The sequence below is a fragment of the Hippoglossus stenolepis genome, chromosome 10 (assembly GCF_022539355.2).
Source record: "Hippoglossus stenolepis isolate QCI-W04-F060 chromosome 10, HSTE1.2, whole genome shotgun sequence".
Classification (NCBI taxonomy): Eukaryota; Metazoa; Chordata; class Actinopteri; order Pleuronectiformes; family Pleuronectidae; genus Hippoglossus; species Hippoglossus stenolepis.
Window position 1 is genome coordinate 23,813,428 of NC_061492.1, and position 68,085 is coordinate 23,881,512.

Below are 68,085 nucleotides of genomic sequence, written 5' to 3' on the forward strand. Positions count from 1 at the left end.
GTGAATTCTTTGTTGCGGTGTGTCCCAGGTCGTCTCACTTGAACTATTCTGTTGGTACTGCTCCGTTTGATCGCTTTCATCCATAACTGTAAGATTTTAGACGATATTAACAAACATGGACAAAATGAATGCAGAGTACAGATTGAATGTCGTCCTTTTCCATATCATATAGCATAAACTTACATTTAGATTCCTCTGTCAAATCGATATCAGAATCAGGTGTCGAATATCACTGCATCACATGTATTCTTATAAACAGATGTGAAAGAATCTGGATCCGAATCAAGTTTTCTTCTTTTCTTCTTTCCACAGAGGCAGGTAGTAATGCATTACATTTACTCCGTTACATGTACTTGAGTAGTTTTTTCAATAAATTCTACTTAGAGAGTTGTTTTGCAGAATACTTTTTACTCCTACTCAGTTACATTGATGATGAAACAAAACTACTTCCACTCCGTTACATCGGGCCACCCACTTCTCGCTACTTTTCCTTGTCTGTGATTTATTAATTCTTACACTCAGCTGAGTGGACACAGTGATTTCCCAACAGTGACGCCCAGGCCACACTGAGAGTAACGGCTGCTCCGTGGATCTGCTGCATGTCACATGTGTGTGTTGTTCACACAGGCAGCGTGTCTGCAGCAGAGCTGCAATGTGAGGTTTCTGGTAGGATCACTGTATTTCCTTGAATAAAAGTACAACTCTATAAGCAACTATGCTATGAAACTGTGCATCTTCCTGCATTTCAATAACACTAAACATCTTGATCAAACAAAACCAATTTTTTTGAATGACTGCATCTAAGCCACTCCTGCAGGGATTGATAGTTTTATTTTATTTTATTGTCTTATCTTGTTCTGAATATAGCACTGAATCAACACCACGTCTCCATATTTGTGCTCTTCACCCCTTTTATCTTACAACCTAGTTTGGAAGATGTATATTATATGGCATAGATTTATTTTGCTTCATTTATTGGAATATTATTTTTATTTTTGAATGTCTGTATCTTCCTATCTATTATTTTAACATTTTTTATGTTTGTTTTGGAAACTGAATGCATGTGCACACACAATGCAGGCTGCATCAAAGCTTTTCCTATGAGGATTCAGTGAAGTTTTTTATCTTGATGTTTGAAAGCAAACACTGCTTAACAGGATGTATTTTGGCATTTGCCTAGTTCTGAACATGTCACTTTATTAATGAAAATCAATGCGCACTTAACATGTAACATATCCTGTTTGAACGCAATACATTCTAATGAAGTAACTCACTACTTTAGTAGTTTTTTTCTGAAATACTTTTTTTTACTTTTACTCTGGTACTTTTACTTCTACTTGAGTCATTATAATTATAAAGTAACAATACTTTAACTTGAGTACTGTTTCTGTTTACTCTACCCACCACTGTTCAGAATCAAGTGTCTGTTTTCCACTGTCCTGCCATGCTGTGTCTTTACCAGGCAGCTACACATGGCTGAACTCTCCGTCTGTGCCAAGCTGCTCTTCTCTCTCGACGAACACGGACCTGATTATGTGAAGAGACCTGGCGACTTGGCGTAATACAAAGACATGACCTCAACCATGGCACAATAACCCAGCACACTGTTATCCAACACTCATCTGAATCTGTGTCCTGAAAAGTGGCTAAATTGAAAAATAAAACGCTTTGTTTAAAACCAAACAGCTTTGTTCTAGCTCAAATCCGTCTCCTGTGCAGCCTTGTCGCTGCTGGGGAGTGGACATGACTACTAGAACCTACAACTTGCAGCCTATCTTTGCCATCGGCACTAGCACCCCGACGGCGCCTGCCCACAGGAAATGCAGACAATGACTAGCTCAGCTGGGATTCCGCCTCATTGTGTTCACCAAACTCCACATCCCAGAGATACAATCACATGCTCAGTCTGCTCCATTTAATCCAACTCTCTAATGCTAAAACTCTCCCTCCCACTGGTACCGTCACTTTCTTTTATCATTTCAGGTTCAATCAATTGGTCTTATCTCTTTTCATCCCTGCAGGGCACACACCATCACTCACCACAATAGACTGGATACAGCCTATAGTGTAACTGAGCTGTCAGCTGCTCTTAACAATGTTAAAGGGTTAAGGTTTACATTAACTCTTGACAGGGGTTCCTTAACAACTTGAAAATGAAAAAAAATGAATTGTTTTATGAATCCTCTTATGTGTCAGAAAAATGCTTGTTATATCCATTTTCTTCAAACTGAGCCCATTTCTTCATTTTCTAATTGTCACTTTTGAAGAGAATAACTAAAGAACAACTTCATGAACAATAGAAGCAAAGATGGACGTCCCTGCCAAGACTCTCTATTCTTTGTGATGGATTTAGCCTGTTACCAGAACCTGAATAAGAAACAGTTTAATTCAAGTAACACATTAGAGTCGCTGCCTGTTTGTGTCTGTGACCCTTGAATGTTTCAATACAGTTTGATTTGAATCAGGTTTATTCTGATAGCTGCCACCTTTAAGAAATGGCTCCCTGTGTGCACTCTGAGGTCAGACACTGACACAAGCTTCTGCCTCCTCCTCCCGACTCTGCTTTTATATGTTAACAAACTAACTCTCAGTAATTTCAAGAGGAGTGTTACAAACTCTTCTGTGTGATAAAGTTCAGATTTAAGCGCTGCATGTAATGTTGTTTCTATTATGCTACTGTCATAACACAACAGAGTTGAACAATTTGTAAAATAATACACATCTCGAAACAACACAATTATCGCAGTTTGTTAAAACATATTGATTATTTGTGGAACATATTGATACATATTTTCAGTTTACTTGTTGCCAGCATTTCATGTTATTACGTCCTGCACTCTTATGACCTGAAAGGGGGAAAGACAGCACATCCTCAATGATACACCAAGAGAAATTCAGCAGTTGTCAGACTGGACCTTACAGCACATCAACACCAGCGTCTGCCCTGACCAGAACCTCTCCTGACATCTTGGTGTCTTCTACCCACATGGCACTGCTTTTTCATCCAGAGAAGGTTTTTTGCATTTTGTCGCCTGTTTCAAACTTCATCAAAACCCCCCGGAGCGGAGGCTCTGAGTCAGACATTTGCGTTTGCACATACAGCCCCTCCAGAGAATGTCCGGAGGATCTCCGAATATTTGAATCATTTTGTTTGTTGCCAATAATCCTCCATTGCACAAGAAGAAAACTGTGCAGACAACTTCAAAAGGTACAGTAGGTGAAAGCTGAAGCAGATCGTGGCTCTATAAACTGTGGAGGGTGTTTACTGACGTCAGTTCAGGCACAAATGGTAATGCTGACCTTCAGAACTGAATTTCTGACAGATCTGGAGACATTCATGTGGAAAACACTGACTTTGTATTTCTAGTAATACGTTTCTTCACTCTGTCATTACAGCCAGTAGTTTTTACATGGGAGCGACGAGAGGAAGCTCATTATAACACACTGGGGCACAGCCTCCAGCACGGAGCCGCTTGAGCTCAGCTGAAGCTTAAAGTCACACATCTGAATGTTCTTGTTTTGATGCTGAGTGTTGATTCAACTGGAACCCTGGAGACTTTTTAGCCATGAATCAGTGACTCCACTGCGGTTCAGTCAGTTCACTACACAGCAGTGTGCTAATCAATGAGATGTGCCTGCAGTGGGTGATGTTTTTCATATTCTATAAGAAGGTATACACATTTTAACTTTTACCATTTTTACAACACAAGCGTGTGTGTATGTACCCTAAGCTGCGCATACAAGGTGATTTTTGACCCGATTTCTAAGACAGGTGACTCGTTTTAGAGTTGGATCAAATTTCTGCTTTGTTGTGCGTTGCTTGTTGTGCAGTGGACGGGGGGTGCAAGGAGCGATCTGAGGGTTGGACAGTAAGAATAATTTCTGTCGCAGTCTTCTCAGTCTCACACTGATAAATCATAGTCACAAGTCGATTCCCCAAATTTAGCACCTTTTCCCTCACTGTGTCAGCAGCAAGAAATTATTGCTGGAAGCAACTGCAAAGCAAGAAAGAACAAAAGGGAGAGAAAGGGGTTCTTACAGTACGTTAATCAGAGTTTAGCTAGTGATCAATTTACAGTGTAGTAGCTTTAAATGTATTAGCCTGACCAACATGCCCCTGTCTTCGAAGCCACAATGGGTCCATATGCTGACAGCTCTTTTTTTGGGACATTTCAGCACACGGAATGACACGATCCACTGTGTATGCCCGGTTTTAGTGGGGGGGTGGGTAAAGAAATAAGAGAAAACCGATGTTAACGGGACTCAGGTTGGTATTTTATACTCACAGGGCACTTTATTAGAACACCAATCACGTGGCAGCAGTGCAATGCATAAAACCATACAAATACAGGTAAGGAGCTTCAGTTAATGTTCACATCAAACATTAGAATGGTAAAAAAAAATGTGATCTCAGTGACGTATCATGATTGAGGTTTGTTTGACTTTTTCGGAAACTGCTGATCTCCTTGGATTTTCACCAGAGTTTTACTCAGAATGGACAGGAAAGACAGAAAAACCTCCAGCAAGTGGAATTGTTGATGAGAGACGTCTGAAGAAAATGGCCAGATTAGTTTCAGCTGTCAGAAAGGCGTCTGTAACTCAGACAACAGCTGTTTACACCTGTGGTGAGTAGAAAAGCCTGGAAATGCACGAGCAGATGCCATCATTTGTATGCTACAGGTAGTGTTGTTGCTGACCAAGTGCATCCCATAATGCAGAGATGGAGATGGACTTCCACATCTTCTCATGGCTGCTTTCACTTACTTTATTCATAGGACTGTTTCCATGGTGCTCTACTTCCTGCTGGAGTCTAAGCAGCAAAGTTGTTTACAATGAATTAAGTTTCATTCTCAGCGACTCAGTCTCAATATGTCTCTGAGTCTAAAACCAAGGCCGAGCAGTGCAAATAATGGGCGCTGTTTAGTAGTGAAATGGTTTACAGTAGAGATATGGCCATTAGGAATTAGAGAAGTTGCACATTGAGTGAGGTGTTTATTTGACTTTTGAGATTAATGTTAATACAAGCATGGAAGGGAATGGTTCCATTTTTGTATACTGGATAGTCCAATCAATTTTATTTGTATAGCGCCAAATTATATGTATATTTATTATAGATTATCTCAAGGCACTTTCCATAGTTAGGTTGTAAAATTATAGAGACACCCAATAGTTCCCACAATGAGCACACTTTGGTGACTGTGGAGAGAAAAAACTCCCTTATTAGGTGGAAGAAACCTCTGGCAGACCCAGACCCAGACTGTGGGCGGCCATCTGCCTCTGCCGGATATCATTTTAGAGAACAAGGGGACACATAAGGGGTCAAACCTGCAAGTAGAACCATGCTGGATTTTCAACGATTCCATCTTGTTTGGCATCAGATGAAAACCTTTAGTTAGTTTTGGAAGGGAAAGAGGTTTTTGATTGTGAGCGTTTGTAGGAAGATATTTAGGAGAAATGCTTCCACTGGTCTCATTTCAGATCAATCCTCTGGAAGTTTGATTAGAAGAGATCATGAGTTTCTCACCCTAACAATGCAGCTGCAGCTCAAGTAAAACTTGTATTAATACATGATTTTGCTGCCCTCCAGACATGGTAACATGTTAGACAAAAAGCTCTGTTTCTATCTCTGGTTCCACTGTGTGCAATGATTTTGAACAACATCAGTGCTACATCTGTTTTGCAGCCAAATCCAATACAATTAAAGTGAACAGTGACCTTGTCTTCAAACGTAAAAAAAAAAACAGAAACAAACATAAAATGCCTCCATACTGCTCGTGTGGTGTCATCCAAGTGTCCGTAGGCCCTGACACACAGGTCATTCACACCGTGTTTTAACACCTAAATGTCCTCTGTGGTCCTCCTCTGGAAAACTTTGCACATACACTGACCTGCACAGTGAAGCGGGACAGTGAACCAACAGTAAGCAGAGCATGTTTGATCGGAGGGGGGATCAGTTTTTTGTAAATTAGACTACATCTGCATCTGCATACTAAAGAGAAGATATTAACATGCATCAAAATTATATATATTAGGAATGCATTATTGGAAGACCACAAGGGGTTTAACGTCAGGACCACAGGCATGGTGGGGGTGTGGCCATGCTGTGCGCACTCTGGCTCTGGCAGCTGACCCTGGGTCCCTGGGACCGTGGGTCCCTGGGTCCCTGGGTCCCTGGGTCCCTGGTCCCTGGGTCCGTGGGTCCGTGGGTCCGTGGGTCCCTGGGTCCCTGGGTCCCTGGGTCCCTGGGTCCCTGGGTCCCTGGGTCCCTGGGTCCATCCGACGGCTCAGTACCACCCCTGCCCAGTTTTCGGCCGGGAAAAACCTTGGATACTCGCAGAGTCAGACTTTATTTGAAGAACGTAACGCGATCGCCCACGTTATATTTATTGTTTCATACCTGATTGCGTCGGCCCATTTTACTGGCCGTACTGACACACATACCAGTCCGGCCCAAGGGGAATCGTCCCTGTCTTCCCAATTAGCCACTCCCGGCCTGTCCAAATCCGCATCTGTCTTTGCTTCGCTTGGACATTCTATCCTTACGACTATTATTTTCTTAAATACTTTCCCCCCACATTTCAGCTTCGCTTCCGGTCTAGGCATAACTGTACTGTTTGTCCTAAATGAGAAATGAAAAAAGGAATTTATAGAAAAAAATTGGGACCTGTTTTTCGTTTTGAAACAAAAATGTTTTGCTTTGGTTTTTGGTTCTGAGACCAAAAGCCTTTTTTTTCGTTTTATAGTTACACATAAATGAGTGATTATCAGATGATACCCAGACCCAGTTGTCACATGCAGGGCAGTGGGCCTGTCCTTCCAGGACACACTTCACACCTGTGTGACCAAGTGACAAGGTTCCCTCAGGGCTCTGGTTCAGAACAGCAGAAACATCCATCATCACCCACTTGACACTAGAACAGAAACGTGCTCAGAGGCTGTGGAAACACAAAGGGGCGATGCAGGTGTAACACCAACACACACTCAATAGACCAACGGGCTATCACACAAATTAGAAAGACATGTTGATCCAGGACGGTTCATTTGAATGATCATTTCTCCGTGAAGCACAGGAACCTCAGAGGTTTTCCCTCTAAGGCCCCCCCAGCTCACACAGGGACCCTCAGAGCTGTGATCACAGGTACAACACAAGATGTTGGAACAACGACACAACAGCACCGCATGAAAGTCTGCAGCCATTCACCCTGACAAACCTCCCTAATGCTGGAGACATGCATCACCCCCGATCACACCCACCGATCACACCCACCGATCACACCCACTCACCAAAGTCCGAGCAGGGCGAAGAGCAGCCAGGGGTTCATGGCTTTGTCCTCCACGGTCCTGACAAAGAGCCGCTTCATCCTCCTCCTCCTCCTCCTCCTCCTCCTCCTCCACGGCGGGGGAACGAGCCTGTCGGTGTCCGCGGGAGCTGCGAGGGAAGCGGGTGTTCGTGTCGTCGGGTCGCGTCTGGATGCAGCCGATGCGGGTTAAATGAAGGGACGAGGGGATGTGAGAGATGCGTCCATGGTGTGTGTGTGTGTGTGTGTGTGTAGGAGGGGGGGGGACGTGGCAGAGTGCGCGAGGATGGAGAGCTGACTCGCCTTCAGTCCATCTGCAGTGCCGCTAACTGGCTGCGCTCACACTGCCGCCGCTGGAAGAAACTCCAATCGGTCTTTTCCTCTTCAATGAAGACTGATGTGATCGCTGTACGTGTTTATTATTGATCACTACCATTCACCCTGACGCTTCTGTGTCCAGCGACAACAGACACCAGCTGCTGTGTGATCCATCGTTGGTGCAGGACGCACTTCACCGTGTCCACTTTGGACAACCACAGGCTGGAGAGGCTGCGAGCAGCTGGAGCAGCTGGACACTGGGTTCAGCGTGTTGCTCAAGGGCACCTTGACAGAGTAGTGAGAGGTCATATTCATGCCACACTGTGCTTTAGGGTTTCTCAGTATATAGACAACGTTTTGGTACTACAGAGATCATATGGCCCAACACTTAAAAAACAAAATCTTTAAATTATGAAGTAATTTTGATTTTCTATATAGGCTATTGATAACATTTTGGTGAATAAATAATGAAACTGAGTTTGTTTTATTTATTTGTGGCCTTAACAGTATATCATGTCTACCTACGAATTCCACAGACGTCTGTATGTGGAACACATATCTCGCAAACCGTTAATCTTACGGCTTCACACTTAAAATAAATGTAAATGTATCCTTAATGGCCCAATGAAGTGCAGTGTCGAATATGGTGTGATTCGGACACACAATATGTTCAATCATCATCAAATTTAATTTGAATAAACAGGCAACCAGTGCTCTAGTGCGGTGTGGCAGTGTTCTTACATTCCCGAATAAACTACAGCGCTACAAGTGTAGCAGATGCAGAACTCTGTCAAGGCAGCAACATCCATAAAATATTATCCTCTGTAGCAATTAATCAACAAGTACAAGTGCAATGTTTGTTTTGTTGCTTCAATGTTTCATATTGAGCTGAATTACAGAGTTTTTTTGTTTTAAAGTTCTGAACCTGGGTCTAGCATTTGTGTCAAGTGCTTAACAGACCTCTGAAATAGTCGACATGTTGTATATAGAAAATAACTGCAGTCAAGTCTTTATATATATATATAAAAGCAACGCACGTGAACAGTAACAAAGCTAATTCAGGTTCATTTTATGAAAAACACTGACTATAAATTCTTTATTGCATACAAACCAGGTAGGATAAACGCAAAGATTTCTATATCCTCAGGCCTTGGTTAAGCACACAACACTTGTTGGTAAGATATGCTATTACCGGTTTTGATCTTCACATAGGATTGTTGGTAAGAAGTCAAACCTAGTCACACATACGACAACACAGAGTTAACTGAGACAGTTGATAACCAGCTTCGTAGTATAGTTTATCAGGATGGCCGATATTAGGTTCAGTGAAGCCGGATGAAAAATTATGCTGGTTATGTTGAACTTGTTTGTACAACAGGCCCCATGTGTATAGCTTCTTATTAGATGTACTGTATAGATAATTGCCAGTTAGAGAGCTAAAGCTGAGCGGAGACAGGTATATGATCCTTTGAATGGATCAATTACTGACATAATGGAAATATTTCATATTATTGCTCTAAAGGGATAGTTTGCAGGAAAATGAAAATTCACTCTTTATCTACGCACCATGCCGATGGAGGGGTGGGTGAAGTGTTGCAGTCCACAAAACAATTCTGGAGTTTCAGGGGGAAACAGCATTGCAGCCAAATCCAATACAATTGAAGTAACTGGTGACACCTTCAGACGTAATAAAACTAAAATCATAAAATACCCCGACATTCAAATTTGACTCGAAATGGCATAATTTACACCATGTTTAAGCAAAAAAGTCCAGAAATAGCGATGCTGCCGCGCAGCTCCTGCGTGCCCTTGGGTGAGACCTTGTGTGCAGTGTGTGCGGTGTTTCCGGGGTGTGCGTGCGAACCTGAACGTGCCTTCGAGGAGGATATCAGAGGACATCTAGGCATCGTGGGGAGTAGATGATGACTGCATTTTCACTATGAACTATCCCTTTGAGTTTGATTCAGCTGTGAGATGATTTATTTGAACTTGTTTATTATTGCTGACTGTGGATGCACACAGCCAGAGGGGCAGACAGGCAGATTGTTCACAAATAATGAAAGCATTGTGAATAGTCTCACTGATAGCCCAGTCCAAAGCTGTGTGAATCTGAATGTCGCAGTGCTGCGGTGCTGACTGTGTCAAGGGTACAGTGTGTACGGTGGGTAAGATCAAGCAATTAGTGTTAATTACTTTGTTGAGCACGAGTTCTGATCAGCCACTTGAGCAAATGCCTGCAATGATTTGTGCCTAAACTGTGTGAATACAGCATTAATTAAATGAGCTGACCTCTCAGTTGAAAGAAAGTTGGATGAGAGTTGTGAAGGAAAACTTCAGTTGAAAGACACTAAACACAATATTCCTTTATTGCATCAAGACTCTTGTGGTATCAAAGTATGCATTTGGATGATGTGCGACAAGGGCAGTGGCAGAGACGTCAATACAAACTGACTTCAGGGTAAGGTAGGTTTATTTGAAACAAGGAAAATGCTGAGTGTGCTTTAATATGCAGAGGAGAAATAATAGAACGACTTTTAAAATACAGTGCAGTGGAGAAATTATGAAATTAGATAAGATACATGGGATGCAGAAGAAAACACTATCGATTGTTTTGAGAGAGAGAGAGAGAGAGAGAGAGAGAGAGAGAGAGAGAGAGAGAGAGAGAGAGCGAGCGAGTGTGCATGTAATGATTTGAATCACACTGAATGTGTTTACAGTATATGCCAAGCTTTAAATGCATGTGTGTAGTGTGTAGTTTTGTGGACAAAACATACCTTAAAGATAGAAACCACAATTCCCTTCTGTTTTATAGCCTGGGAGCACATACTACACAAAGTTTCAGTCTGTTTCAGTTTTGTATCACAAAAGTGTATGAGTTGAATTATGAGGTTAAAGATCACTCGTATTTGGACTTGGTCTGTGTTGTTGTCCACGGCTGACGTGTGCAGAGCTTGTGGGCTTTAAGTCTCCGTGTGAGTCAGCAGATGAAGGGCCGTGAAAGGATGGCCAGCAGTGGGGATAAGGTGGTGCGGCTGCAGATCAAAGACAGGTGCAGACAGGAGGGTAAATGTGCTGATGTGCTGTGGATGCTGTGCTGGGCCTGATTATAGCCTCTTCAGCAACACTCACCTTTCAGCAGAACTCCTCTCTCAGCGAGGCTGTGGATGTGAACACTGCTTGGATTCGGATGCCTCGAGGTCTGCTGACTTGTGTATATGTGTTTGTGTGCATTAAGGATATCTGGACACCTTTATGCAGTGTATTCAATTGGGTTCAGAGTCATACAGTGCAGGACTTTAGCCAGGTGAGGCAAAGTGTACAGATAGAGATGCTCTAGATAATTAGGAGAACTTGATAACTCTGATATCCATAATAAGAAAATGAGTTTATATTAATAAACTCATCCTCGGTCCTGTCCTACAAACATGGTTGAACTGCAGGCCAAAGTTCTCCCATCAGGCTAAAATGTGGTGTTAACTCTCACCCGGGAGATTGATTTGTTAATCTTGAACGAATAAATGTGTGCTCTTATTCTGAAAAATCTAGGCAAAAATTCAAAGAGTGTTGAAGACATGATCATCATTGAAACATTGGTGTGCTGAGAACCCGAGCAGCCTACACTGAGGCAGTAAATGAACACGTCCTGTTTTATATTTCTGCATCGTTACAGCTCATTTTGTTCTACCTTGTTCTGCACAGTATGAACTCACATTACCAGTGAATGTGGTCAGACGACCAGTGACCATGGTATGTGATTGGCTCTGGTTCTGTGATGTGATATTAACATCAGCATGTCATATAATTCTTACTTTAAAAAAAGTCTGATTTATTTTGACATTTTCTTGCCCAAGGACTGAAAATGCAAATTTGTCATGCAGCTAACTCTGGCTCAACAATACAAGTTCTGTATATAAGTATAATTTTGAAGTACTTGTACTTTAGTACTGAAGTATTTACTAATATGTCTACTCTTCACTGCATTTCCGAGGGGATTTATTGTACTTTCAACCTCAATACATTAATTTGGCTGTTAGGTACTTTTCAGATGAATCTTTTCCATTGGAGAAAATATGATGCGGTTTATTAATATATGTAAGCTTAGAGAATACAATAACTACTCTTTTGTTCCAACCTTTTGGCTTGTAACCATCCATCCATTCATATTATCTTAGCATGGAGTGAACATGCCAGGGAGTAGAGCTTCAATTCCATGCACATTACTGAGACACTACATATATTTCATTTTATAGTGAAGTGTTATCCCAGTGACATACACCACTGCAGTCTTTCTCTGAGGGGTGCTTCTGTTTCTTGAGCAGAGATCTGTGTGTTGAATGGTTTTCTGCAAACTGGTTACTCCTTCTTACTTGACTACAGGTCAGATGCTCTGACAGTTAAGTCCAAATGAGACTGTGCTTTAGTCTGTTCACCCTGTAGCACATCACAGTGACAATAATGTTACAGAGGACACTTTCTAGCAGTCCGAAAACAAAGAGCCATATTGGCAGCCTAATGGTGGATGTGCTGAAAGATTAACATTTCAGCAGTTTGTTACAGTTCACATTTGCATTTTCAGAACGTTTGCAATAACACTGCAGGGGTAGGCTTTCAGATTTGTAGTTTTCATATATTTGTGGGCCACAGTAGCTTGACTCAACTCTGCAATCAGAATCAGAAAGAACGGTTTCAATTTCTGTTTGAATATTGTTTATTTTAAAAAACAGTGCAATGTCACTTTCACAGGGAACACCTCAAGAATAATGATACAAAGGAAACGTAAGTGATAAAGGGACGTGACTTCCTCCACCATCATTAACAGTCAGTGAGATACGTGTATATAATGCAGATATAGTTTTCTAAAGGTTTTTATTATTAATTAATTACATTTTGCCATCTGTGTTATCAATTTCCCTAAAATAGAGAGGGCACACACATATTCATGTTATAATGTGAAGAAACTGAGCGCACAGGTGGGCGATGGGTGGGCGGTGACTGATGTTCCCAGGAAGCAGCAGCAGGGTGTGCTAGGATAGTGAACAGTAAATGTGCTACATAAGGTCACATACTGGGTCAGACTGGTGATGACAGCACAAAGGCTGAGCCGATGAGAGCTTCACTGCACCGACCGGCTGAGCGGTTTCTGCAGGATGCTCCTGATAATGTGTTCAATACACACCACAGAAACAAATCTCACACAAAACCTTTAAAAACCCACACTGAGATGATGGGCTGACGACTGAACAAGCTTTTTAAACAGTAGTAGTAGGTGGCATGTAGACGAACATGATAAGAGAACCTCAAATCAATGTTATTATGTTGCACAAGATCCAGGATGAACTTAATGGCTCGATATTATTGATTGTTAACATTCTCATGTTGACCAAAAGATCTTGTTGAGTTTATATGTAGGAGGGTAATGTGTTTCATGCTACGTTCTCAAACCACCTGGACCATCAGTGTATATGTATATATGTACATATTATGCATGTATGTGTGCTTGAGTGTGTAATCAGACAATGTGAAGTTTCAGTAACATTTCAAAACACAATATGTCGTGTCATGTAAAATGAAGAAATATTTAAGTTTCACCGTTTAGGTCAGCAATCCTGTTAGTTGTCCTACTCATCAAAGGCCTATTAAAGTGAGTCAAATGCAGCCAGTGTTCACCTGCACTGAATGGACAAAGAGAAGCAAGCTCCGTCATTCAGAAACATGCCCGTTGGTTTGTATCTGCGTGGAAAGGTTCATACTGCAGCAGGATGATGACCAAAGACGACGAAGGAGTCCTGCTTGTGATGGACTTTCCGAAACAGTCAGCGGCCCTCAGCCCCACTGAACATTTATGGAGTACTAACATTGGCCATCAGGTTTTACGCAAACCTTGGGGCTTGAGTACGTTAACCAGGAAACATTTAACGGGTCATTTACTTTTAACACTGGAAGCCTCAGGAGAGCTCTTAATAATGGACATGTGTAGCTTTGACTGTGTGAAGCTCCAGGAAATACACAGATCTTGTTTGATTAACTTAATGTAGTTACTTTATCTTGGCAGTTGGTACGGTCCTACATTGTTTTAGCAAAGCACTGACAAATTTAACAGCAAAAATAATTGGTCTATACTTTTTGGTCTATACTTTTTAGTTAATACGTTTTTTTTCTTTCCCCCAAATTACAAGATAAATACCTCCTAATTATCACCGTATCATAATTGGTGAGCACCAATTAAATGTACAAATGAATACATAAATAAATAATAATATTTCTCAAAGCAAGTAATGCAAATTAGTCAGATTTGTTGAAAGTTGATATAAAACCTTATTTGATCCTATTATTTGCTTGTGTTAGTTATTTTTATTTCTGGTTTGGTCTCCACCAACTCCAGAAAGGCCTGCTGCTGCTGGGAATGATGTTGAACCACAACTTGGCCAAAAGTTGATGAATGAAAGAAGGGCTAAAAAGCTCCGGAGAGCTGAGGTAAAGTTGCTGATTATTCTCTGTGGGTTTGTCACTTAATGACCTTTCCTCATTTGATTCATTATCAAAAAGCAATGCAGCAAAAAACCCCGATTGGTTTCATGTTTAAACATGGCCTTTCCTTTATTTGTTGTTAACAGAAAACATAGGGAGAGGAATATAGGTTAAGAAATGTGACGAAGGTCCCTGGTTGGATTTAGAATGAAGTATTTTCAGATTCTTCCAGTAATAAATTGTTTTCTGATATTAAATGCTGTAATTATTAAAACATTTGGAATGCTTAAGTAGGCTTAATACAAAATGAACACTTCCCATTTCTCGTTTCCAGGAGGAAAAAGATATGGATCATCCATGAGTTTTCCTTTCCTCTCAGCTTGAGCAGCTGAATCAACAAGTGAAACTAAGATAATGACACAATGGCAGAGGATGCTGTTTGGCACTTACACTCGGTATGTGAGCTCTCAGGTTTATTCTAACCCAGTTATGATATGTACCTGAATTGATCTAAAATTGTACTCGGTAAAGACAGATAACTCTCTATGCATGTAATACCAGCACATGTATAATTCCTGAATAGGGCTTGGAGTGTTGGAGTCAGTCCCAGCAGTTCATTTGGAAAGATCCAGATCTTTAATGACCGGTTCTTTGTTCAGGTAGGTGGCCCAATAAACCAGGTTAAAGCTCCCAAACAGCACAGGGAACATGATGCGAGAGATGCGGTCGATCTTGCTGACGCTGTTAAAGGTTTTCTTGTTCTCGGGCTTCGTCTCTGCCGTGGTTTTGTTGGTTTCATTCTGGGCACACTTGGAGATGGTGGACAGCGTCGAGTCTTTTGTAATGTTGGGAGCGTAGTTAGCCACAGCTACAGCATAGGCATTGTTCTTCTTCATGATGGAGGCTTCCTTTTTCTGCAATGAAAATTCCTCCGGGTTAGAGACTTCTTTTCCATGATCAAAATTAATGTTGTGGAGCAAATTTACTTCATCTATATCTGCACTGTACATTTTAAATAACAATGAAAGTCTATGAACAGATTCTGCAGGTGCATATGCAGAATCGAAGGACAAGATCTTGGGCAGGAAGCTTTCTGTTTTCCGTTTCTAGTTTGACAAATCACATTTGTGCAGGCTTTGGGTTGCCCGCAGGTAAACATTCTGTGTGGAGAGCAAAAGAGGTGGAACTCACTGCCCGAAATGCATCAGCTATCAGCTTTTAAATTCATCAGCAACCAAAATGCCATCTGGACCTAAAAAACCTACAAAATGTATTCCTGTTTGTGTATTGTGTGGAGAAACATTCGACACGTGAGATAAAGAACTAGTTGGACTGTAAACAGTGTACCAACGGAAGCCAGAGTCTTGGCCTGGTTATCGTAAGCCCCAAAATATTGACTGATGCCCCCAGAGGCTAATTCATTGAAGACATTAGCCGATGGGCTCTGAGATTGTATAATGGCTAACATGATTCTGTCAAAACTGTTGGTTAATGACTTTAAGTTGTCTTTATTCCAATTCATTATATGAATGAACCAATCCTAAACTAATGAATATTCAACTCAACACAGTCTTTCCTAGTACTTTCTCTAGTATCTTATCATTATTTAGTATATGGTCCTTCATTATCCTGTTGTTCCATTTTAGTTAACAAAAAAGCAACTTTTCATCATACAAACATGAATACCTCTTTTACATTTGGTATTGAAATGCAGATGTACACACACACACACACACACACCACACACACACACACACACACACACACACACACACACACACACACACACACACACACACACACACCTCTCTCTCTCTCTCTCTCTCTCTCTCTCTATATATATATATATATATATAGATAGATAGAACAATATTTGTAGGACAGTAACACATGTAAAGGCAATAATAGCAATAATAATATGTGTAATTAGCGAACAGACATAATAGTCATAATGATGATAATAACTGTAGTTGTGTTGGAGTGGTAGCAGGAGCATGACCAAGAGGATCTAATTGGTAATGACAAATAAAGGTGTGTGACAGCTGTACCTTTTCCCTGACCACGCTCTTTCCGTCCCAGGCCCAGCCTCTCTTGGTGAAGTAGTTGACCGTAGCGAATTCAATGAGTGCAGAGAAGACAAAGGCATAACAGACAGCAATGAACCAGTCCATAGCTGTAGCATAGGCCACTTTAGGCAGTGAATTACGGGCACTAATACTTAGGGTTGTCATTGTGAGGACTGTAGTTACACCTGGAAAGAGAAAAAAACAGAGAATGTATATTCAGCAAGAGAGAACACATTAAGATAACTGCTAGTCCCAATAACAGACCTCAGAACAGGACAGAGTCAAACACAAACATGGTCCTTATGCGTTATCTGCAGAACAAAACTAAATTCTGAAGTATGTTATACTGATGCCATCAGGTAACAAAATCCTTGTGTTCAAATAATGGTGTCGAAGCAAAAGACAGGATATCACAGCTATGGTGTTCAAAGTCCCTAAACGTAATTGAAGAGAATGTTAAACCTTCCACGACTTAAAACAAAAATAACATAAGATAAATCACAGTGACTCCTGATATTTGTCAGTGGTAAGATGTTGAAGGCTTTCTTCAGTTGTTGATAACGGTCACATTTTTCATCATTCACAAACTCAGAATTGGGTTGCTTGTATTTTGCTGAGGTTCCTGGATTTTGCCACTACTTCCTGGACGTGTAAGATCAGTCTGGACTGGTGCCTGCCTGGCCCTGTGTTTGCTTGAACCAGTTGTTACATGATCTTTGACATACCCTTGCCAGTTATTTGTTACGCAAATAAACTGCCACTTGTTGTCTATTGACTTTGGTAATAAAGCAGAAAGAATACATCTAAAGTAAAAGCTCTTGATTCAAGTGTATCAATGTGCATGAGGCTTTCTTGCATCAAGACACTGATGGGTTGAAATATTGACACTGAACTGTCTGATTCTTTTTACTTGCTTAAAGCAGAAAGGGTCTTCTTGGCTTAAAGGGGACATAGCATGCCCATTTTACCACAAGTTGATATGGTTCCTTGGGGTCTTAATGAAATGTCTGTAACATACTTTGGTCAAAATACCACAAGGATCATATAAAACAGCACCCTTTTTACCCTGTATAAAACAGCCCTCCACAGAGTGACCTGTTTTGAGTGCCTGTTCCTTTAAATGCTAATGAGCCAGCTCCCCCCTCCCCCCTCTCCCCCCACGATTTTAAACGATATAAATTACATATTTTATATGATATAAATTATCAAATATGCATCCCATACTTTGTATTCCCTTGTTGTCCTGGAGTTTTAATTTTCCCAATCACATAATTAAATGTCCCCTCTGCCCATCCACTACAAGCACACAAGCAGACAGACAGAGAAAGAGAGGGGGGGGGGGGCTATGAAGACCATCATTTACCCCCGAACCCCGACATTCAACGGGTACAACAACAAGCGGAGAAAGCAGAATCGCGGGCTGACCTTATATGTACAGTCTATGGGGCTGACCAGCGGAGAAATGCTCGTCCCGTGTGAACAGCCAGGCGGCTGCGTGCTGGAGAACCGCACTTCCGCGTCCGTGTACCCGGCGTAACTACTGTAACCCGGCGTAACTACTGTAACCCGGCGTACAGTAGAGCTGAACACTGCGGAAGTCTTCCACACAGCTGGCAGTGTGGGGGTGGGGACGGGGGTGGGCAAGACCATGTAGGGAGACTTCCAGTTCCTTGTTACGACACAATACCCAGGAAGCGCAATCGAGTCGCTCAAGCATGACGTTTCTGACTTAGAGGAACTATAACAAAACGCGCGAGTGTTTTTTCCCCAGAGTTTTTGGGTTGGTAGACATGCCAGATACCCACATTAACCTGTAGAAGCACTAACAAAGTGGAATTTGCATGCTATGTCCCCTTTAAACTTTGTATCATGATGTTGATGCTTTCACAGTGTAACGGTGATAGAAAAATTACACAGCCTTGCTTTTACCATGTTATTCTCTTTGCCATCGGAACATTGTTTTAGGAAAGGGACCCGTATAGGTTGATGAATAATAATAAATAAATTACTCATGGATTTAGACCTCAATTTGGAATGAGGGACATATAATACTTATAGTTTTCTGCTGCTAACTTCTAAGGTTCATACTGAGAAAAGCATATGAAGATGAAGATAAAAAGTATGCGCCAATATGCTCCCATTATGCATGCTGACAAGCATCTAGTTAATGGTGAAGAAATGCATCTTCATGTAAAGTTTTACCAATATTCACTCACATACATTCATGTTCCCCACAATATGCAAAACGGTGTCTCTGTTTGAAGCATCATGGCTACAGAGTGGAATCTAGATCTAGAAAAAAAAAAAGCACTTTGACTGAGTAAGAATTTATTGTGAGAGGCATGTAATGAATTGTGTTCTATTGTGTTGGTGTTAGTGCTTCTTCTCAGTATTTAATAAACACCACTCGGGCCATATGGATGACAGTGACCACTGGAACACAATACAAACTTAAAGTAGCTACAGTAGGATGATTTAGAGCACACATTTCTTTGAAGCTTTAAGAAGCAGCTGCAGATTAATTTCTTTGCTGACTTCAGGAATCACAGTGTGAGGTGGAGACAGCTCTCCATTCCCTTCCCCTGCCAGTGCAGCCTTATACAACCCTCTTGGTAGAACAGGAACATCTAGACAACATAAAGAACAACTATACAGCATCCAGCAGCATTGATTGTGGTTTACACAAAATTATGCTCTATTCACATTATAATAACTAGAAAACTATGTGGTGATATAATTTATTTCCTTTAAAACTTCCCTTCTTGTGCATTAAAATAATTCTATCAAATATCTGCTTTATATGCTGTGATTTCTTAGTAGTTTCAGTGTAATGCCACTGTATCAGTGTGGGAAAACACATAACGGCAAAAAGATTTCTCATGGTCACAATTCTGCTGAACATATCATTATCAAATTGATGGTTGTATGAGGGTAATATTATGGGTAATGTCAGTGTGAAATCACCATCACTATGTGGAAATTCCTCTTTCACCATTTAAAACATGGCCTCTTCCCTAAAGACACATCTGATGTTGTGAGTTGTAGCCTGGAAACACACTGATGTCTAAGATTCAATACCCTTAAGGTGGAAATGTGAAAAAATTAACCAAATCTTCTTAATGTTTCACTAAACACAGATGACTGTTTCAGATATGAATCAGGGCTGGAAGCTATTGTTTTTATTTTAACTTCATGGCTATATTGGTTTGAGTAAAGTCAGCAGCTCCACCAATGTCTCAGAGGCATAACTCTGTATGTATGTATGTATGTATGTATGTATGTATGTATGTATGTATGTATGTATGTATGTATGTATGTATGTATGTATGTATGTATGTATGTATGTATGTATGTATGTATTTATGAAAGTAACATTCATATATGTCTATTTGTAAGTGTACACTAAAAAAATAAATAGCATGTTTGCAAAACAAAGGGATAGATAAAGATCCAATCATATTTGTTTCACAATGATGAACAACATACTCTAGTTACACTAATAAAACAGTTCTCATCCATACTAATAGCATCATGCAAACACACACACACACACACACACACACACACACACACACACACACACACACACACACACACACACACACACAAACATTCAACAAAAGCTCATAAAAGTCAACAACAAAGATCATGTATGCATGCTTTTAGTACAAAAAGAGATATGTCCATTAAAAACCCTGTAACTGTCACTGCCCACATACTTCCAGCGTCTACAAGAGGTGCTCACAGAGTTTAATGTTCTCAACATCAACAAACATGGTGAAGGTGGAGGTACGATGTTGTACCTCTTAGAAAAGAGGGGAGAGCAGCTGTTTATCCCTGTATCCGCGCAGAGTAACAGCCTGCCTCCTGTCCCATGGTCGTCTAGCTTGAACAATTGGCTACACTGTCTCAAATGATTTCTGGTGGTACTACTACATTTCGTCCTTTCAGACGATGTGCACAAATATAGAGTACAGAGTACGGACAGAAGGCTATGTCTCTTTCTGTTTACGAATATAACATTGACCATAAATTAGGTTTTAAAGCTACAGTGACTGATTTTGCTTGCTTAAAAAACATTTCAGTTGTTGTTTTTTCCAGAAGCATTCGCTGATGTAAGCTATGCCTCAGAGAAAAGAGATCTCACAGATGCAGAGTGGATTGTACTATGAGGTAATCTTATTGTTTAGATCTTCAGTCAGACAAAATGACAGTTTGGGGTGTTTTACTGTGGATACTCTCCCCAGCTTAGCGAAGATAAGATGCACATCACAGAAAGCTCAGTGAGGTAGAAGAGAAGCCCAGAGCAACAGCTCAAAGGCTTACAGGAATCACTGGAGCTGATTAACATCTATTCATCAGGCAACCATATGTAAATCATGATGTATGTATGGCTGCATGAAGCATGGTAAACACAGGGATGTATGAGCTTCTCTCCAAAATAAAACATCAGTGCGTGTCTGAAATTTTCCAGTTTTGTGGAGCCCGTTGACAAGCCACAAAGCTACTGGGAAATGTTTTCTGTATTGTTGAAACTAAGGTTGAAATGTTGGAGGAGGACACGGCAACATGAAAACAGCCTCCCACTTTTTCTCTTACTGACACCCAGTCAGTAAGAGCCTTGGTTTTTTAAACCTACCACGGCCAATAGGGAATGTACATCAACCAACACCTGCACCCATTGGACGGTATTAGCTGCCAATCACACGGTTTACCTTATCGTGTATAATCGTCTATTTTACTCTAAATGGGAACTGTAATGAAAAATGAACATCATGCTGTATTAAATAGGACATGGAAGAAGGTAGTGAGACCATAAACTCCTTAGGAAAATGTGTACTGGCCTTACAAACAAATCAAGAAGTAGAGTGATTTCTTATAGACTTCGATAGAAACTTTTTGCTGCCAGAGAAGTTGCCTTCTACTGGTCATTCAAGAGAATACAGGTTTCTCTCACTTTTCCATTAGCTTCACTTTCAAGACCTGAAATCTAAAACCACTTTTATATACAGTCTATGCTGTTAAAACATAATGGGTGCATTTAGTAAAGATAAATTATATATTGTTTAATTTTAGCTTTAAAGGGGACATAGCATGCAAATTCCACTTTGTTAGTGCTTCTACCGGTTAATGTGGGTATCTGGCATGTTATAGCGTTATGCGTTTTGTTATAGTTCCTCTAAGTCAGAAACGTCATGCTTGAGCGACTCGATTGCGCTTCCTGTGTATTGTGTCGTAACAAGGAACTGGAAGTCTCCTACATGGTCTTGGCCCACCCCCACCTCATCCCCCGTCCCCCGTCCCCACCTCACTCTGCCGGGTTTACACCGGAGGCAGCGAGACTACTGCTACCGTTCCCAAGCACGCAGCCGCCTGGCTGTTCACACGGGACGAGCATTTCTCCGCTGGTCAGCCCGCGATTCACTCACATGTGGCATTTGCCTGGATCGTTGGGACTGGGAGGCTGCAGCAGCTGCTCGGGAGCGACCTCGCTCTCCCGTGCGTGAGCTGGAATTTGTGTCAGCGCCACACAGCCAGCAGTGTGGAAGACTTCCGCAGTGTTCAGCGCTACTGTAACCCCCGAACCCCGACATTCAACGGGTACAACAACAAGCGGAGAAAGCAGAATCGCGGGCTGACCTTATATATACAGTCTATGGGGCTGACCAGCGCGGAGAAATGCTCGTCCCGTGTGAACAGCCAGGCGGCTGCGCGCTTGAGAACTGCGCTGCCTCGCAGCGGTCTTCCACACTGCCAGCTGTGTGGAAGACTTCCGCAGTGTTCAGCTCTACTGTACGCCGGGTTACAGTAGTTACGCCGGGTTACAGTAGTTACGCCGGGGTACACCGACGAGGCGCCGCTGCGAGGCAGCGCCGTTCTCAAGCGCGCCGCCGCCTGGCTGTTCACCGGGACGAGCATTTCTCAGCGCTGGTCAGCCCCATAGACTGTATATATAAGGTCAGCCCGCGATTCTGCTTTCTCCGCTTGTTGTTGTACCCGTTGAATGTCGGGGTTCGGGTAAAGATGGTCTTCATACCCCCCCACCCTTCTCTTTCTCTCTCTGTCTGTCTGCTTGTGTGCTTGTAGTGGATGGGCAGAGGGGACATTTAATTATGTGATTGGGAAAATTAAAACTCCAGGACAACAGAAGGGGAATACAAAGTATGGGATGCATATTTGATAATTTATATCATATAAAATATGTAATTTATATCGTTTAAAATCATGGGGGAGGGGGTCTTAGCATTTAAAGGAACAGGCACTCAAAACAGGTCACTCTGTGGAGGGCTGTTTTATACAGGGTAAAAAGGGTGCTGTTTTATATGATCCTTGTGGTATTTTGACCAAAGTATGTTACAGACATTTCATTAAGACCCCAAGGAACCATATCAACTTGTGGTAAAATGGGCATGCTATGTCCCCTTTAAGGTTCAGTGTGTAGAATTTAGTGACATCTAGTGGTGAAGTTGAATGTTGCAGCTGAATACCCCTCACCTCCCCCTTCAAACAGGAAAGAGAACCTGTGGTAGTCTTCAGTTGTCATAAAAACTCAAAAGGTGTTTAGTGTGTTCAGTTTGGAAAAACATGGTGGCCTCCGTAGAGAGGACCCACTCCTGAATTAAATATAAAATATTTAAATATAATGGGCCAAACATCCATTTGTATAATTTAGATGAAACAAACTAGTGAAAATATCACTAGGATTATTTAAATAATAATAATAATAATAATAATAATAATAATAATAAATCATTATAAGGACATATTTAAATTAAGTCTAATCAAGATCTTTGGGAGTTTTTATAATTTCCCAAGTCATTTGACGATGATGTACGATACATCGACCAATGTGGTCTACATATAAAGGTCTATGTTTTGGATGTTTTGATGTGATCATAGAATTCACAAACCTTTCAGCCTCTGACCAACAATATAGAGGTGACAGAGACCCCTATTTTTCCCAGATGTGGTTGAAGCACACAAATTATATTGATTTAAGCTAAAAAGAACAGTCTCTTGTGATGCTGTGAACTGAGCTGCTGCAGCTGACACTATTGCAAATCAGTCATATTACCATTAGGGTCAAGTGGGTACAAAAACATCAGAGGGTTGATGACATTTCCTTCATATATTTATCTTTTAATTTACATAATAGTGTTTCCCACATAATTATTTCAATCTATGGCAAGACAGTTCATTATGAAACTGTTAGGTAGGTGTCTCTCTCTGGAGACACCTGGAAGCAGTTTTGAGTACTTTTGAGTGATGTTTACATCTATAGATGGATTTGATCACTGTAATAATGTCACAACTGTGCAAATGCAGTCACAGAACTTTACAGGCATGTAGTTCAGATGAAAAGTAAGACCAAATTTGAAGAAGGTTGTGGTCCGAACCACAGTCATGAGTGCTCCTATTAGTAGTTAGCACACCTACTGACATCATCCAACAAGAAGCTGTTTCGATCAATCAAGTACAAGCAAGGTCACATTCCTGGTGGATTCCTTTGAACCATGACCACTGTTTACCTCCTGATCATCATGATGAAAGATACAATTGTTGTACTAATGCAGTGGTCGCCAACCGGTCGATTGCGGTCGATCTCAACAGTCTTCACTGTCAATCCCTGTAACGCTCTGGACTCACTGGCTGCGGTTGCTCCGCAGAGTCTGTTGTTCACAATTGCAGTGTGTCCGCTACTGGTGGCGGAGCTGCTATTATATCGACTGCATTTCATTCAAGTGTTACGTACGTTTGTGACACAGACAGATAAACCTTGTAGTTCACAGCAGAATAAACAGAGAAAATGAATGTTTATCTGTTGAAATTATGTCACAAACAGAAATGGTAACTAACACTTTTATCCAAAGTGACTTACAATAAGTATATTCAACTATGAGGCTACAAACCCAGAACAACAAGAATCATGTAAGCCCGGTAATTTCAAAAGCCAAACCACATGTGCCACCACTTCTTGTATGCATTTACAAATAAATCTGTTAATTTGTTTTAAAAAAAAGGTTGTTTTTTTTAAAAATATTTGCAGGAGCAGAAGATGCATGGTTTTATACTGTATAGTGCACAAGACTAATTCTATACAAGGAAATAGTCATATTTATGGCCATATTCAAGGCAAAGCCTATATGAAAAAAACATTGTGCTGCAGTAGCAGCTCCTCTGCAAAACATATTGTTGAATTGAGAAGTTAAATATTGTGCATGAAACAGATGCTGTAAATATGAATATATATTAATGTGAATATTGTGCATTCAATAGATAAAGTTGCATAACTGCCTTTGTTTGTGTATATGTATGCACGTACATTCAGCCTTTAACAGAAATTGCAAAAAACTAATAAATATGACCCTCCTAAGTGGGTCTTTTGGAAGATATCAGGGTGGTAGATCTCAGCTTATGTTTGGAATTAAAAAGGGATCTTGGGCTTGAAAAGGTTGGTGATCACTGTGCCAATGTATATAAGCAGATATCCATAAATATCAAATCAATCTATATTTTCACTGTAAGGGTGTGAATGGAATTTATAACAGTCAAATGAAGAAACTCACCAAACACAGTTCTGGCTGGCACAGATTCTCGATTGAGCCAGAAGGAGACCTGAGACAGGATGACGGTCATGATGCAGGGTAAGTATGTCTGGATCACAAAGTAGCCGATCTTTCTCTTCAGGTGGAAGTGAGCTGTCATGACTGTGTATTCACCTGAGAACAGAAAGGAAAATGTAAATGCTCAAAAGCAGATTAGTCCAGCTCAGTGAGCATGCTCACATACAGTGGATGCTGGTGGGTACGGATGTGAACTCTATTAGTAGATTGATTTAAAGGTGCACAGGTGAGCTGGGGCAGATTAATGCACAGGCTGCAGCCTAGGGGCCCCACGTGTACAAGGGCCCCAGATTGGCCGGACTATCTTAATCATTTTAATTTGCATTGACACCTATTGGCACATAAGAAACATTTAAAGAATGAATCAGCTGATTGGATGATGTGGACACATCTATCCAATCAGACAGAGTTTTGTTGTGCATGCAAATTATTTGGGGACAGTGGTCTGAAGTCGGCACTCCAGGGACTGGAAAAATGCTGCTGCACACTTGACTGAACATGAAGGTTTGGAGATTCGTAAAAAGGTTATGGTTGCTTATGTTATGCGCTGTGCTGATACTTGTAGTATAGATCCAGAACTAAAAAAACTATTTGACAGTGAATGAGACTACTGGTCGGAAGTTTTAAAGATATTGGTAGACGTGGTGACGTTTTTAGCCGGACTGCCTCTCAGGGGACACAGTGAGATTTTTGGCCAGCATTATAATGGGAACCTCATGGGAGTGCTGGAAGTCATCAGCAAGTTTGATCCTATCTTGAATGTGCATATATAAAACATATGGCAACACTGGCAAGGGAACACCATCATACCTCTCATCAACATGTCCTCACAGAGATAATGAGCCAGATAAAAGTGACAAAGTACTTTTCGATCAGTGTCGATTCACCTGACCAGCTCACATTAATCATGTTTCACCTGATGGCTCAATCAGCGTTTTGTCATGTGTCTGCCTATTAAGAGTCAGTTGAGTCGCTTTGCCAGTCCATTCTTGCTGTTTTACAAGATATGGGTATTGATGTTAATAACTGCAAAGGCCAGTGTTATGATAATGCAGCCAACATGTCCGGCATTTACAATGGGCTGCAAGCAAGCATTAAACAGATCAGCCCTTTAGTTGAGTGGGGTCCCTGCGCTGCACACACACTCAGTTTGGTGGGACTTTACAGGGTTAACTGCTGCCTTGAGACGCAGGAATTTCATATTTCGTACAGACACTTTTAATTAAATTAAATCCACGTCCGGTTGGCAGGCAATAAAAGCGGGCTTAGAGCCCAATGACAACCACAGGACAGAGACTTTGAAAACGCTTGGATACTAGATCCACACAAGCCCAAGCAACAAAAGCACTGCATCTGAATTACGCCAGAAGACAAGGGTCACTGCAAAGGGGATGAAGCCAGGACACTCTATGTCAAGATGGACAAACAAGAGATTGCCGTTCTATGTAACATGTGGAACAACATACTGCAACGTTTTCACAAGACCTGTATTGGAATGCAGGCAGTCAAACTGTCTATGTAACGCTGTTGATTTGCTTGGCTCTTTGAGGGATTATTATGCCAGCCTACGGGATGATTTTGACAAGTTTGAGAGTGATGCAGGAAACATGTCTCCAACTGTGTCCCAGCACTAAGTGGGCACACAGGGGTGCAGAAAAAGGAAAAAACAGGAGGGTCTTCCGGTTTGATGAGGTAGTGAGTAGACGTGCAAGTGGGGGGCTCCGGTTAAACTTTTGTCATACTTTCCAAATCTAACAAACTATCAGCACTCTTTTGACCGACTCACCCTTTATTTTTTGCACTTGTGTTTATATACATAAGCGTGCTACGGTGCAATGCAACTCAAAGCAGAAACAGCCGGTAACAACAACCCGGGCTTCGAGCATTTCGGCGAAGCTAGCCACCATGGTCGCAGCTGTCTCGGCTAGCAACGAGCAATTACCCACCGACAGCGGGAGCAATGCTGACCCAGTCACCAAGACAGACCTTGAGGCTTTGCTCAGTAAACAGCGTGATTGCTTCAAAGACGACATGGCTACCCTGACACAACAATCAACAGAATCACTGAAGCTGTCGGTTGACTCACTGGGACAACAAGTGACATCGTTCAACAACCGTCTCACTCAAACTGAAGTTTTGGTGGGTGGAAACTTCGAAAAACCCACCGCGATGGAAGCCGTTGTTAAGTCTCTACAGTCACAGACCACGGTACTCCTGGAAAGGGTGGATGATCTCAAAAACAGGTCCAGGCGTTCTAATTTGAGGATAATTAACATACCTGAGGGAAGTGAGAAGGATCAGGACCCGATAAAGTTTGTGTCCGATTTGCTAATGGCGGTGACGGGTCCCGGTATTCTCAACAACCCTCTGGAGATAGAGTGAGCCCATCGCTCCCTCGGTCCCAGACTAGGAGATGTCGGCGTGGTGAAACCGAGAGCTTTTATCCCTTCCATTTCCAGGAGAAAGAGAAAGTCTTAAAGTGGGCCCGGCAACACAAACTGGATTATCACGGCTCCGAGTTGAGAGTATACCCGGACATCAGGCTAAAAAACGAGCCACATTCAATGCCGTTAAAAGCTCTCTTTACCTGAAAGGTATAAAATTCCGCCTGCTGCATCCTGCCCGTCTCTAGGTTTCATTCCGAAATGACAGCTACTACTTTGACTGTCCCCAAAAAGCCCAGGGCTTCTACGACCAGCTCCCACAGGCTAATGGATGTTGAGCAAAATTTGACATCCTAATCTCCAATTTAACAGAGGCCTCTCTTGATTAAATCTAAAAAGATTGGGAAGATGAACTTGGCATCTATAACTTATAGATGACAATGACTGGGATAGTGCATTAACTCCAGTGAATCACAGTACGTCCTGCTCCAGGCTCAATCTGATACAATTTAAGGTTGTCCATCGCATCTACTCTACCAACTCCAAACTCTCCTCAATATATCCCAGTGTCACAGATGCACGTAATAGGTGTCACATGTCACCAGCAAATATGACACACATGTTTTGGTCTTGCCCTCATATACGAGGTTACTGGACAGCTATTTTCAAACACCTTGTTGAGGCTTTAAACAGGGCACTGACACCGTGTGAAGAGGGGGCCATTTCTGGAGTATTACCAGCACATCAAACAATGAGGAGGGACACAAAGATTAGTATTGCCTTTGCATCCTTGTTAGCACGCAGAAGAATATTGCTGGAGTGGAAGTCACCCATTTGCACCCAAGGCTTCTCTATGGCTTAAAGACCTCATGATGTTCTTAAATCTAGAGAAAATTAAATACAACTTGAGGGATCACCTGGAAAATTTGAGTCTGTTTGGGGCCCTATGATTAAATACATAGTTAAATTAAAGACACTACAGGACAAATGAAGCACTCATCATTGATGCACACTGTCAATACATTTCAACTCATTTACAGTGCTGATTGGCTTACATGTTCTTTTGATTTATCATTTACTTAACCAATATGCTATGAAGGAAGGGTTGGTTAATTATTATTATTTATTCCTTTACTATTTTTATTTTTTGTATTTGCTGAAACTAAATGTGGGACCAGGGGTGGGGACGGGGACTAAATGTATAATGTCCTTAATGTTCATTGTATTCCATTGTACCTGTTAAAGGAGTAAATACATTCATCAAAAAAAATAAAGGCCACCTCCTCCAAAGTAACAAAAAAAAATAAGAAAATAAGAAAAAGGAAAAAACAAGCAGATGAGTCCACTGAGCCTGACTGCGAGCTATCAGGCCGAGATAAGTTCAAAGCAACAGTTTTCATCGCTGACATAGATCCACTGGTCATTGAACTGGATCGGAGGTATCACTCCTACAAAGATATTCAGCAGACGTTTTTGAGCAACATACCATCCATCTCCATACAAGATCTTCACAGAGGAGCGGCAGATCTCCAGAAGAAATATGCATGTGATCTGGAGGAGGATTTTGTGGACGGAATCAGACAATTCAGGGAATTTAGTGAAGAAAACGAGGACACCTCAGCAAGGTCATTGCTGCAACTTCAGAGAGGAAGGGAACTACAATCAGTCTTTCCAAATGTTGATATAGCACTTCAGATATTTACAACTTTGCCTGTGACCAACACCAGTTTTCTTCAAAATTGGAACTAGTAAAATATAGACTGATAACCACAATGCGTCAAAAAAGACAGATTTACTTGTCACTGATGTCCATTGAAAGTGACATCCTGCGCACACTGGATTTGACCATTGTGCTGTTGGCAGCTCTGGCTTCAACAAAGGGTGCGTGTATATCAGTGCACCCTAAATGTGTTGACTGTTTAATATCTCCAGCACTGCTACTAAATTGCTGGTAATTTCTGGTAAAGCATAATGAGTAAGGGGGACCCACAAAACGAGTAGTCCAGGTGCACATGACCACCTTAACCTGCCTCTGCAGGTGAGGGTTAAATTGCTGACCGAGGTAACTGTTCCCGGAGAGGAAACTTGATGTTGGGGTTAATACCATTCAAAAAATGCATGCAAATCTAGATGTTCTCCTTCAGACCCAGACAAAAACAATCACCAATGTACTGTCCCCACCAGATAATGTGAGAAGAAAACCATTTCTTTTGAGGTTAAATACAAAGTCTCCCGCCCATTTACCCAGGTATAAACCTGCATTAGAAGGGCTGCAGCAAGCTCCCACAACACATCCTACAATCTGTTTAAATACTTAGTCTTGAAAAAACTTTTCGGCCCTGTGTTCTATGGTTGTATTTAAAGATTCAATATCCATAGTGGCTAGAAATGTGTCTGTCCATATATTTTCCAGTTGTTTAATTTTATTGAGTACTTCAGTGGTGTCCTGGGCATCTGCAGGGAATGATGGTTAAAAAAAAGAAAAAAAAGTCTATGTATTTTGATACTGGTTCAGTGAGGCTGTCCATTGTTGTATTTTGGGTAGCATATAGAAAGAGGACATCCATGGATTTTCATTATATAGGGACCTTCATTCACCTTCAGAGATCAAACCATTTTCTCTTGCCTCTAAAAGCATCTCTCTAAGTTCCATTTTCAAAGACTCATCCTCACTTCTAAGTGTGTAGAGGAGCCTATAGTGGCCTTCAGGGCTACTGTAGAAACATGGCCACACAACATGACTCTGATGAGGACGACCCGCTCCTGATGTAGACAGAAAGGGCTCATTATGAGGTCATGAGAACATGATTCTGAGTTCCAGATGATATACTGATGAAAACCTTAGAAACCTTATGAAAACCATTTGCTGACAGATCCCCCTGAATACTACACACTGAACGTCTCACTATACAAGCAGTAACAAAGCAACTCAATGTGGAAAGCTCTGTCGTTTCCATCAGAAGGCAAGACAAGAATCAGAAACATGTTGCATAGAATCTGTTGCTCCCTGGAGGAGAAAGAATTGTTATCAACTGGTAAGTGTGGTTATTTCCAAGTATGAGTCAGGTTTTGCTTTGCAAAGTTGAAAGCGCCATTGATCGAAGCGGTCGATTAGATCTAAAAGAGAAGGGAATTGATTGTAAACTTGAGGTAAGGAAGATGGAGAATGAGACTAACCATGAGACTGTGTTGCTTTGAACGGAATTAGATCTTAATGCAACTGTGTCCCTGCTCTGGCTCGGCGGCCTTTTTATCTGCACAATCACTGGGTTTTGATGTAAGTGGAACTACTTCCAGTATTTTTTGAGAAGGGTGTGGATAAATATTTCAGAGAGAACAACTTTAAAGTGGCCTAAAAACATGTGGACATTCATGATGCAGCGCAAAATTACTGGTAGCCAAAAGCTCAGGAGGTTTATGTGGCCTTGTCTCCTAAAAAAATGCCTCAAACTAGGACTGAGCACACTTCTTTATACCTGGCCTGGGGTTGGGCCTGAAGGAGGATTTGGTGCAGTGGTGCAGGTCATGTCGCATGACCATGCAGGTTGCTGGTAAACAAATCCAGCCAGATCTGCCAGACCTATTGTATCTAAACCTGGCTGCATGTGAGCCTTTCAGTTCTTGTTGCATGTGTTGGACCATTCCCAAAATGAAATGATTCTAACTATCATGTGCTTATTTTACTGATGATATCCCACTGTGTAAAATATCTGTTTTGGCTGTGCTCTAGTTTCTTTTGGGATTGAGTTGCAGAAACCAATGACCAACTTTACGTCACTGGCTTCTGCTTCTCTTGCAGCTTGCAAATGTGTTCAATGTTCATTTGAGCGCATACTGTTCTCGGTGGCAGGGTGCACTTGATCAATTCCATTAGACCCTCACAATCAATATTACAGGTTTCTGCTGCTTTCAACTATTTTCCCCGGAGGAGCATGTGTGAACGCAAATGTCCAAGTGAGAGCCTCGATTTCTGCAGACCTGGCCCACGAGAATCCAATTTAAGAAGACAGTGGGGGATCCCCCACTGGATTCACTGCGAGCGAGTGTAGGGGTTGATGATGCCTCTAACACGCGACAGACGCAAAAATAAAAAAAATAATAAAAATAATAAAAGAAAACAAATATCTCCTGGTGAAAAAGCGGTGTCACACACATAGACGACACCGACAAAGATGTCAAGAGAGTTTGCGGTGATAGGAGCTGACGACGGTGTCGGGGTGCTGGAAACATGATCACATGATCTCCTCAGCAGAGTTAATACATCACTTCCTTCCTCTGCCTGCTGCACGCGGCTGCTCCACCCCTTTTTGTTGTTGTTGTGAACGCGTCTGTGCAGAGAACCTCCTGCTGCGTTGTTTGAAAGCTCTGGGAAAAACTCTTGACTAAATTCTCCAGACTTTACCCACCGGTCATGTCTGAAACTGCTTATGCGTTTGTCTGCAAGTAAAGTTAGATGGCATGGTTTCACTTCATGCATCTTCAAATGACAATTAAGTTGACGTTTCCCAACCATAGCATCAGCGATAAGAAATAGCTGTATGTTACTGTAAGTTTTGTAAGGCACACAGGGAGGAAAGCAACACAGACAGGTAGGTTTGCAACACTAGAGAGAGATGCACTGTATATCAACTTAAAATAACTCTTATTTGCGGACATCAAACTTACAGAGAGCAAATGTACCTGACTGCTGTTCAGGAGGAGTGTGGCCTTGCTTAATGTGGGCTTGCAATGTGTTTTGTGAACGTATAGGAAGGGCCGGCTCTGCATTTTTAATACAAGGAATCGGCCGTTGGCTGGAATGATTGCTGTAATAAACATGCTGCTGAGCTCCATTCAAACACACACTGCTTGGGGCGGGGTATAAAAATAGGGTTTACTGGATTGAGTCATTTACTGTATGTGACAGCAGCAGTGAAAAACGCACAGTCGGTTGTTTTGTGTGTGATGCAGGGATGTTTTGGAGGTGACCCACACCTCTACAGTGCTGCTGTAGGTTGAAAAGGCCTGTTCATGGTGAGGTTCACAAAGGTCTGTCTAAGTCCTGCCCAGACATCCATCAACACTGACACTGACAAACTCTGAATGGATATTATAGAAAATATTAGAGGACACTAAAGAAACCAGGTTATATTTACGGACATGGCTAACGAGAGTCCAAAGTATGCAGAGTAAGAACTACATAGGCTGAAAAATAAAATCCAAATATACATTGGATTAGAATATTTATATGTCAAAGTTTCATTACCGATTTCAGACATGACCTCTGCGTAAAGTCTGGAGAATCGGATACAGATTTTACCCGCAGTTTGCTTTTCACACATGCACAACGCAGCAGGAGGTTCTCTGTTCACAACAGCAACAAATGGGCGAGAGGTGGAGCAGCCAGAGGCAAGAACTGACTAATTCCGCTGCGTAGAAAATAATTAAAGATCAGCAGTCTCAGGGAAACCGGTGAATATCTGGACACAATATTATCAAGAAGTCTGGAAACTGATTGGGATGTATCTATTTTAATAATATAAAATGTGATCAAAATAATAAATAAATCATCAATCTGTCAAACTTACCACTCACAAATTGAGCAGGTCTTACTGGTGACGATATACTGAAATTTTGTATTCCTGGCATGGGTTCAGGTCAGCAAACACGCTGTCTATCTTCTTGAAACTAATGCAGGATGCTCACCAGTACTGGATTTAATGGTCTCCTTCCCCACACTCTGGCCCACCAAATCATACTGGTTGAGTCTGGATCCATCAGCTGCAACATCCACTGACTGGGAGGCATTACGAGTCCAGAGGTACGTAACCTCTGTCTTTGTGTAGGCATCTGATGGGGAGAGAGCAAGGAAACGTTAGCTTAGCATGTTACTAGCATTAGACAACACTCAGTCATTGGCTGCATGTTGATAGTAGTTCAGTAAGCTAAAACAGGGAGATGTTTTAGTATGTCTGAAAATATAGTGTCAAACCAATATAGTGCATTGGTTACTATTTACAGGGAAATATTTCAGTAGGCCTCAGCACTATGCAAGCACTGCGTGTGTGTTTGACCTGTTTCAAAGAGAGTTAAGAACCAACAGAAGGTACATCTGGGTACTGTGTCCCAGGTACAGGAAAATATGAGCAGTACCCACCCACTTCATACAGTCTGTGTTGGACACTGCAAACATCAACATGTAGGTTGTGGTTGAAAGTACAGTGCTGTTGAATGATGTTAATCTGATGACACTTACAGCTGCCGAACTTCAGAGGACACGAGTGAGAGTCCATGGGAAAGTCTTCCAGGTGCATAGGACACTCAGCTTGGACCGTGAGCCTGGCAATAAAAATACAAACAAATTATTGTCTTCTCTAAATCACAGTTATCCTACTGTAAGGGAAGCCTGGTTTAGGATTAAAGTTTTTTGGAGACAGATGATGTATTTAGCATGACAGGTATGACATGTTTTTCCCGATGCCGATGTTTGTTGTGAACAACTGAAGCTGTATCTGCAGGACTTTATGGATTGCACTGCTTCTGTTTGAGTGGCTGATTACAGGGTTCTATAAATAAACAGGTTTAAAGGTGTTTAAGTGCTTATTATCTCTTTGAAAAAAATACAATTATTAAAATAAATGAAATCAGGTACCTCATAGTGTAGAGCAAGGTTCCATCCTCCATGATTCTCAGCAGCTTGTTGGGCATCGTCATATTGTGGGCAACAGATTTCTTGCCATTGTGGAAGAAAGTGTCAGGGGTCCAGATCTTACTGGCCATCAGGTTGTTGAGAGGGAGAATGTTCATTGGTCCATGAAACTTAAGGCGCTCATCCTTCCATCTCTGACGGAAGAAAACATCTATAGTGTACTCCTGAGAGAAAGAGAGGGAGACAGAGCAGGGAAGGTGGTGTGAGAAGGAACCCAAAGACCAGTGTGAGGTTATGTTGACTTGAGGAGAAGCAAATTCATTTCACAACCTTCAGGTGTCAGTGAAACACAGGCAACCAGTAAGAAATCATGTAAAATACCATGACACTGGTATTATTAAACCTAAATGGAAAAACTTCTCATTTTGACAGCCACTTGATTGATTCATTGCATGTTGTCTCTTTGGTCTGGTAGGAATGCAACAGGAATAAACACTGCCTTTACACACAAAGTCAGATGTCAGTTCTTTAGATACTTCTCAATCTGATCTCAACATATAATACTTCTCATATCAATACTAAATGGAGTCAGGTTAAAATCCTATCTAGATACAAAATAATAGAAAGATGGACTAATCTAATTATACTAAGTGACACTAGTGTTGCCAGCAATTTGAACCTGACTTTTGAATTATTCTTCTCTGGAGTAACAAACAGTTCACAGTGGTATACATGATAATCAGAACTATTAGTCTAAACTGTAACTGGTCCTTTTATATCATGAAGAGAGATTAACAGACATAAGTGAGCCAAAAAGAGGCTTTTGTATTGTAATGTCAGAGGAGGACAGGTACGTGATTGCCTTGTTTATTCAGATCAAGAGGTTGCTTTCCTAATAGTTCACAATCAGAAGAGAGATATCGATCAATTTATTGCTATAATCATGCATCTGCTATACAATCCAGTGGTTGGTATGCTCTGCTTTCACAAACACCACCACTCACTCCAGAGTCACCTTGGAAGGTGGTTTTGCCATTCACCCATTCACATACACCTTCTACACATGATGCAGTGCATCTATGTGTGGCCATTTCTCTGTTACACAGCAATCACATACTGCTAGAAGAGCCATCAGGGGCAATTTGGGGTTCAGTATCTTGCCCAAGGAACCTTCAGCACGCGGGCCTTCTGGCCTATCTCCTGAGCCCGATAGAGTACTGGCTCGGTGATGATGATGCACCATTTTCTGTTACTGCTGTGGTGCCTGGATTGGTCAAATGGGTTGATGTGAGGTTCACTCAGGTTTTTATCGACACACACCATGCTACGTGTACAATAAACACTGGAGTCACTGAGAGCTTCTTAGCTAGTGTTATTGATTGGTGGGCAGGCACAATGTGCAACCAAATCATTCCTAAACAACCCTTATACATGTCTAATCCTGCATATTTGGTTTGGTCCTGCAAATACCTTTTGTTTTTAAATACCCGATACACATCTAACACTGAAAAACATTTTAAACTCTAACAATGAACACTTCACAACAATGCTCCTCCTTTATGTAAACTGTTTAGAATGAATCTATTGAAATGATAGTCCTAAAGCTTTGTACTTGTCATATGGCAATTACCAACTGATGGACATCATTATCAGGCTCTGCTCGGTAACATAACCAGAATATCAATGGTATATTCTAATAGCAACTTATATAAACTGCAGAATCAAAATAATGTCAGTATTAGGTTGGAATTTTGCTGTGTATTTACACATAGTATTTGAGTAATACCTTTGTAAATAAAAATAACAGTAAATTATTTGAAAGCATATGCGTGTTGTGTTTTCAAATCAGACAAATCATTGCTATCCTGTTGCGACCTCGGCCTTGAAGTGAGGTTGATCTTGGTTGGCCAAGTGTGACACCTGGCCAGGTTCTGTCCTGTCGGTCTCAGATCCAGCTGTTCCCTCAGGCAAGTGTCAGCTATGATTTACATCAATTTCACTAAGGCCTTCAGTCCCTCCAGCAGAGTGGAAACATCTCCCTCGCTTTGTCTCTCTGATTACTCCACAGTGAACCACATTTCCACTAGGGACTGCGTGGAGTTGTTTTGTCATTTGTCATCTTATAAACTCTGCATGTCTGTTTGAAATATCCCTTCTTTCTAGGGACACACACACACACAACCAATAACCCAGTCCCTGATATTATAAATCCTTAATTATACTGGTAGGAGCATGGTAATGCATACATTATTAGAAATAATTTGTCAGGATTGAAGATGATGAAATGAGATTTTAAGAATGATAATTTATGGGATTCATGAAGTCAAAAGTAATGGGACTAAAATTACTCAAGAAAAAGAAATTCAAAAGATGAACAGACTGAAATACTAAATTATTCAACAGTCTATAACATCCTTATAGGTCAAGTCTCTGTAACCTCAGCTCAAAACACGTGCCTAATAGATGCCAATCATAGATGAGATATTAAATATGCCATACAGGTTTCTGGCGAAGGTAACATTTTAGTTGTCTGTGTTACTGTACAAAGCAACAACATAGATACTCTGTGCCATTAGCCTATTATTACTTATATATATTTTTTTCCATTTGAAACCAGCAGTTGCCATTGTTTCTCTTCACCTTAACTCTACAATGTGTCTAGTAATTTGAATGAAAAAGTCCACGGAGTGACTTTGAGGGTACCTACTGACCCCCTTCAAGTAATTAAGGATAGTAAGAGCCCAGAAATGTATTTTACACGATATGGGTCCTTTAACATTTTAAAATGCTTGTTTGTGACTTAATTTCAACAGATAAACATTAAAACTCAGGTGAAAGATCATTTTCTCTGTTTATTCTTCTAAGAAACACAATGTTTATCTGTCTATGACACAAACGTATTAACAACACTTCCCGAACCCGTTTCAAAGTAAAAGCACTCCAGCGTTTCACTTTCTGAATCCATTCATTTGTTCTAGCGGGGCTTTGATTGTTATCGACAGACCGGAAGATACGCGCCTTCATACCGTAGTGTCCTGGTGTTTAGTTTAGTACATAAACCGACTTGTTTTGAAGGCAATGCAGTAGATAAACCAGCAGCTCCACTGCCAGTAGCGGACACTCTGCCGTGTGAACATTAGACAAACGAGACACAGCTGATCTGCGGCGCTACAGCAGCCAGTGAGTTCAGAGAGTTCGGGGATCGACAGTGAAGACTGCAAGATCGACCGGTTGATCGCAATCGACTGGTTGGTGACAACTGCTGTAGACCAATAAAATGTCAAGCCAGAGTTTAAGGAACACTGACGACCAATAAAAAGCCAGGCCACAGAGTTTAAGGAACACTGACGACCAATAAAAAGCCAGGCGATAGAGTTTAAGGAACACTGACGACCAATAAAATGTTATGGCAAGGTACAGATCAGGACAAGTGCGGAGATTTGAGTGTCTCATGAGCACAGTGTCCATAATGATTGATAAAGGGAGGACGTTTGGAACCAACACTCTTCCTTGTTGCCAAAAGCCGTTTAGCCTCAGCCATCCTCTGCAGAGATGGAAGAACCTGCTGGAATGATGGACTTCAGGCAAATGGCCTGTAGTTTGTCAACAGGACTCTGAGAGCAGGAAGAAAAATATGATCTGGTCTCATGTGATAAAACTGAATCCTTTGGGTAGAACCCCAACACTGTGCAGTAAACAGTGCTGGCATGTGGCTAAAACCATCCCTGTTGTGAGGATCCTCAATCATCCAGGTCATGGTTCCAAGAAAAGTTGAATCGAGGGCAGCTGGGTACTTGTAGTCTTCAAGATGGAGCTTTGTCAAACTGAAAAGAAAGATCTTCAAGTATCTAAAACCTTGAAATCAGAGTGATTTTTCACCTTTCAGCATGATGATGACCCTGAGCATGCTGCTTTGGGGAAAGTCTCTGGACGTCCTTGAATGGGCCCATTCAAAGCCCTGACTTGAACCCCATTATTAGGAACATCTATACAAAGTAATGAAGATGAAGCACACAGATGCTTCAATACCAACAGAGCGTGAATACCCTCTCCAAAAAAGGATTAAATTATAGCTCTTGTAAAGCCAAAATGAACAACCTTGTGCTTTATGGATAACGGACTATAATGGATACATTTTTAAAATACAATGAGATTCCCCTTACCTATCATAAATTCCTCTCCCATTTGGTCACTCTCATTTGTTGAGAAGATATCACATTAAATTGCTATTAATGCAAGTTTAACTTCACCAGATGTATTAAAAATAGAGGATTTGAGAGTGTTTTCATCTGTGGGATTGTGGATTCTACATACAAAATTGTGTCAAAAAACAGGTGTTTTAGGATCCTGAAGCATCTCACCCTGTTTTTGCTTTTGCATTATTTGTGTGAGAAGAACGTACAGGACCTTTCTGTAAACCAGCAATGAGAAACCTTCACAAACAACAAGGCAGAGGAGCAGCAGGGGTCGTCTAATCAATCAGGAAGAGAAGGAGTGAGAAGAGAAGACAGGCCAGACAGGACATAATAATCCAGCAATGAGAAACCTTCACAAACAACACGGCAGAAAAGCAGCAGGGGGCCGTCTAATCAATCAGGAAGAGAAGGCGTGAGTTTATGTGTGCGCATGTCTGTGCACGTGTGTGTTCCTGTGTGGGGGATGTGTGGATGTATGACAGTAGAGCTATCAAAGGCAGAGCAAAGGCAGACACAGTGGTGGAGGGAAATTATCTGCAGCAAGTTTGATGGAGACATGTTATGAATTAAACATGAGACCTACTCTCTTTTTTCTTTCTTCAAGAAGGTGCTGTCTCAATCACGGCCACTTCCATCCCACAGGCCCTTGCTCCTGTGCCACTTTAATATTTGAGAAGAGCCAGGTGTGTGTGGGGGGGGTTAACGACTGGGATCGTGATGGAAAAACCTAGCAAAGCTTTTAAAGCAGGAAGCTGAGTGTGTATGTGTGTGTGACATACAGTATAATGTGCATTTTCATGAGCTGTAACAGTTCATTGAGGAGTGTTGCTGTCAGTGTGTCAGTATTTAATGGAGACCACTTTAATATGGTTTTAAAAAATCAGTATTTGACCGTTGACTTTTAAATTTGATTTTTATCAGGTCTGTATAAATAGAATGTTACAAATGTTCTGTTGCACTAGAATAGTGTCTTTGGTACACGTTCTTAAAAATGCTCTGGCTTGTTTTGGATTTTTTAAAAACCAATAAGAATCATCTGAGGTCAGAGATGCAAAGAAAGTTTCCCTAGATTTCCCAATATTTAGTGGAATATTTGCATGAGGGGATGTGATCACAGTCATATAGTGGCTAATTCCTCACAAAGATAACACCACAAATAACTGTAAAATATGTACACTGAGAATATAACTGAACAAAATCCAAACTTTGCCCTTTCAGTGTGTATTGCAGTTTAGATCCAGCTCTTATTGTCTCCGTTAAGGGGATTTGTTCACAAACAGGCTGGAGGCAGAAGGGTAAGAGACTGTCACCTGAGACTCATGGCAAATGGCAGGCTTATACCCAGATTCTACATCTGGTGAGTGATGCATGAGTCAAGAAAGATCTTTTTCTTTTAACTTTTTTTAATTCAAATTTGTTTCTAAATTTCCTCATAATAAAAACAAACTGTATAGGAAACAGAAAAGGATGATGGAAATGGACGCAGAGTAACATACTCGCGCAACAGCTGAACCGCTCGCAGTCCCTCTGCTCGCAGGCCTGGGCCACGCTGCTCACCTCAGCTACGCATGATGGTTTAGGAACCTGCTGGTTTTCATGCTAACAGGTAAAAGCAGCCACACAGCCTGCCCATGGCATGTGTCCTGTAGGTTGTTGCTGGCTGTGTCATCTGCTTTTAGACCTGCGCTGAACTCTGGATTCTCCAGGGGGGGGTGGATGTTTGAACGCAAATGTCCCGAGTGAGAGCTTCCAGATTATCTGCAGACTTTCTCCGTCTGGCCACCAAGTATAAAGACCACAAAAAGTCAGGAGAATCCAATGTGAGAACACAGCGGTGGATCCCCCGCTGGAGTCACCGCCAGCTAGTGGGGGGGTTGGTGGTGCTTCTGTTGTTTTCAATGTATCTCTCATTGAAAACGTGGTGTCACACATGTAGAAGAAACTGTAGAAGATGTCAAGAGAGTTTGTGGTGATAAGTGTCTGTGTGTTGTCAAGAAAATCAGGTGATCTCCGCAGCACAATTAAAACGTCACTTCCTGCTTCTGTCACCTCAATGGTAGGACTGGTCGTAGCGGCGCCACAGGATGGAGTCAACACAGATGGCCATGATAGCTGCACTTAAAAGATGTATCTGCATGTCAGGTTTATGGCGGCTAGAGACACCAGGTAGAGAGTGTTCAGCTTTGACTGCTTGTGTTTTGTCACTCAACTTTCTGATACACTGGAGATTGTTGAGTGATGTCGGCATCTACCATCTAATACCAGAAATGACTGACTGTCTTTCTGCCTGTCTGTCTGCTGGACTGACACAGACATTCACAGGTGTTGAGGATGCTAATCTCCGTCATGACAACAACATATCAGCAGAAGAGGAATTAAATCCAATTCAGTTTCATGAAAACACTGACTATGGTAAATGGTCTGTATTTATATAGCGCTCTAGTCCTATCTACACTTTGATGAATATTAATATTAATACTATTACATATACATCCAATTGCCAGGCTGAAGATATTCACATTGTGGAGCAGATTTTCCAAATCGAAAAGTCTTGTTAATTTAAAATACTCCAGAAGACTGTATTACCGTATTACCACCCAACACTATTTGTTACTGACCAGTGGCAAGGCTTCTCTTCTGGCTGCGACTGTGGCAGCCACTTCCTCCTCTGCATGTTGGGTCAATTTCTGAAATTCTATATTTTGCCCTGTAACAGCAGCATAAAATATTATCTTAATCACACCAGGAAGCACAGCAGTTTTACATTGGTATTTTAATTTTAGCATCAGCTTTTCTGTCGATGTAGGCTGAAAACCTTGGACTGCAAAAAGTAGCAAATACTGAAGTCAAACATTTTATCTTAAAACTGATTTATTTAATTAAATACACTGGCATTTTAGTGTCAGCTGCTGCTATGTGAGGAAATACTGGTCACGTACTGTATCCCCAGAATCTTTAAATACACAAGTGTGTAGGCGCATCATAGTTCACGAGCAGCTGAGTGGTTCACAACTGATAAGAAGAAGAATGGGGCCATTTCCCTCCCTTGTACTGAGCACTGGCTGATTAATCAGGTGATAACCCCTTTCAATCCCATTACACGCCTCTTGGTGTGGAAAGAGAAAGAGCAACACAGGCTGAGAGGCAAATCGACCCTGATGTTGTAAAGAAACTCATGTTGGGCCACAATGGGGATCAAACCCATAACCGTGCTATTGTTAGAGCTACATTTAACCAACAAGCCAATTCTCATACAAGCTTATGTTGGGAGGGCAGAGGGATGCTTGTTACACAGTGAGATAGTCCAGAGGCTCGTACAAATAGGTCAGTAGAGATGTAACATGTGCCACTGTGCACACATGGAGCTCCACACATGGAAGTGAGTGGATAAAAGGCCACAAGCCAACAGAGTGTTACTATGTATTAAGCACATTAAACACTCTGTGAGTTACGGGAAACTATAAGAGAAAACAGATAAGAGGAGACAGGGAAGCTGCTGCCTATATCCTTTACTGCCATTCCATTGAAAAAGAGCCGTGGAGGGGGATATGGCTCTTGCGACGTGATCATGGGAGAGGTCCTTCTCTGCTGCAACATATGCTTGAGTGATGGCTTCTCACAACCAGGGAGACAGCCAATGTTTAGTCAGAGGCTTTCCCTGAGAACGTTCTGTAATGCACAAACAGCTGCTGGGCCTGTCTGATGGCTGCTGTGCGCGCCCACATAATGAGACAGTGCGCGCACCGGGCAGAGGCGATGAGACGCTGCCTTCATCTCGTTACTGTGAGGGGGAGGAAAGAAAACCCCTCCAAGGAAATCACTCTGGATCTGAAGAAGGAGGTTATAATTTTAGGCATGGAGGCTCAAAGTTGCTGTGCCCCCGTCATCTCTGATAACAAGGTAAGATGGGGAGACAGTGCACATAAATCACCTAATCTTTTAGCTGAGGTTAAAGCTCTTATGGCAGGTTGAGAGGGCAGCGGCGTACGTTTTGACCATAGACAGAGCAGGATTTCTCTCAACAGTTGGAGGAGCGTTAGCATATGAGATATATGATTTAGGATATGTACTGCTCTCCACACACCGTGCCAAAAAAAGCAGAGCATTTTGATGTACAAGAGTCTGTCGTGGATGGAGCCTTATGCCCTGGATACTGTGTATAACTGCGGGGCGTAAACCTAGGTTCTCCTAACACAGCTGTTCAGGGGCCGAGGGTTTGGGTTCACAGGAAAATGCTTGATTGAATTGTCGACCTGTGTCTCTGCACCATGGGAGCTCCAAAGGCATGTTCCACCACAGCTGGCTCCCGGTGGGGCACCATGATGTGAGCTCTGGGGCCGCCAAAATCAATGACAATAGTTTTTCCTGGATACGAAGTATGAGGCAAGGTATTAGAAGGAGAAGGTGTAGAGGAGGGGCCTTGGGGTTATGAGTGGTGAGAGATTGCATCCACCCCGGTGAAGGCCTCTTCTGCACACTCACGTAGAACCATGTGTGCACTTTGTGTTTTCCCGCGACCGAAACAGGAGGATCCACCACTGCTCTCCCAAACTTTAGCGAGTCATGGATTCATCTTGCACTCACTCTGGAGTGACCAGCATGCCCCTGATCAAAGGACCGATTTGCACTGGTCATGGAGGTCGAAGTCCATGAGGAGGGGAAGAGATGTTGAATACACATCTTCTATGTTCATTCTTTTATTAACTGCAAAAAACATGCTACAGAAAAAGATGGGACCAGAACTTGTTTGATGCAGGTGTTATATAGTGTACTATAGAGGTGGACCTGATTGGGGCGGTGTTATATCCTGTGGAAGGTTATTTAAATACCAATAATAATTCAACCCTTTACCTTAAACTGCATACACTGAATAAAGGAACAAAAAGAATCAGAGTAAATCCTAAACCTAAGAAACGTAAAACTATGCATGTGTGCCATGAAGACTTTCAGTTGCTGCCATAAGGAATGTGTGATTGCCTGTATGAAAAGAAACAGAGAAAACTTTATTTCAGAATCAATGTGAGACAGTGCAAGGGATGCCGTTTACTATGTGAATCATTCACTTTAAGCTTATTCATCCTCGATTAGGAATATTTGGAATTTGATATATTTGATTTTTGTATTTTGTACATTTCTTTAGATTAGTCGGCATTAATCTTGTCTTTGTATGTGGATGAATTGTCTGTGCACTTTTGTTTGCTTCTGCCTTGAATTGTCAGTTCGGGGATGTAATGGAAATTTTGTAATTTGTGCGTGTGGTACAGCATGATCTCACACCAGGGTCTTCCACAGAGACGTGAAGGCAGGATGTGTCCCACACTGATGAGAAACCAGGAGGGTAATAAATACCTTTAGATACCCATGGGAGGGGGCCTGTGGGTATAAGGACTGAGACCTCTCCTCTGTTCTTGGCTCATTTGTACATTCAGGTGATTGTACTGTGAGTCCATCTGCAGTGTTAGTGACCTACTGGCAAAGTCGGGCAGCAACGAGGTTGAAGTCAATTGGATGTCAGTTGTTGAACAATTCCAAAATAGACAAAAAGGGTAAAAGAAAATAAAAATAAAATCCTCCATTTACAGATAAGTCAGTTAGCTGGTGGTCATTTGGTTGCTTATTTGGAATTATCGGCATTAATACAAGCTAACATTACAATGTATCATGATGTGACAGTCTTTGCCCACATAGACTTCAGACTAAATAGATCTGACAATTAGTATCTATTTCTCTTAGCACTGTTTTTATTGTTGGGTTACTAGGTTTGTCTGAACTAGAAAGAAACCCCAGCTGACCGTGTGCGGGTGTCAGGCTTGGTTGTATGAGTGTAACAATATTACAATCATAATGCAACATACAGGACTACAATATGTGCTATCTTAATGCTACATCAAATTCTGTGCTTAGCATCATGTCAGAACGTGACTTACGATGGACAGCCAATGTGTGATAATGATCATTAATATGTTGCTCCATATTGGAGATGGGAGTGGATGATCAGATCACACTTTTAATAACACAATCTGACCCATGCCCCTTGGGGGTGGGTTTCCAATAGCAACACGACAAGGATAATACTCTGCTCATGACACATTATCTGCTGCATGTGTAATAACATGTGAACTGGCCCAGCAGGGACACCTTTTCATGAAGGACCCTGCCAGCTTAGAGGCACACTGGACAAAAACCTGGTGTTTTGCTGTCCTTGCACTGTAACTCTTCTGAGACTTGACCACAGTGACAGTTATAATGTTCTTATTTTAGGATTAGTATTATGATTATTTAATTTACTTCAGTTGTATAGTAACTGTAGGCATGTCATGTTCTGTATTGCTTTGATAGAGCTGTGATTGCCTTTTGTGCTAATAGACATTGAATGAGTTAATAACGATACACAAACCAACAGAGGTCTCAATGGAATGAACAAGATTTCCAATTAGCCTGAATATTGGTTATTGCTATTTCCTGCATACAGGCATCATTTTCTTTATGAGGTATACCCAGATGAAACATACACTGTCTCAGACAGCAGCCCTATAATGAATGTTCCAAAGTGTTGAGTGTGCATTACATAACAGCTTAATGTAGTAGCTGTAATGAGGCAAATAGGAGCCGATGAGAAGGAGGCTTGCAGATCAGAAATCAAATCAAAATGAGGACTTGTTTCAAACTCCAACAAGGAGTGGATAAAAACTAGCCTAGTTTTTCCCTATATGACCATTTATAGTTCAAAACATTGGTCCTGCCGACAGGTCTCCAGTCTGTGATCTGGTCAACACCAGCTGCTGGTTTTCCAACAACCAGCCTGCAATCCAGCGGTCTACCAGTACAGCGCTGACACTCACCAGGTGAGTGAGGTGTTCTACTGAACGCACATATGACCAGACCTTTATCCACCCTTTTCTGCTTTTTATAAAATCAAAATCTCTTACAATCCTTGTATTTTAGAAGTTGTCAGACATGATGCCTTTGTTAATGACTTTACAAGTCTCATGAGAGTCTCGCACTGACCTAAGAAGAGTTTTACAAGAGTTTGATGACATTGCGTGTGGAAGCAACAGTGTCAGTAAATTGATTCATGACACTAAAATCAGGCCATCAACCGGTTCATAATAGAGCTGTCAGATTTTTACGAAATGATTATTGCAGCCAAAAGAGTTCACAGTAACAAAATCAAATCATGTGTGTTTGAAACCTATTTGTTTGCAGTTGAGGCTTTCAAGGGTTTGAGGCCATTTACAGTGTGTGTGTGTGTGTGTGTGTGTGTGTGTGTGTGTGTGTGTGTGTGTGTGGTCCTGGAGGATGAAGTGATGTGTTTGAGACTTACCATATCTGTGTCAGACACTGGACCAAAGCTGGTCACATAGATGTCAGTCTTCACTTCAGTTACGCGGTCTGTGAGGACAAAGGATGACATTTAGTGTTGAAAAACATAGTACATGACAGAAACTAACTTTTATGACATGTTTTTAAATTATATTTATTTAGCCCATATTCACAAATCACAATTTGTCTCAAAGGGCTTAACAAGGTGTGACATCCTCTGTCCTTAACCCTCAACAAGAGTAAGGAGTAATTTGTCCAAATTAAAGAGGCAGAGACGGACACATCCTGACATTTAGTGCTCAAGATGAATCAAGCGTCAAAAACACCACAAGAGTATCTTTCATTTGACCCAATCTCCTCAGCTTGCAGCACAACTTTTATGGTATTTATTTCAAGTCCAAACCCAAGGTGATATCATCTCCTTCAGAAACACAGACAACCTTCTCCAACTGTATTGAATGGCAGACCAGCACTGTGTGTTTGAGAACCAGCATTTGGATTTTTTAAAGAAGCTGTTTAGATGAAACACAAGCCATTCATAATGTTGCTGGACATTATTTCACACCTAAATAGGCAGTGAACCCAACAATGACATATTATGATCTTAAACAATTACCATGGTAAAAAGTTAGCAAGTTAGCGGCGCCATTTTTCGACAACCACCTGATAAATCTACTTTCAGACCAATATTCACTCTCCATTTGACTGAATCTCAATTTTTTCTTCTCATTTCCTTCTTAAATTTTGTTTCTTAGCAGTTTGGCCAAGGTCCATCCCAGTTTAGGGGTGTGTACCTGCTGGGGAGATGGAAAAAGAACCCCCCCCCCCGAAGGTGTCAGGGGAGTAGGGGGAGATTGGGGGGCAGGCGAACACCTACAGCAGCAGAGGGTGAACCAGAAAATAAGTCAAGAATCCATAAAGGGGGGAAAGAGAAAAAAGGGCTGACGAAGAATTAACTCCATTCTGGATGGTCCGGTGGGGGTCAGGTTCTGGAGCACAGTGATTTATGACAATGTTCTTTAAAAACTCCACCGCAGCACGGACAAAGGACTGTTTCATTCCCTCTGAAGAGCACCTCAGCTTAACAGGTCTGTTACTAAAGAATGTGTTCATTCATTTACACACCCTGAAACAGATGGACAGATATTTGTGGAATTAGTCGGTTGAAATGATTTCTCCTATCTCTGTAGTTGACTGATTTATTGTTGTTGCAGGTGAAAATAAGACGCACATTTAAATCAGTCTTTAAAACATATAAATGAATTATTTCTGGAAATAGTTTCAGTGAGTCCATTAGCTCCTTTGATATTATTAGCCTATATTATCTCTTTCCGAACTGTGAATTGAACTTCTGCCAGTGATGGTGCTCTCTCCAGATCAGGGTCTGCTCTCGGCAGCTACACTCTATCTATCCTCAGGTGTACGTGGGGCTGCACTGAGCCCCTCTCAGGTCATCCCTTTTTTTAATTGTGCATGTTAGCCCTGCATGGATCCAACAGTTTGGACCCGTGAGGACCTGTGAAATGCACAGTGAGTTTAAAGTTACTGCTGCCAGAGAAAATGTAATAGATAAGATAAGAGCTCTGACAGTGAACCAAAGTACTGAGCTGAAAGGAGAAAAAAACTAATCTCTGCAGCTGAGAGAAACTTAAAGCATTGAGGGATAATTTTCAGCCTTTCAAACAAGTCCAGATGATACACTATAAAAATATATATATATATTGATTATAGCTGGTTTAGGACTCGGTTACACATACACAAAATATTTCAGAGGTGAACCTTCGCCTTGCGTTCACTTCAATCTGTGAGAGCGAGGAGGTGATTAAAATACTGGCTTTGCAAATCACAGTGTAACTTCGCAAGGAGTTCAACTTTGGTGAACTTTGACCTGCGATATTCGCTTTGAATTCACGTATGTGTGAGCAGATCACACGCTAATGCTCGAAGGCCATTTTGTGATCATATGAGTAGTACAAACATCCCTTTAATGGCTCAGTCACAGAGAAAATTGCACTTCTCTCCATTCTCCAATCTCTTCTTTGTTCATCCATAAATCAAACATCGGTATCTGAAGCTGCACGGTGGAAGAGGCTAACTTCGCATTCACTCAGCTTCATTATGTTCATGACTCTGTTCTTAATGTCACTGAAATATGAACGCAGAGCGAGGTGCCACATTTCATCAGACTGTCGAGGAGCACTACAAACCAAGCTCTGAGTGATTCCTGTGTGTGGAGGTATGTTGCAGTAATCTGTCGGCCTCACAGTGTCTGGGATCATTTACTCTACAACTAACACAGTAGGGTTTTTTCTCAGTTCTCCTCCATGTCATTGAGCTGTAGTTTGAACTCAACCCATAATCCTACTCCCACTCTCAACAAAATATTAAGCTGAGAGCAACCCTCAAGGCTGTTGATACCCACACAACCACACAGGATTTTCCACAGACACACAAATTAACTTGACACTCAAAAGAGAGACAACACACTTATTGGATCCTTAATCATCTACTGGTAGTTGGTAACCTAAAGTGTGCAGAAGACCTTCATATCTGTAGGGAAATTTAACATCTTGTCCTTTGTTCTAAAATAATTCTAATCCAAAACGAAAAGAGACATTTAGTAGGTTTTGTAAATCTATGCAAATTTTCTAAGAAAGGCCAAATACACTGATTACACAACATTCCATTTGCCCTCCAATCATTGAATCTATGTCCTGTCTCTCACAACTGAAATCGCTGCTACTCATCTGCCTGCTTTCAGAAATGTGATTAGCTCCACCTCCCCAGCCACCTCCTCTATTAGCTCTAACATGTAACATGCATTTTGAAGGATTTGAGCATGTGTTTAGAATGTTAATTAGATGTTGTGCAAGTGTGTCAAGCTGCTGTCAATGCATTCTGTTGCACTGACACGGTTCAGAAATGGACAAGCGAGGCCTGACTGAAGTGTAAGAGAGCTGGAAGGGACGGGATCTGTCTTTTTGGATTATTCACTTTTGGTGGTGGTGACATCAGGCCCAACCAAGAGGACTTGACATCAGCTGGTCCAAGCTGAGACAGGTAACAAATCAGTAAATATGTACTAGCTTGTTGCATGCACCAAACTACAGTACATTAAACCTTAACCTTAAAAATCTCAAACTTAAATGAAGGTGAATGTAAAGTTGGGCTGAAGCCTCTATGACAAAATACAGGCTGTAATAGATAACGACGCCACACTGCACAACTTTTTGATGCATATGATTATGTGTGTAATGTGAGGATTGTGAATTTAGTTGGAAAAATGTGAAAGCATTTGACAACATTATTTAAAGGCCTCTTTGATCCATTAGCAAGCACTTTTGAGATGGTCCCCATAACTTCAGCTCCTCACTTTCTGGCCATGCCATGCTTCAGGTCAGCCGTTTCCAGACTTGACCTCTGGAGTAACTCCAGTTTGCCTTCCACACCTGAGCAACGCAGTGGGAGATACTCCACTCAGACGCATTCACAAGAGCAACAAATCCTCTGGAACGTTCAGGTCATCTGCTGTGGGGATCACGTGTTTTTGTTTCCAGCACATCGTCACCAGTGTCGGCTCTTGTCACTGCAAACTCTCGACATCTCCATCGACGTGTATGGCACCACTTTTTCATCCGGAGAAATTTGTATTGTTTTAGTTTTTTGCATTTTTGCATTTTTGCATCTGTGGCATGTTAGAAAGAGTTCCTGCGGAGACTCTGGAGGCTCTCACTCAGACATTTACGTTCACATATGCAACCCCTGCAGAGAAGCTCTGGAGGATCTCAGGTTCAGTGCATGTCTGAAAGCAGCTTATGAGGAATATTCCTGTCTCTCTCTTCAGGGTTTTTTTAATTCTTCACTTGTCTGTAGTTCATAAACAATACATGCAGAGGGGAGTAAAACATAGAGAATGCATTTTGCAACAACGAACTAATTGAGTCTGACTTTCATTGAGAACACTGCTTTTCCATTTAAGGTCTGCAGAGATTATACTGTGAAGACATTTAAACTCGTTCATGTTTCCAACTGCTTTCCCGACACTTCCATTAGGTGACGTCCCACCTTTACCCCTCCTCACACACATCCTCATCTCTTTAGTTTCCCTAACGTTAAGCGGGAGGTTATGATCTCTACACCGACTAACACCGTTGGACATCTCCCTCCTATTTGTCGACTCATCACATTTAGACACTTGTCCTGCAACCACTTTAGTGTCATCAGCAAGTTTTTATACTTTTACTGAGTCATCATCAGAGGAAGCCAGTCGTCCTGTCAAGCCCCAGTTTTAATTTCTAAGTGACTGAGAAAGAATGTTGCTGATTTGGTTCCTGTCGTCACTGAATCTAAATACAGGTTCTTCGTTTTTCACAACCCAGACCTGGTGTGTTTGTGTAACGGGACACATGAAGGGTTTATGCTGTTAAGTAAGTGAACTATCAATAATACAACCAATATAATGAACACCAGGTCTTTGGATACTTGGTACATCTTTAAATACCACAATCAAACGCAGTACAATACATCAGCTCTGCCATTGATTCTCCCTTACAAAGATACTATGATGAAATAATCTCAATATATGTACATGTAATAATGATAATAAAATAATGCTCAGCTTTTGCAGGCTTTGTCAGGAATTCACTTTGTATCTGAGGAGGACACCTCTGAATATAATGCAGTCAAGTGCAGCACCATCACTATGAATCGAGAGCTCTCACATTTAACTGACACCTTTAGTGTCAACAGAACCTGAGCGTTACAGGCATGACAATAAATGTCATGTTGCATCAAATTACATTAAACTGTGGAAGTGAAGCTAATAAAGTGGGTGCTGAGTGTGTGTTTGTAATTTAATTCTATTACAGAGAGGCCTGTATGGAGGACTCCTGTTGTAGAGGTTAAGTAAGAGGTTGTCCTGTTGTTTTATCTGATCCTGTATTTGCTGTCGATGCACTTCCTTCATGTTTACCAGCTGTACTGGCACATGTCTGTTGTACTGACAAGTGCAAGTGGTGCTTGTCCACAGCCTTTCATTACTCATGTCATACTCTCTCTCTCTGTAACAGACTGTCGTGATTCACAAATTAATTCAGTTAATTCTACTTTACTAGTGTTAAGCTGCTTGAGGCAAACTCAAAGTTTCCTGTGCAACATCTTTCAAATTAAAATGCCCCCAACTTTTCCTGGAAGGCTTTTTATTCAAGTTTCACTCATAGAAGCTTAACAGTCTTTGATAGAAATGGAAGAGTGGAAGTGACTTATTTACTTATTGAAAACAGAAATTGTGCTTAAAAAAAACCCTCCTACCTGACTATTGAGCTGTATTATTTATAGTTTATTATTGTAAATTAATATTCAGTGTTCTCTTTTTCATTTTTAGGACAGTTTGCATTTACTGACAGGACAGTTCCAGTGTAAAATGGGGAAAGAAGGCTGTAAGATACACAGCAAATGGCTGGATCGGAATCAAACCTGTGGCAGCTGCCTCCTCATGTAGGGCACCCGCTAGCTCACCTGGTAACACGGTGAAGCCACGTTGTCTTGGCTCTAAAAAAAGGCACTTGAGGTGTCTCTAGTTGCACTGATACAAAAGTTGAAAGATCTATATGTTTATCAACACTTTTTTTACTATGTAGCTTTTCGGTGCGTCGACACCTTACAAACTCGGGTGTGTTTGCCTGGTTTCATTGGTTCTTTCGATTGCTGAGATAAAATCTGCTGGTGTGCACCAAAGAACAGTCTCTGAACACGTCAATTGTGGTCTGAAAGCAACCAAGCAGCTCACAGTTTTAGCATGAATTTATGTCTCATCTATTTAGAAATATCCTTCTGCTGTGTGTGAACTGTTCAGGAGGTGATTTGTATACGTGATGTACAGTTTAAAGTTGTATACTAAATAAAAAATCTGTTTGTTACCATGGTAACCCACACGCACATCAGCACTTAAGTGTGGGGACTTTACCGTGGTCAGACAGTCAGATGCAGTTCAAACTGAATATTCCTCTACTTTTTGTCCTGTATCTATCTTTTTGTCATTTTTTACATCATGTAATTGATTTGCAATTAGATGAGGTGTGAAAGCACCACAACTCTCAAATCCAATGCACATATTTTCTGTCATTTAATAAAGCAATGATGCACTTTCAAAACAATCTGCATTTCCAGGCACACTATGGAGGCAATAATGAAAATAATCAATATTGCCTCCATCGTGTGCCTGGAAATGCAGTCAACACATTGGGGCACACAGGCTTCCACTTTACATTTTAATTTTGTTATAAACTTAAAATTTACATCATAAAATACCTTTGCTTCGATTTGTTCTACTTACAAAGGTGTTAGAAAAACACCTCAATTTGTTCCATGGAGCGTTCAGACACATTCATGGCTTTAACTCTTGATCCAGTTGGATAAACTAACTCTGATGATGATGTCATTAGTGTTATGTCAGTTTACGCTTGGTGACTTCAGATATATTACACAGTCCGAGTTACAAACTACAGGTGCAGACTCAGTCAGGGAATAATTATCAATGTATGTCAATCTGTGTCACCTTCATCTACTGGTGCACATACATATATGTGTACGTCTCCCCTGTCTTACCTCCCAGGCCTGGTCTCAATCTGTTGTCATATCCATCCAGCAGACTGTCCAGGATCTTGGTGAAGGTTGTGATGTCGATGGTTTTACGTGTTGAATTGGAATCTGCTCTTGACCTAAATAAAACACAAACAGAAAGCAAGAAGAAAATAAATAACTCTACATTTACAAGAATAGATCCAAGCACTACAGAGAACTATAGGTGAAAGCACATGATCACCAAAATTAATTTAAAAAAGAAGCATATTCTTGAAATAATAAGTCCAACCATTGTCCATCACTCATTGTGATGTCATTAGATAAAAAGCAAGGGAAGTTTAGGGGGCGTGGTTTGATTGACATGCCTGGTCTTGATTGATGAACAAACAGTTTGGACCATGCCTACCTGGAGAGTCATATATCAGCAAATAGAGTAGCATGCACATTGTATGATTTAGTTGTGTTCTTATCTGCTCTACTGCTGTTAAATACAGTTGTTTTGTAAGTTATTGTTTATTTTCTTCGTAGTTTCAAATTGTTTGCACTTCATATACAATTTTAACTTTAAGTATAATTTGTAGAATGCATTTCAAAAGTTGGTGAGTTTTTTTCGGAGGTGACCTGAAGATCATCACCACCAAAATGAATATCTGTTAACCAGTAATGTTAGTATTGCCTAAGTAATGCAAAGCTTTCAATTTCCCTGCAGATCTATGTTCCAATCCTAACCTATGGTCACAAGCACTGGACCAAAAGGAATGAGAGTGCAAATACAAATGGCCAACATTAGTTTTCGCCTTAGGAGTAGAACTACTGCTCCTTTACATCGAGCTTAGATACTTGGCGCCTTCCATTGGTGCAGAGGTCAGTAAGTGCTGCATAGCATTCCTCTAATGGAAGTGTAATACTCCTTTCTGTGTTCGCCTACTTGGCCTATGAGGAATTAATATTTAAGTGACAGTAAATCTTTAATTGTTCATTAAATTCATAAACGAGTTAAACAGTCAACGGATGAACACATTTAATATAGTTTAATACATATATACATTTACAATATTTGAACTGGCATAAAATAGCCTCCTTGTTTTTCTGTGTTAAAAGATGCAATGTGACAGTTTAATGCACACAGAGATTTTACTTCTTAAAAGGCCAGTGTGTTACAGATTTTTTCCGCTTTAACAATTTATAACATACGTATTAATCTAATGGGTCATAAAAAGAGGTGTGTTGCACTGCAGCAGATGAGAGGAGACGGTATGGGAAGATATGGACTTATAAATCTCCTTCGTTTTTTACTCTCTTTTTAGATGAATAAATAACCTGGGCGAGATATTTCATAGGATATTTGACATGTTTTCTGTCCGACAAAATGAATGATTTTCATGGAGGCATAATTATACTCATGTTCACACACATGGATGAGGATTTTAACTTTCAGAAACTGTTCGACTGTTACTCCCACAATCTCATTAATTCAATTAAGTGCATCGTGATGGGTAACAAGGAGTCAATTGCTAAAGTCATTTTTCCCTATATAGATATTGATAAGAACGTCATTTTGAAATGTAAAATACGACAGATAACAATGTGTTACATGTCAGGTTTCGCTGATATGCAAACAATCATTAAATTGGTATATTTATCCATGGGGTCTGGCATTGCGCTTTCCGCCTGGAGTTGGAGTGCACGGAGCCATCATTTCAAAAGGAGCGTGTTATTATGAATCCGCATGTAAACACGGTTCACTCATGTCAGTGGGGCTTTGTTTGCAGGGATCCACCACCTCCGCTCGACTAGACCCTCCGTCAAACAGCCTTTAACCCGAGGAGAAGTCAGAGAGTCGCGCCTGCTGCCTTTGTGCGCCCGCTCCGTGCGTGTGGCGGAGCGGAGCGAGTTTGATCCATTTCTCCGTTAAGACGCACAGCACTGACACACAACTCACCGGGTCTGCCACAGCACGATCAGAGAGAGCAGCACAGACATGGAGTAGGAGCTCCATCGTCCTCTCATTGCTGATGCCTGCAAACAGGACGGGAGAGCAGAGCACATTTCAGCTGTGACAGTTCAGTGGAGCCACACAGGAGACAAACATCCCACTGGTCCAGACGCTTCACACCGGAGTTCACTTCATCCAACGCTGTCTCCATGCACAACCCTTGGTTTGGCACAGTGCATCCAATTGATGCGCCACAGCCACATCCCTCCTACCTGAGACGCGACAGGTGTCCCCGAGGTTGCCAAGAGAGACTGGACTACGTCAGGACACCGCGGAGACGAGCAGGGAAAAGAGAGAAGAAGGGTTTCCCAGAGAGAGAGAGAGCCAGGGAGAGAGAGAGAGAGAGAGAGAGAGAGAGGAGTGTGGTCACTGTCCGTCCATTCTAACTCCTCCAAGAGAGTCCCCCCCTCAGCTGAAGCACACTGTGACCTGAGAGCAGCTCTGTCACTGAGGCACACGGAGGCACACTGAGGCACTGAGTGCTCTGTGGGCACGGACCCCTTTCAGTCCCTCACAACGAGGTGTTCATCTGTGCGCACGACTGCGCGTGACGACTTTAAACCGCGTGCAAGTTGCATAAAAGCACGTGGAATGACACAAATGGATGCTAATAGCTGATGAAGGGACCTGAATGGATTCATTTCAGTGAACATGCACACACTGTTCCTGATGATAATATTCCATTAAATGTTAACTCGGTTCCTTATGTGACTATTAGACTAATGTAATTGTTTTGAGCTTCTGGAGACAGAAAAAGAACTTTGGGCTTCACCTTGGATGTTTGTTATAATGTAAACCAGCCACTCATTACAAAAAAACAAGTCAGCATGATCTGCAAACCAAAATTACTATCATTCAGAAATGTGATGAAACTACAATGGTTACACACAATGAAGTGGGATTATTGACTATAGGCTTTCATTAGCGTTTCTCATTTAATTTTCGTTCAGTTTTTCATTTGCACTAATCAGTTTTCCTTTCTGAGTTTGGCCATTAAATGGTAAAATGGTCTCCATTTATAAAGCACTTTTCTACTCTTGATGAACACTCAAAGCTCTTTACAGTACAGTTTTGCCATTCACACAATTTTACAGTATCTATGTGCAGCAGTTTCTCTATCATTCGTCACTCACACCCTGCTGGGACGGCAGTCAGGGGCAGTTTGGGGCTCAGTATCTCCCCAAGGACACTTCGGCAAGTGGAATGGTGGAGATGGGGATTGAACCGCAGACTTTCTGGTTAGTAGACGACCTGCTCCATCTCCTGAGCCACAGCCGCAGCCACAATAAGGAATCAAATAAACAAACTAGTTATTTTCCACCAATGGCCTGCAATTACCCGGCAAAGGGGGAGAGTGTTCCCAGGTCACAGATACTTAATTGCCCAAAAAGCCCCATATTTACTGTGCATCAGTTGCTTGTGTGTGATCCAATGAATAGGAATTCACACCAATAAAGAGCATTATTAACTAAGACGACTGCCTGTCTTGTCGGCCCAGTGGCCACATATTATACTTCACAAACTGAACTACTGGGTAGTGTTGGTCAGTGCCAATGTATCTGCAGTGTGCACTGTGTGTTATAAGGAGAACAAACATAGCTTATTCCCTTCAAAGTAAACAATATAAACAAACAGCAATAATATGTAAATTGACTGTGTGATTGGACGATGCGAATGTTCTTTAAAACTAAGAGATTAGTGTTGTTTCATGCTGTGAATTTAATTGTGAAAATGGTAACAGGTCAGAAGTGGAAGGGGAGGAGACTGCTGTGTGAGACACGTTGCCAATGGCCAGTTCATCCCCGCAGTCTACATCCAGTGAGTCAGATAACCTGCATCTTATATGACTTGATCACTGACAGTTCAACAACTGTTGGACGGTGTTTTTCCAACAGCCAGTAGTCAGCCAACCATTTTTGTTGTGTAATGGTAGACCAAACATTATTTGCTACTACACTTCAATAACTTTTACCATCATTCAGTCTCTCCAGCCAACACACAAACACACACTTGCCAGCATGTGCTTGCTGTGACTTCTGTAGTGTTCATGTTCCGGTCAGTGTGACTGTGTCTGTGACTAAGCGTTTACACTGCCTGGTGCCTGGATCCACACTGTGACCCTTTGCCAACAGTTCTGACCTAACAAAGCCAGGGAAAATGCTGTCTAGAGTGCTAACAGTCATCACTCCATGTGCTGCTACAAGAAATCACATCTGTCAACTCACTGATAGCTCCCTCCAATCAAGATGTGCTCTGTCCCATCTTTTACTTCTTACAGGTTTCCCTGTGAAAGAGATGCATCCTTGCCATGTGTTTGAGTTGGAATTTGGACTCAAGATATCTTGAAAGCTGGGTTTCAATCAAGATGAAACGAGCATTGAAAGATTGACACAGACTTAAATCTAATATGCAGAGTGCAATGAAATTTGCCCAACAATTTTAAGTTACAGAAATGATTAGTAATTTTCCAATTCCAAATAAGGAGGAATACCCCTTTCTCTAAACACAAATACATGTTACAGTGGTATTATGATATATGAAAGTCACAGCGAGAGAAGCTCACACCTTGCCCACATTCCACACCTTTGTATGTCTGGCTGGACAAAATGGGCATGATTGTCTTTTTTTGGAATCTTGTCAAATTGGAAAAGATGTGATACTTTCTGATAAAATGTCCTTAAAAAAACATGTATATTGAGAAAAGTATCAGTCCCAGCTCAGATCCTTGTTGAACTCCCTGACTAACCTATGTGTATGGAAAAGTCATTGCTTACATTAACAAAACCTATGTGAACCAGCCCAGCACTGTTCATTTGATCCCCACAACATGCTCAAGTCTCTGTAGTTACACATTGTGATTGATTTTGTCAAATGCAACACTAAGATCCAGCAGGATGAGTACAGAGACCACGAGAAGCTGGGCTCTGGTCTTTAAGTCTTGTGTATCTGGAAGCTTTCCTGGTTCTTTGTGAATGAAGCATAGTTTATGACCCTGGATTTTATCAAATGTCAAACACTCAAGGCTGCTCCTCTGAAGATGGTTGGTTTTTCTAAATATCTGAGAAGTTGACCTTTTTCAGCTAAATTGTTTGGATCTGATTTGTTCTTTCCTTGCAGCCACCACCTGACCGACGTTTGCATCAGATCTTGGAGCATCTTGGCACCAAAGCCCTGCTGGCAGGAGATACCTTGACAGCCAAAGGTCTATATATTTACTTGTGTGCTTTTAATGGTTAGTAGCCTACTGTTGCCTTCTTGTTTGTGAAGGTTGCAGCCGTCAGGGACTATTACTTGAGACATTTATGACCTTTCATGTCTCAGTGCCTCTGCACTTCCTCTACTGCTATTCCTCTTCTTTCTCAGCTGTGTTCACACAGTTCCGTTTTTCATATTGGAAATAATCGACCATTGCTCTCTGTTCCACTTAGCACTGCTACCACTTAACAACACAGCACCGCTAGAGTATGGCTTGCTGATAAAGGCTTGAAATTATTCCACAAAAAAAAATTACTAACACTTTTCATATGTTCTATTTTTGTAACAAAATGGCCATATTTTTTTTATTGATTATTTGAATTAATCAAATTAATAATATAAAAATTTCAATCAATCAATGAATACAATATACAATCAATACAACCTCTTTATACAAAAAATTACATTTCATTTCGCTGACGCTTTTATCCAAAGCGACTTACAATAGGTGAATTCAACCATGAGGGTACAAGCCCAGAACAACAAGAATCAAGTAAGTCGCTTGGATAGGCCTATTTCCCTCAGGTCTATCCATACTTGTCATTCCTCTCTCTATGTCTCTATTAAAAACAATATGTAACAAGGGCAACGGGTGCACACTTCATCATCTTTTAAAGTGTCTGGCCAAGTGCTGCCTGGAGCTCTGCATTTTCTAATCAGAACGCAGATAGACGTGTGGCTGGTCAGTGTGTCCTGACAGGGAAAGCCCTGCGCTTAAATGGGATGAATGTAGTTAGTTTAACTGGCCAAAATTGTTACTGCCTCTAACACACCCACACATAATGTAAGATAATCTATTGTTTATACTGCCCGATATCCAAGTGTGTTTTATAGAATAGCAAAGTGTGACTAGCATGCAACAAACAATGTGTACTGAACAAAGGGGTTTTATTAGTAGTTTTTCCTTACTCGTGTTGAGGGTTAAGGGCAGAGGATGTCAGACCTTGTTAAAGCCCTATGAGACAAATTGTGATTTGTGAATATGGGCTATACAAATATAATTTGATTGATGATTGATTGATTGATACTGTATATAGCATTCACTGATAAAATGACCATTGAACATTTTGGATTCTGATTGGTCAGAATTTGAACCATGATGATGATCATATTTGCGTTAATTAAATACAGGACTTAAATAATGTTAATATGGACGCCTTCAAGGTAACGAGAGAAGAGAGGAAATGCAACTAAAACTCCATCCATTGCATTCATTATCTGTATCACTTTTATCTCTATCCTTTTGATGGTCATGGTGGGAGCTGGATCCAATCCCAAGAGAGTGAACAGATTGTCTTATTAATATCATGAGCACAACATGACGCTTTTATCCAAAGCGACTTACATTGCATTTAACCAAACAACACCCGGAACAACAAGAATTAAGTAAGTACAATTTGCTTCAAAAAAGCCAAACTACATTCCACAGAGGGTTAGGATCATGCTTTGTAATCATGTCCCACAAACTGTCGGGATTTATCATTTACTTATCTCAAATCTGTATCAAGCTGTAGGTATTTGGTTGTTACAGTTACTGTACAGATGCTACCAACACCAGCCATGGTGCTCTACTTATAGCTGAGCTTGGCAGCAAGATGAGTCGTGACAGGTTCAGCTCAGTATGAAGAATTGTACCTGAGGCCATCTGGAGTGCTACATCTTGGGATCAACCTGACCTGGAAGATCCTCGAATGCTGGGCTAGTGACACAAAACAGGTGGGAATTTCTATGTATCTATCTATCTATCTATCTATCTATCTATCTATCTATCTATCTATCTATCTATCTATCTATCTATCTATCTATCTATCTATCTATCTATATATCTATCTATCTATCTATCTATCTGTCTGTCTGATGGTATGTTACTGAATTTGGCATGGTGACTACACAGGAAGAGAGTAAGCAGCACATCAGCAGGGCAGCAGCAGCTTACTCCATCTACACAGGATGCATTCAGGAACAGTAATGTGTATTAGTCATCAGCATTCAATTGTATTTGTAGGAAATACACTTGAAATGTCAAAATCTACTTTGTATCTAACATGTAAAGCACAACTGAAACATAAGCTGTTATAGTATGAAGTATGTAATTTAATCATAATGGAACATAATCTGCACTGTGGATGGTTGAGAATATTTTAAAAAGAAGGACCAATGCAATTTTCCTGCAATATAGGCTCCTAACTCATGAGGAAACAAATCTGTACCTTTCTTATTACATGTTTATTAGTGTGCGTTATCAAGGTAATAGCTCTCCTCCGAAAGATATGTAGTTCCAGCAACATAGAGAAGAGTCCCAGGTATTTACTCTCTTGTGGTGTGAGTCATGGTGCGAATGGGTGTTAGGTTACATACTTTTTGAAACTAGAACAATCTCCCTCTGGATAAATGATTTAGGTCCATATCAGAGGAAATGTCCATCCATAATAACACCTGAAAATCACTTGAACACTCACATGCAGAATCAGATTGTCTCAGTCACAAGACTGTGGAGGGAAAAAGTAACACAGTAAATATTTGGCTTGTACGAGCTCTTATAAAAACCTGATTGGTGTATTTTGTGAAGACATTTAAGTGTGTTTGCGTCTGCATTTGCCCATGAGTGTGTTTAGTGCCTCCTCTACTAGATGAGCTGAGATTCTAGTATCATAAACTCCACCAGCGATGGTTTTCATCTGCATCTGTTTGTTAGTTAGCAGGATTACACTAAAACTACGAGACAGATTACCACAAAACTGAAACTGTATTCATTAGTGTGGGAAATTTGGTGAAGATCCAAATAACAATCCAGATCTAGACAATTCAAATTTGAGTGTATGTTGATGGAGCTATACACTCTACTGAGTGCCAATCTAATTCTTGTTTATTTATTTATTGAGTAACTAGTATATAGTAGTTATATTGAATTGCATTTGCTACTATATTAAAGAGCTTTTATACATAAAGAAATCCCCCTCCAGGAGCTGACTGCATAATGAGCTGCATGGTGTATTACTTAACCAGGGCTGAATAAATACTGAATCCTCTGGAAATCATCGGAGTTTACAGACATGCGGTGGTTCCTATATGTAAGGGAGGGGTAATAACTCTGCTCCCACAACAATTACACCAATGGGCAAGGCGAACAGGATGTGCAGAGTACTGTAGAGTGGATGCTGAGTGTGTGTGTGTTTCAGTGGATGGATCAGTTTGGAGTTGTCGTGCACTACAGGGGGAACAGCTGTCACAGACATCATTCGAAGGTGGGACTCACTGACCAGAGGAGGAGAGCTGCACAGCCTTTATCCGTCAAACCTCTAATCCACATATGTGACTTCATTCTCAAAACAAATACAGATATGTGCCTGTTTCCGTTTCATCTTTCATTACCGTAGGAACTGTTTGCCCTTTGTCACTGATATCAACGTGATGTTAGGGCTGAACGTCTACGTGAAGCAGACAGAGCTCTGTTTTATTTGGACAAAAGATCTCTGTACATACTGTACGTGGTATTTGCTGACATTAAGGGTTCAGAACATTTACAACAGATTGTCAGATTCATCTTCTGTGGACAAGTGATTGTTATACTAAGGAATGGTGACAGCTAGACATAGCTGGTTTACACGCAGTACATGTGTGTGTGTGTGGTAGTTGGGGGAGGCTTTGTGACAGTGAGCACAGACTGTGTGGCGTGAAAGAGGCGTCCAATGGCGTCCGATGCATGATCATTTTCACACTTGCCATCCTCCTCCACTTCATAACCTGCCCAAATGTCAACAGTCGCTCTGTGTTGACATCGCGCCATTTGGAATTGGATGAGTTCTATTTTCTCTTCCTCTCATTGGTTGTGTTTTCATCTCCTGCCTGTAAACATTCTAGTAAACATTTGTAGAGCCGTCTCTCTGATTCCACCCTGTCTGTGCTCTACAGTGAGGATGTACATAGGATAAAGCTGGGTCATTACTTAAACAAAACTTCATAATGTCACGTATTTCAAAGAAAATAATCAAATCAAGTATATAAATAAACACTATATTTGATGTAATGCAATGAAAAATCTACTTTTGATTTGCCAAGACAAGTTTTTCAGAAAAATGTGTTGTCTGCCTGTAGAGTAAAGGAAGTAGATCAGGTGGGCAAAAAAAAGAATGTATGATGTGTCTGTTATGGACCCTAATAATGAATCGATTTTGTTTTTTTCTGCGTCTTGAAATTCCTTTTTTATATGTATTTTCATTGCTTTTTCATCATTAATGAAATATTTTAATAATGACATTCATCACCTCAACACATGTTATCTAATGTAGCTGTAGCATGCTGTACCATCCCATTACTCCCTGACACTACCTGGTGGATTCACCGATGTGAGCTGTTGTCAAGTCCCTGAAAGTAGGGAGGCTAAATAATGCCACACACAAGTGGAGATGAGAAGTTGTTGAATCAACACATTTTTAAGAATAGTGTCAGAGACCTTTGCTGTAGTGAATTTAATGACATTTTAAACAAACTGTCAATATCCAAAACACACTTTGTTTCAACCAGACATTGTGTCAGTTTTCTTTCTCACTAACATCATGACATACATTTCTTGTACAAAGGTTTGGAAAATGGGGAGAGACTGTTGGTTTTGAACAGTTTATTGGAGTGAATTACTGTATTAGCCATTGCTACATCACATAAAAAGTTAGAGCAGGGTAAGATTCACTGATTTGCATCGGTGCACTGGTATAAAATTGCCCCATTTCAAAAGATACGATCTCAAACCAACCTCTGCAGCTCGTACTTTGCCATATTGTTAAATCAGTATAATCTGTATAACTTCACAATGCTTCCATTGCAGCATAATAAATCAAGTCAATAAGTTGTGCTACTGCATCTACCTCTATATGTATACACTATGTGGTGTAGTCTAAATTGATATCCCCCCCCCCAAAAAGATGGTGAGGTATTACATTACATATTACATATCATTCAGCTGACACTTTTATCCAAAGCGACATATCGGTATCAGATCATTATTTCAGTCAGTTCCTCACATTTATCTGTATTATGTTTATGAACAAATAATCACATTAAAAAGTAATGACTAATCACACTCAGTTATACTTTGCATTCAGCACTAATTGGCTAATGTTTGCATGCTAACAAACTACACTAAGACATTATATTGGTCTGAAAAAGATGAAAATCAACTTTTAAATGTCCTCCTCTGAATTTGCTTCAATACCTTTTTAAAACTGCACCAACAGGAATGATATTTTTCTTAGGATGGTCAACATTTAGCCTCTTTAGTCAAGCAGCCCTGGTCTTCACTACATGTGACCAGAAAAAGACATTTATCTCTTTATCATCTGGACTTTGATCCTGAACAAGCCTCCTGCTCATCGCTGGCTCTGATGCTCATCTGCTCCACTGGGACCAGTACACAAGTAGTTGTAAAGGCTCACCTGTGTTACTGAGTCACTGATGGTTATGACAAATCAAATCGTATGATGTGTGCGTGACATAAGAAAGATGTTACTGGTAAATGAGCTTTTCCTATGAAGGGTCAGCGCCTTAAGGTGCATGAGTTAAATATGTCACTTGGAATAACTGGGCTGGTTCATCTGGTACATATTTCATAATTTACCACAGTGTATATATTGACATATTTAATGTATTTACACAGTAATGTATGATAATTTAGTAAAGAGGAGCAGAGGCAGCTTGTCTGATAGATGATGAGATATTGAAAGAATAAAATATTATTTGAATGACTCATGTCTGTATGATTTAAAGGAGAGAACGTTTCTCTCACACACCATGAAACAGTTTTGTTTCTCGTCATTGTCCCAAAGTGTGTTTGGAAGGTTCATACAAACAATGTCATTCTAGTGACATCACATCAGGATAGTACAGGTCCCTGTTGTCCATAAACTAAAAGGTTGAAACCAATAATATTTTCTTGTCATTTGCTCCAAATCAACGATTGGTCATGTTTATCACAGTCCTGCGAGGGCCACATTTTATTTACGGGACGTGAAGAGGATTTCAACTAATAAGATAAAACCATATACCAATCTTACCTTTAAATTAACAGCATTATTACAAACTTTTATACTTTCAGTGTTGAAACTAAATCTCATTACCACTGCACTACATGTTATACTTTTAAGTTGATATCATCTTATATCTTCCATCAGTAAATGCAGACGAATGACCAAGACGAGACACTCACTTGAAAAAGGCTTAATGTTTATTTCCTAACAGTTCACATTTACATCAAGCAGTGAGCTGCTCCTCCTACTTCCATACAATGGGGAAATCCATGTTACTCTGTGATGTAGCTTTCATAATCATGTGTCATCTGTCAGATCCTCTGAGGGCAGCATGCCATAAGCAAACATAGGATGCCATCTATTGGTCGAATGCAAAAATTGAGATGATGATATAAAAAATGTATGCTGTTTTTATTAATTATGTTCTGCAAAAAGATTTTATCAAATTTAATAAAAAAAGAAAATGATACATTAGTGTTGAGTACAGAGGTTAAATATTAAATCACTTAATGAATTATTACCTGATTTAGTTTTATGAACTTTAATTTAAATGCATGATTATTCACTTCACCAAATGCAATGTAATTAGATGTATCCATTTTTTGTAACACTTCTATCTTCTATAAAGAAAACGCACATCAATAATCAGGTCAATTATCATGCTGTCTTTGTTAAATATTCACAGTATCATTGCTGAGGTCTTTCTGTTATTTATCCTACACTCATTAATACATATTTATTGATATTCATAAATTAATAACATAGATGGAGACAACATATTAACAGAGACACATGTGTGTATAGCACGATACAATTCAATAGCACCTCAAACTGCAGCCTCCAAAATGACCATTTAGGTAGAATCAGCACATTCATAAAAACAGTTTCAGCACAAACTGAGCATTAGAACATTAAAAGGTGGATGTATAATACACTTGTGGTTAAAGTTGCATGTCACCTTACACCGAGTGCAGACAACAGGAAAGAGAGAATCACACATGGCAGAACAAGATAAGTGGGAAACACAGCAGCAAAGTACCCTACAATGTGACATCTAAACATTTATAAATATCAACATTATCACAATCTTGGGGGCGGCTGTGGCTCAGGGGTTAGAGCGGGTCATCCTCTCAACAAAGGGTCAGCGGTTTGATCCCAATTTCCCCCACTCTGCATGCCGAAGTGTCCTTGGGCAAGACACTGAAACCCAAATTGCCACTGACGGCTGTGCCGTTCTTATAGAATAAATAGATGCACTGTATGAATATGTGCGTGAATGGGTGAATGGCAAAAGACTGTACTGTAAAGTGCTTAGAGTGGATCATCAAGACTAGAAAAGTGTTATATTAATACAGACAGACCATCCTCAGTACAACCATCTTCCTAATACATCACATCAGCGTCAGTTTGTCATCATTGTCAGTAACAGTCAACAACGTTCTATAAAAAACTTTGCAGCATATATGGGACAATTTATTTTACATAAACAACATAAAATACTTTTATAATACTAGGGCTACGTTGTAGCACTAACGGGCCCGAGCACAGGCATTTTGAAGCCTGTTGCGGTCGGTGGAGAGAGCGATCAATGACCAAGCGCACGTCTCCGCGTTGCATGCGTTTTGCGCACTGCGGCAAGGACAAACGCTTCACTTCCTGCGTCCGTCACGCGATGTCAATCCTTGCCTGCTAATTGCTCATTACGGTCCACACTATCAATTGCACATCACACTGTGAACATTTTATGTAAATCGAATGATAGTTGTAAAACAAAGCTTACTTCCTGTTGCCATTAGGTGGCGCCATCTGTATTATTACATACAGACTAATAGATCTGTTCAAGTAGGGGCTCTGATGTAGCGTGAACAATTTTGTGTCAATTGGACAATGTTAAAACAAATACATTTTCACACTGATCAGTAGGTGGCGCTATGACCCTGCACTAATATTAATATATGGAGCTGTTCAGGTCAGGATTGTGATCATAGGGCAGTAGTTTGGAGCCGGTTGGATAATGCAGAGTGGATTTACAAAGTACTTCCTGTTTCATGGCGAATCAATAGGTGGGGCTATGACGTTGAGGAAATATTGACACATAGAGATGTTCAGGCTTGGTCTCCAATCAGGAGACAGAAGTTTGGTGGTGACAGGACAATGCACACTGGAGTTATGACAACATCGTCTCCTTTGGCGAAGGATGATCCTTCGCCGCACCTCAATGTTTACACTGTTTGAGGAAATGTCACAATCCTGAGCATGGTCCTATGACTTGACTGAGCTCATTTGAGCTGTATATGGTAAAGCAGCCAAGAGCAGTGCATCAAAGTATAAAACATCTCACTTCCTGTAGCCAGCAGGGGGGGCTTTGACGACGAGTCAATATTGACACATGGATCTGATCAGGGCGGGACTGTGAATGTGTGAATGAGGTTTGAGGCTGATGGAACAATGCACAGAGGAGTTATAAGAAATCCCTCTTTTTTGGGGAATCATCAAAATTCGACCCCACGGTCAGAGCGTGTAACGTACACTTAAAAAATTGTCATTTTACTGTTAATCATGAACAAAAGTTGTCTCTCAACAATAATTGACAAACATCCGTGAGTTTAATTTAGTTTGCAACATATTAACAATGTGTGAACGAACTCTTCAGCCCTGGGGAAGAAGATTTGTGCCTTGGGCAAACCATGGTCTTACACTGCCCTCTAGTGACCAATATTGCAGGTGCAGCTCAATCATCTTGATTTGACTCATCAAACTTTAACGCCACATCACGGTCAAACCGTGTGATAAAATCAAATATACCAAGGTAGTTTACATCTCCATCTTGTTGTGATGACACTCATCTCAATATGAAGTTGATCTGATGAAAGCCCTACGACAAGTTCGTCAAAGTAAAAATGTGGAAAATGGCCAATATGGCCACTAAAGTCAAAATGGCGGGCTTCCTGTTTGTTCTACCTTTTCGATCCAAGAGACTTTATTGTTTGTTATAAAAAGACACATGTCCCTAACAATTTTTTGTACATGTCCGCCACTCGTGGTGCCGGGGCTGCCCTTTAGGGGGCGCTAGTCAGTTATTTTTCCACGCCCATTCCTTAAAACCATATGAATATTTTCAGGGGGGGGCTGTTGCTACACAAATGTAGTTTGAGGGAGGTTGAATCTCGATCACCGAAGTTATAGCAATTTCGTGTGTCACGGCGAGTTGATGAACTTTGACGCCACGCCACCATTATGGCGTTTGACGAAAAGTCACAGTAATCTTATGCCTACATTATCAATGTCTTGAGACCCATTTGACACAGTTTGACATGGTTGCGGTCAGTGGATGAGGAGGAATACTTCCACGTGTAAGACGTTCCAAAAACAAGACATTTCCTGTTGCCACCAGGGGGCACTGTGATTTTAATTCATAATTTCTTTGTAGATGTCATCAGGCCGGGAATCTTGTCTTACATGTCTAGTTTGGACTCGATTGGACCTTGTATGTCCGAGATACAGAACCTCGTGTTTTGATGGCGTGTAATAAAACTTTGATGCCACGACACGGTCACACCGTGTGATGAAAAATCGATCATTGAGTTAGTTTTCATCTCCATCTTGTTGTGATGACACTCATTAGGGCCTGAGCACCGAACAGGCGTCAAAGTTTGATTACACGCCATCAAAACACGAGGTTCTGTATCTCGGACATACAAGGTCCAATCGACTCCAAAGTAGACATTTAAAACAAAAGTCCCCTCCTGATGACATCTACACAGAAATCACAGCACCCCCTGGTGGAAACAAGAAATGTCTTGTTTTTGGAACGTCTTACACTTGGAGGTATTCCTCCTCACCCACTGCTCGCAGCCATGTCAAACTGTATCAAATGGGTCTCAAGACATTGATAATGTAGGCATAACATTACTGTGACTTTTCGTCAAACGCCATAATAGTGGCGTGGCGTCAAAGTTCATCATAACTTCGGTGTTGGAGGTTCAACCTCCCTCAAACTACATTAGTGTAACAACAGCCCCCCCCGCAGACATTCAGATGGTTTTAAGGAATGGGCGTGGCAAAATAACTGACTAGCGCCCCCTCGGTGCTTGCGAGGTTGCATTTAGGCCATGAATTGTCCTTTTTCCATTTTGCCGTGGAATATGGGCTGCCACATATGGAGTGGTGTATGCTGGAAGCCTGTCCACATCCTCCGCTGCAACAAGGTCGGTGGATAGAGGTTGTTCAGGTTTTAACTTCTTGGCTTGTGTGATGCTGCGCTAAATCAACTTGCAACACAATCAGAATCAGATTTAGTGTCACTTCTATAATATTCACTCAGCATACCCAGGAATGATGAAGAAGAAAATGCCTTTCTCCACAGATCAGTCATACATAGTAAAAACTGACATTTTGAAAAAAGCAATAGAAAACAGGACTCAGAAGTCATTGGTATTTGGAGTTGACAAAGTGCTTTGTTAAATATATGCTTAATACAAACCATAAAACAAAATGGCATATCCCAACTTTGGTGCTGACACAGATCAGACAGTGACATTCATCACTTCTCCAAATGAAAAATATGTGAATTTTATTCACAATTTATCTTAAGTCATTTGTTTTTCAACTGCAGAACAAATCCCTGACAATGCACAAAGTATTATACAATGGACATGAAGGGTAACGTATTGCATAAGGAACTAAATGAAGCAGTTTATTAGGTACACCAAGCTAAAACTAATACAATCCAACACCAACAGCCCTAAAACATGTCCTACCTTCATGAAATGTACAATATTTATATAATATATGGCATTTTGTATGGGACTGCATTAGTTCCACTCAGTGTACCTAGGCATTGGTTATTAAATTATGCATTGGCAACTGGAATTGAAGATCTCTCACCTAAGATGGAGCACAAAAATAAGGGAGCATCAAAATACTA

General features: G+C 41.0%; 2 protein-coding genes across 2 annotated transcripts in view; both read right to left on the reverse strand.

The window, feature by feature from the left end:
- Positions 1–7,690, reverse strand: part of gabrg1 (gamma-aminobutyric acid type A receptor subunit gamma1) — a 21,841-nt gene extending 14,151 nt beyond the window's left edge. Inside the window, exon 1 of the mRNA XM_035167102.2 lies at positions 7,285–7,690. Coding sequence (XP_035022993.1) covers positions 7,285–7,361 — 77 coding nt within the window. The 5' untranslated portion in view covers positions 7,362–7,690. The remainder of the gene's footprint in view (positions 1–7,284) is intronic.
- Positions 7,691–12,306: 4,616 nt separating this feature from the next.
- On the reverse strand, positions 12,307–54,361 carry gabra2a (gamma-aminobutyric acid type A receptor subunit alpha2a). The gene is made up of 10 exons (XM_035167145.2): positions 54,096–54,361; positions 53,830–53,906; positions 51,912–52,024; positions 45,307–45,374; positions 33,790–34,010; positions 33,394–33,476; positions 32,844–32,987; positions 24,718–24,870; positions 16,133–16,335; positions 12,307–14,998 (listed from the first exon to the last, which is right to left on the reverse strand). The coding sequence occupies exons 2-10, from the start codon at positions 53,895–53,897 to the stop codon at positions 14,699–14,701; spliced, it is 1,353 nt and encodes a 450-aa protein (XP_035023036.1). The 5' UTR covers positions 53,898–53,906; positions 54,096–54,361; the 3' UTR covers positions 12,307–14,698.
- Positions 54,362–68,085: the final 13,724 nt, after the last annotated feature.

What these genes read in the sequence shown, in the direction of transcription:
- gabra2a (XM_035167145.2), bottom strand. Translation starts at nt 53,897, where the DNA reads ATGAGAGGACGATGGAGCTCCTACTCCATGTCTGTGCTGCTCTCTCTG. An exon ending in ACCTTGCTCTACACTATGAG is followed by an intron (nt 33,477 to 33,789) that starts GTACCTGATTTC and finishes TTTTATTGCCAG; the next exon opens with GCTCACGGTCCAAGCTGAGT. An exon ending in AGAGCGTGGTCAGGGAAAAG is followed by an intron (nt 14,999 to 16,132) that starts GTACAGCTGTCA and finishes TTTTCATTGCAG; the next exon opens with AAAAAGGAAGCCTCCATCAT.